Source organism: Berghia stephanieae, chromosome 1 (genome assembly GCF_034508935.2).
Source record: "Berghia stephanieae isolate SIO BIC M18660-M18661 chromosome 1, UCSD_Bste_1.3, whole genome shotgun sequence".
In the NCBI taxonomy this organism is placed as follows: Eukaryota; Metazoa; Mollusca; class Gastropoda; order Nudibranchia; family Aeolidiidae; genus Berghia; species Berghia stephanieae.
This window is the reverse complement of record NC_088360.1, coordinates 85,643,308-85,715,396: the sequence shown is the minus strand read 5'-3', so window position 1 is coordinate 85,715,396 and position 72,089 is coordinate 85,643,308. Positions and strand designations below refer to the sequence as shown.

Genomic DNA, 72,089 nt, shown 5'->3' with positions numbered 1-72,089 from the left:
AGCAAACCCGCCATGGGGAACAAGAAATAAGTCTCTATGAATGCCAAAATGCATGGTTTCAATCCTTCTTTACATGAATTTTCACTTTTAAATGCTTTAGAATGTAGTGTAAATTAATTTGAAAAGAATACTATTCCAATCACTTTTCCTCTATCATAAAATCTGAATTTAAAAAAAAAAGACAAGCAAAGACGGAAAATGACATTTTATATTGATTATCCATAGTAAGCAAAGAGATTTAATCTAAACTCTATCTCTTGAGTTGCCTGAAATTTTGCTTGGAGATTGGAAAAGATCAGAGAAGGTTTGCAGCAAATACAATCTGAGAAAAATAAATGTTTCCACCAACAATCTGGCCATATATTTAATCTCCATGTTTCCCATTTACAAACTAAAATCAAATCAATTCTATATCACTATGATTTCAGCCTGCAAAACATCCAGCATGTCAAGTTCGCCAATTTAACAATTTTATATTTCCAATAGAGATTGAAAATTGATTAGAGGTCTATGAAAAATAAAATCAAGATAAATAAACACAGACTGTAATTATGGAGAAAAACTTAAAGTTCAAGTTAATATACATTTTGATATCTTTGAAAGTCAACAAAGATTTAATAGTTTTTCAAATGTTGACTTTATTTCTTTTCTGTTGAATTGGAGGAAAGACAGCGACTTGCAAACACGTCACCATGATTTCATTTGAAGAAAAGACAAGTAATATTGAGGGAGGAGCAAACTTGAAACAATGCTAATCAATATAAAGAAGGGTAATGAAATAATTTTATATACTGTATAAAAATTAAAGTCAATAAAAAGATTTTATCGAATTTTTATACAAAGAATAACAATTAATAAGGGCATTTCAATTTCAGATCCATTTTTATACAAACAACACACTTCCTAACTGCAGAAGCTACTATAATTGTTTTCTACATGCTTCAAGCTTGCTTCATCATTCAGTTCTGCACAACAGATTTACGGGATAAAATCAACCTTGAAATATTCAAACCTCATGTCTTTATCCCACAACAGAAGCTTGATTGTGTTGACAATGTAAGGCTGTCCTAACTTAATGACAATACCAGGACAGTCCTTTTCATCAATGGGGTGACGGGTAAATCCTCGATCCTGGTCATAATTTTGGGTATCCCCATCAAGCAATGCTGTCTTCATTTCACCACGGATAACATTTGCACCAAGTCGCACAGTTGCAATGTTTTGGTCCAATACTGAAAAACAAAAATAAAAAATCAGTGCACACAATAGAACACTATGAATATAACAATATAACCGTTGACTGAGAAGGTTCTTAGAAATTAATTGGGCCAAAAATAGGAAATAAATAAATTTCTTGAGTATGGATGGTAGTATCTAATTTTCTCTTCTTAAAAAAAAAGCACCACCAACCTTTACTATTTACAATTTCCAAAGTTTAAAAATTCTTGTAAAATACATAGATATATATATTGAGTGTATTTTTCATGTTATAATTTTTAAACATTCAGGTGATTTATCCTATGTGCAAGAGGAAGAGAGAGTGAAAAGTTAACAAAGATGCCAGTATATGAAAAATTATATGTTGAGATCTCACCGTCAATTAGTTACTGTAAGTGTCTAACAATGGAGTCAGGAAATCAATAAAAAAAGACTAACCTTGAAGACCACGATATTTAAGTTCCATATCTCTACTCTCTGTCTGAACTTTGATAGCATCCAAAATTGCATCAGAGGAAACCAGACCAGTAACTCGCACCACGTTCAACAAATCCTGCATCCTCATGAGCTGGAGACGAACAACTTCTAATATAGGAGTGGGATCTTGCCCTTTGTTACTGTCCGCCCAGTTACATACTGCTCGAAATATGTCGATTTCTGGGGCACAGAAGGAGTCTCTTGCAATTAAATCCCGCATTGAAGTCTGAAATGAGACAGATTGAGGAACTGTGAAATTTAAGAATCATCTAGCTCATCAGTTTTAGGAAACCACTTAAGACTTATTTGTTTGTTAAGCCCCTGTCTTGTACTGATGTTTATAATCATAGGTTGGAAATGAAAATCTTATTTTAAGAGGGGGCAGTGAAAAAATCTGACCAAAGGTGCAAAGTCCCCTAGTTTTCAAAGGGGGTTATGATTAAAAATCACAAGGTTGCTGATTCAAGAGGCAAAACTGAACTTTTATGGGAACACATCGACCGAATCCTATCTGAACGCCAAGCTCCAGTAAAAAGATATTAGGTACTTGCTTTTTTCCGTTTGGCAGGTGGTTGGAAAATATACAGAAGTATACTGAATTCCATATTTATACAGAAAATCAGCAACCTTGAAATCAGATAATCTATGCATATTTTTGACTCATTAAAGCTGTTGTTGTTGTTGTGGTGGTGGTATAAGTGGCTATAAGGATGTGTGGTAGTGGCAGATGATGATGTAGTAGTAGTAGTGGTAGTAATGATGATGAAATGATGCAGTGGTGTTGCAGTTGCGTGATTATGATGGTAGTGATGATGTAGTAATGTTGCAGCAGTAGTAGTAATGCTGATGATGTGGTGGTGGTTGTGTAGTGATAGTCGTAATGATTATGTTGATGTAGTGGTGATTGTAGCAGAAATAGCAAAGGTGGTAATGATGATATGGTGATGGTTGCGGTTATAATGGTCATGATGATGGTGATGTAGTGGTGGTTGTGATAGCAGTGATGATGAAGACGGTGACAATTTGCTGCTGGAAATTATGAAGATACAGTAAAATTACTAAACCAAAAGAAGCTAAACCGAAAAGATACCATGAACCAAAGAACGCAAAGAATTGAATAAATTATATGAGTTTCTTCTTCATCTCTGTACTAATTCTTACGATGAACCAAAATACTTCCAAGCATGACTTTCTTTAAACCAAAACAACTTAAGAGCACCTTCCCTTTATATTTCTCTATTTTTTTCTTTAAAAATTCGGGAACGTAGCCATACGCAATGCCCAGTGATGTGAAACAAAGAGAGTAAGTTTAAGGTGGGGTAGGCTTGGCCAACACCGCAAATCGCACAGATGGGAAAAGGAAGACAGCAGGTGACTGGCGAAAAGGGAGGAAAGAGGGGGGAGACGGGGGTGTAAAATAACGCAGACGAGATGTTCTCGCTCATGTGTTGATGCTTTGGAACTGATTGGATTTTCAACAGGAGGATAGACAGCTTACCATTGACACACCATTTCATATCCACTATGTTAAAATGTGTGTGTGAGGGTGTGAGGGGGGTTCTATGTAAATAGGCCTTTGAACCTATTGGCTTTCCCACAAAAGAGGGGTATGTAGTAGACATGCCGTTTCATTTCCTTTTCCTGGGCACCTGATGCTCTCCAGAAATTTCTTTGCAGATATGTGGAATGCCGATGAGACAGGCCTTTATTCCAGGGCCTTCCCGACAAGAGTCGCCTCACTGTACTACTCACCACCAACATGGATGGAAGCAACAAACCACCACCCTTGGCAAGAACACCTGACAATTCAAGCACGTGAAGACGCTCCCAGTCTCCTACAAAAACAATAAAAAGGCCTGGACAACTTCACTGCTGTTTGAGGAATGACTCAGGAAACTCGACCGGCAGTTTTTGACCCAGAACCCAAAATTGTCATGGTGGTGGACAATTGCCGTGCTCACTCCAAATCGATGATCTGAAGGCAATAGAGCTCGTATTCCTGCTGTCCAACACAACAAATCTACTGCAGCCATGTGATCACGGCATAATCAAGTCTTCAAAAAGATCCAAAGAAAGCTGATGGTGCACAGTTACCTGCTACCTGCTTCATGTCGAGGAGTAGATGAAGGACAGGAGGAAAGAAGTGTACACTGTCAACGTGCTTGAGGCCCTTTATTGGATCAAAGAAGCGTGGTCCCTAACCCAACAACAGTGTATTGCAAACTATTTCATACATGCAGGCTTTGTGGTGAAGGATGCAGCAGCTAAAGAACATGAGACAGAGAACCAAGTGAAAAGAGTGATGTCATAGATGACTTTGGCAAGCTCTTTAGCAGGTTAAGTGACCTAATATCACTTACTGCAACAGCAGATGCCTATTTGACCGTTGTTGGACTTGGCAACGTCAGGGGAGTGGTCAACAGAAGATAGTGTCAACTCCATGACAGAGAAAGACTCAAACAAGGAGGAGGAAGAGGAAGAAGAAATGCCACCACCACCACCCACCGTAGCAGATGCAAGAGATGCGGTCAAGACACTGCTTCACTTTATAGAGAGCCAGTCTGGCGCAGAAAATCAGCTTAACCTGATCTCAAACTTACAGGACTATGTGGTATATTTCTCTGTCTCCAAATCCCGCCAAACGTCAATAACAAACTTACTTCAAGAAAGTCATCCGAGTGGTATACCTATCCCACCCCCTTTGCTATACCGATATCCTCTTTTCATATTTTCCTTTTTTTTTTTTTCGTTTTAAATTAAATAAAGATGAAGTAAGAGACTGTATGAAATATAGCTGACAAAGGCCATCCTAAAAGCAGCAAAAGAAAGTATCCCAAGGGGAGCAAGAAAAAATTATATACCACTCTGGACAGACGATCTTAATCAGTTAAGTAATGAAGTATCGGAAACAAGAGAAAAGGCTGAAGCAGACCCTGTGATGACAATATTGCAGCATATAAAGAGGCAGAAGCTACCTTTAAAAAAGAAATGGCAACGACATCCAAAATGGCATGGAAAGAAAAAACGCATAGCCTTAACTTCGAAAAAGATGGAAATAAACTTTGGAAACTTACAAAAGCCCTAAATAGAGAACCGAATCACTACGCCCCTCCCGCTTTGGAAAAAGAAGGAGAACTTGTCAGTCCACAACAAGCTGCAGACCTATTCATGGAGCAGTTCAAAAAAATTAGTGACAACACAATAGAAAAAGAACTGAAGGAAAGGGTTAGAAAAGAATGCAGAAAACAAAAAAAGGAACTCAAGGAAGCCACAGATGAAGTAATGACAAAGAAGCTAACTATGGAAGAACTAGAAAGCTCTCTCAAAGTGTTAAAAACAAAGAAATCGCCAGGCCCAGACGAAGTAACAAATGAGATGCTTATCCATCTTGGAAAGACAGCGAAAAAGAAGCTATTACAACTCTACAACAGCACTTGGAAAACTGGTAAAATACCAGATATATGGAAAAAGGCTTTTATTGTCCCAATTAAGAAAGAAGGAAAACAAGCAAATGAAGCCGCAAATTACCGACCTATAAGTCTTACAAGCTGCATGTGCAAGCTGATAGAAAGAATTATCAACTCCAGACTGATGTGGTATCTTGAAAACTATAATGTGCTTATAAATGAACAAGCTGGTTTCAGAAGACACAGGAGTACTGAAAATCAAGTAACCTACATATCCCAAGAAATAGAAGACTCGTTTCAGGATGGAAAGAAACAAATTGTGGTATGGGTGGACTTTGAAAAAGCATTCGACAAAGTGTGGAAAAAAGGTCTGGTATATAAACTACAAAAATCAAAAGTATCCCATAACATGCTCAACTGGATACAAAACTACCTAAAAACAAGAAAGGCAAGAGTAACAACACAAGGTCACAAAAGTAGAGAAGCAAAACTAAAACATGGAGTCCCACAAGGTGGAGTACTATCACCTACACTATTTCTCCTCTATGTAAATGATATAAGAAAACACTATGTCGAGGAGTGAAAATGTCGATGTACGCAGATGACCTAGCTCTGATTAGCTCTGACCAAAATTTAATCAAGGCACAACACAGGATGCAAATCACACTGGATAATATCAAAGAATGGACTGACAACTGGGCGATGAAAATAAATGCAGTGAAGACAAAGTTCACAAAAGACGAAAAAGCAAAGCTACGTATTGAAGACCATGAATTGGAAAAAGACGACGCACCAAAATACCTAGGAGTCCATTTTGACCCAAGACTAACATGGAAAAATCAAATCAGCAACAGTCAGAAAGTTGGGGTAGAGCGAACACAACTCTTGAAAAAACTAGCTGGAACAACTTGGGGAGCTAGCTCCGATATACTGAAACAAACTTACACAGGATATGTGAGACCAGCGCTTGAATACGGGATATCTGCATGGGGAAACTGCTCCAAAACTCAAATGGAAAAGCTGGACAAAGTGCAAAACAGCAACATGAGGATAATAAGTGGAGGAATGAAATCGACACCGATTCATGCAATGGAAACCATAACAGGACTTACATCTCTATCAGAAAGAAGGGAATCAAAAATTTTGAAACAATACACAGACGTGAAAACAATGACAGATCAGCCTCTTCACGCTAGAGCGCAACAAAAGAAAACTAGGCGGCTGAAAAGATCCCACTTTATTGAAAGAGCCCAGCAAATTGAAAAAGATCACGAACTTGACGGAATAATGACCCAAAAATGCAAAGCAAATATCAGAGTACCAATTTGGAAAAGGCAAAATCAAGACTTCCGTTGGTGACATTTCAACAAAACAAAAACACGGCGAAGAAATCAAGAAGTCTGTACAGAAGTGCATAGATCAAAACTACCCTGAAAAAAAATGGACAAGAATCTATACAGATGGTTCATGCAATAAAGAACACACATGCGGGGGCCTGGGAGTGCACATCGAGTACACAAATGGTCAACAAAAGGAGATCAGCAAACCGACTGGTACTCGCACTTCAATCTACAAGTCAGAGGCAGATGCAATCCATGAAGCTGTTAAGCAAATCCTCTCAGAAAATGAAAAACCAAGACACATGTGATTTTAACAGATGCTAAGAAAATTCTGGAGGATATAATGATGTCCTTTGCGGATGATATAGACGCCTTGGTGGAAGACCTCATGAAGCTAAGCAAGTTTACCAACATGGTACTACAGTGGATTCCAGGACACTGTGGGATACTTGGAAATCAGATCGCTGACCAACTGGCAAAGGCAGGCAGTCGCATGCAGCAACCCTCCCCAATGTACTCAACAGGAGAAATTAACAAAATGGCCAAATTTATCCAGTCTCAGAGATGGAGAGAGAAGCACCCAGAATACAACATGAATGACCCAATCAAGGTGCTCGACAGAAAGGAACAGGTCATCATCTTCAGACTGAGAACTGGACACAACCAGTTAAAGGAACATATGTGGAGGATGTCCAGAGCAGGTGCCTCTGGACAATGTGACTGCGGACTTGAAAATGAAAATGGACATCATGTCCTAATGGAATGTCCAAAGTACAACCAGTTGAGAAGGAACTTCTGGCCTGACCCAACCCCATACTCAAAGAAGCTGTACGGAAGTGAGGACGACCTCAGGACCACTGTGGGCTTCATTCACCAGACCGGACTGACCATGTGACGTGACGGGAACGAAGAAGAAGAAGAAGAAGAAATATGAATACCTGATGATTCAAATCTATGCTATATTTTTTATTAAGTGTGAATGAGAATGTGAATGGAAAAAAACAAACCAACAACCCCCCCCCCCCAAAAATAAAATAAAGAAAATCATTATATGGTTACCAAGAGGGCTTTTATTCAACAACATTATATAAGAGGAAACAACCCATGAATAGATTAAATGAGCAAATTCCTTAAATAGCTCCGCCCTTGTAAAACATCACAAAACGGGAACTTGCTTTAAACCAAAATGTCTTTAAACGGTAATGGTTTAGAAAGTCCCCAAAATTTCGGTTTGGTTTAAAGTAATTCTACCATAATTGGCCGTTGTGGTGAGGTGAATGTAGTTGTGATGATGATGATGATGATGATGATGTGGAGATGGTTATAATAGTATTGAGAGTAATGACGATGGTGGTAGTGATGATAATGATATGGTGGTGGTTTTGGTAAAAGTTATGATGATGGTGATGAGGTGGTGGTCGTAGAAATGGTTGTACATTGTTATGTGGTAGCTGTGGAAGAAATAATGATAGGCGTGGCAATGCTACTTTTAATTGTCTTAGAACTTCTGGAATTTAAAATTAAAAAATAGCGGGTTTGCGTAAGTCCTGATTACATTCAGCAGGAAATTCCCACCAAGGATAATTGATGGAAGACACCTTATGACTATAACCCCTTATAAATGTTCTCATCTCTATTACAATTGTGGTTTGGATTATTGTACACCAGATGAGTTTCTAAAAATATGAGAATGAAAAATTCAATTCCTGAAAACCCTTTGCTTTAATTGGCCAAAGAATAATATCTAAGAAGTGAAAAAGAAAAAAAAAAAGAAGAAAAGAATGAAAAGCATTTCCTTCTTACATAAAAACCCAGTAAAACTACCCCCCCCCCCCCCCCCCCGGATATAATTGAACATGATAATACTTGGGAAATTAGACAGATGAGGTGTAGTTTAATTTCCTTTCCATTTTACAGGTCTGCTAGCATGTTAATATATAACAAAAGCTACATATTTTGCAAAATAGTAAATAATATCAAAACAAAAAAACAATCCCACCCTCCAAATACTTGGGGTCTTCTGAAACGTGAATCAGCTGATTTTCTATTAACATCTTTTCAAGATTATATATGTTGCTTTGATTAATTAATAATATTTTAAAAATAATTACAATGAGCTTGTTAACTTACATAAGTAATACACCCATTTGATAATTGTTTTTTTTAAAAATTCAATGCACATCACGAGCAATACTCAGTTTAGCCGAGTTTATGTAAAGTACACAATTTCGACTAAGCAATTTTTTTCCCCAACTCTCTCTTATCATTCATTTATAACGACTCACTGATTTTGACAAGATGAAGAACAAGCTAGACTAGAAATACTACAAGTTAAATATTTACCTGTGAGAGAGACAAAAAGCTTTCACATGTTAGTACTTCACCAGCTTTCCTGTCCATGTACTCCTTACAGACAATGCATAGTGATGTCAAACTGAAAAAATTGGCGTTTAAGCATAGATATCAACAACTCTTAATATAAATATTCAGAATTTTATAATACAGTGCACTCTGGATACGTCGAAGTTGCTTAAGTCGATTTTTTCCCTTTGTCCCTCTCCCTTCTTCCTATATAACATTAGTAAAAAAAAAAATCCACATAAGTCAATGTTCTTATCACTCATGACCACAATAAAATCACAAAAAAACAAGTATTTCCATCGGTTAAAAAAGCTACCAGTTAGAATTTTCAATGGTTAAGAGTATTGGCCCACACTGATGTGATGTAGGTGCTTTGTTCTAATCCCAGGCCATCCTATGTAAAGGCCCTCTTAATTAGTATCAATTTTATCAAGAATTCAAGTCAAGTCTAAAACTACAATGGCAAACCTATCGCTGAAAAGAAAGATCCAGCTGATCGATGCATTTGAAAAGTCTGGCATGCAACAGAAAATCATTGCAGAGGAAATTGGCATACCAGCTATTTCTGTCTCGACGATTTACAGGAGGCATGACCTTGACCTAGAGGCTCCTACCCTTCCACTTTCCGCTGAATAATTCCACTTAATTGGTCTACATTCTGCATTCAAGGCAAACATTCTGCTTTACAGCTTTCCAACAGAGGAAATTGTTTTCTTTTAAATCTCTAGTAAAAAAAAAAAAGTGAGCTATGGCTTATTTCGTCAGCATCCCCTATGGTCAATCAACATACATTTTGTGTGTCTGATTAGTCCCTTCAAAATGTGTGCAGCTGATGTCATATAATAGTATATTTTTGGGAAGGGGGGTTGACCGAAGTATTATTATTATATTGACTCCAATATTTGAGGTTATAGGATCTCGAAATAACTTAATAACAAAATGATTAAATACAAACGATAGTAATTTAATGAAACTTGAATGATAATAAAAGAGAAAAGTTTGATCAGAAGTCTTAGCTTGTTGTTGTTATCAGTTCATGATTTGTGAGAGAGCGGAAGACTTCGCTCGCTTCGTCCAAAGCTCCATTCGTCTTTTTCGCTCCCTACATTACCCCCCTCCCAGCTGTATACCACATAGTTTACAGCGCTAGTCTTGATATCGAGGAGGGAGCCTTGACTGTCTACCGGACCTGGTGGTAATTGTAACGTCTCTATTTGGGCGTGTTTTGTCCGATACCGCCTCTTCCAATGTAGCAGGTTTTGTATCTGAACCTGGTCCTAATTGGGGCTTCCTTGTTTGCTGTATTGTTGTTGGAGCGATATGTGCTGCTTTCAGGCGATCTACAGTTACCTTCTCTTTTTTTCCTTTAATGTCTAATACAAAATATTTGTCATTTGTCTCTAAAATTCGATAAGGGCCGTCATAGTGCCGTTGTAAAGGGGAACGGTGAGAGTCAATGCCAACGTAAACGTAACCGGTAGAAGTTAGATTGGTAGGCATGTAAACAGGCTGATTCCCATGAAAGTTGGGCAGAGTTGAAGCCAGTGATTGCATGGTTACTTTGAGTTGCTTCACGAAATCTGAACTAGGCTCTATGTGCGGAGTGTTTTTGGGTTGCAGTATTTCTCCTGGAAGACATAGTGTTGAACCGTAAACCATTTCGGCAGGTGAGCAATCGACCTCAAGTCTCCAAGAAGAACGAATTCCAAGAAGAACCAATGGGAGTTCTGAGTACCAATTTGGAGAAGTTGTTCTCGCCTTCAATGCACTTTTGAGTTGTCTGTGAAAGCGCTAGACCATCGCGTTTGCTTGTGGGTGGTATGCCGTCATGTTGTTGGTCTTGATGCCAAGCAACTTCCCAAATTCTGACCAAAGCGTCAAGTGAATTGTCTACCTCGGTCAGAGGTAATGTCTGTGGCACACCAAATCGCAATATCCAATGTTGTAGAACAGCTTGTGCGCATGTCGTAGCATGTGCATCTGGTAGTGGAATTGCTTCGGGCCAACGAGTAAAACGGTCTATTATGGTGAAAATGTATGACATGCCTTGACTTGTTGGTAAAGGGCCAACAAGATCAACATGTAGGCTAGAAAATCGTGTGTCTGGTTGTGGTAAGCGAATTGATAACGGTGATTTGGTATGTCGACTGATCTTTGATGCTTGGCAGGCATGGCACTCTTTACACCAGCGACGAATATCTCGTTTCATACTCTCCCAAACAAAATGCTGACAAATGAGTTTTTGTGTGGGTCTTGGGCCAGAGTGTGATAGGCCGTGCAATTGGTCGAAAATCAGATGTGTCCACGATTTGGGTAGAATGGGCCTTAGTCTTCCAGTTGACGTGTCACAGAGGATGACATGGGTGTTGAAGTCGACATATTGGAGATTTAAACCTGTTGTTTTAGACATGTAGCTCTCCATCTCTCCTGAATCACGTTGGTCTTTAGACAAACATGCAAAATCTCACGGGGATAGGTTGTGATCTCCCTTGGATGATGCATTGATTGTTAAACGGGAGAGGGCATCAGCGACGACATTGAACTTTCCTCGGAGATGTTGTATATCTGTAGTAAATTCGATTATGTAGGAGAGGTGTCTCGTCTGCCGCGGCGATCTATCCGTTTGACTTCTGATCGCTGTAATAATGGTTGGTGGTCAGTGTAAATTGTAAACGACTGGCCTTCCAGATAATGTCTGAAGTGTTTGATTGCGGAATAGGCGGCGAGGAGTTCTCGATCAAACGCACTGTATTTCTTCTCTGTTTCAGACAATTTCCGTGAGTAGAAAGCAAGGGGAATCCACGATTTACCATCCTGTAGTTGCTCTATTTGCGCACCAACAGCTACGTTTGAAGCATCGACAGTGAGGCTCGTCGGCACATTTTGACGAGGATGATGGAGGAGGACGATGTTTTTGAGAGAGTTTTTGACTTGTTCAAAAGCCTTTTGACAGTCTGTGGACCATTCGATGCGTTGGCCTTTGCCGCTTGCCTGAGCATGCAGTGGAGCAAGTGTGTCAGCGATGTGTGGCATGAACCGATGATAGTAATTGATCATGCCGAGAAATCGTTGGAGCCCCGTGCGGTCAGTTGGTGGTTCACTGTTGACTAATGTGGAAACTCGGTCAGGGTGTGGAAGAATACCTTGCGATGTGATACGGTGGCCAAGAAAGTCAAGTTCGCTAGCCCCAAATACACACTTGCCTTTGTTGATAACCAACCCGTTGTCAGAAAGAAGCTGAAACAGCTGGTGAAGGTGTTCACGGTGTTCTTCATGGGAGTGGCTGGCTATTAGAATATCATCGATGTAGCCGAATGCAAAAGGAGCGTTTCTCAGGATTCCATCCATAAGCCTCTGGAATGTCTGGGCAGCATTCTTAAGGCCGAATGGCATACGTACAAACTCCAGAGGCCAAATGGAGTAGTTATTGCGGTTTTTGGAATGGATGTAGTTGCGACGGGTATTTGGTGATAACTCCTAACAAGATCGACTTTAGAGAAAACTTTGCACCCTGCAAGTCGTCTATTGAAGTCCTGAATGTGAAGGATATCTGTCATCTTTTGTTTGTGTGTTGAGGTGGCGATAGTCACCGCAAGGTCGGAGTTGCCCGTCAGCTTTCGGAACAACATGAAGAGGTGAAGACCATGGAGAGTTAGAGCGTCGAATGATCCCCATTTCTTCCATAGCCAGAAATTCTTGTCGAGCTGCAGTCAGTTTATCCTCGGTAAGACGACGAACTCTGGCTTGAACTGGCGGTCCGTCTGTAACTATATGCAGCTCCACACCATGCTTGTTGACAGGAAATTCTGACAACATGCATGAGTATGAGGTTTTCTCTGCGAAGGAAAGTCCCGAAACCGAGTGGGAGGCTCTAGTTGGCTGAAGCGAGGCTAAAACACTGCCGAGTGACATAAGGCGTCTACCTTTTAAGTCAATGAGGAGTTCATGTTGAATAAAAAAATCTGCTCCAAGTATCAGTGATGATACTCACAAAAAGTCAAAAAGGAGGAAAAGTCTCGGAAAAACGGAAAACTCACCTAGAACATTCTTGCACCACAGGAAAGTAGGCAGGATGACTTCTTTTGAGTACAATTTTAAAATGCCCGGAGTCCAGTAAAAGGAGGAAATTTTTTATATATATTTTTTTTTTTTCAAAAAGGAGGTCTTTTTTAAAGATTTATTATATAAAAAAAAAGTAAAAGGAGGAAATGAAGGAAATATCCGCGGATCGAGGATCTGAGGAGGAAAACCGAGGAAAGGAAAGAAAACCGCGGATTTCCGCGGATCCGCGGAAAAGTATCATCACTGAAGTATAGGTCTCGTGATGTCTGCCAGAACGAACTCATGTGTAAGAAGTTTTTTTTGTCCAAAGTGGAGCGTGAAGGTTCGTTTTCCCCATGAACGGATAGAGGTACCGTTAGCTGCTAATAAGGGTGAGGAGGGGGAGTTGCATTTTCTCAGCAAGTCTTGCAGTTGCTTTCGTCTCCCAAATCCTGTCAGCAGCCTCAGCTAGAAGTTCTACGTCGACGATATTCTGACTAGCTAAAATGCATTGGATGTCAGGAGGGAGGTTTGACAGGAAAAGTGTCCGTTTCAATGTTTGGGGGTCATCATTCAATGAGTTGATTTTCCTCAGCAGCGCTGTTGGTCGTTTGTCACCCATTCCGTTGAGATTAAGCAGTTCGAAATCCTTTTGGGCTTGAGACTTGCCGAATGTCTTGATAAGTGATTTTTTAAGCGTCTCATATTTATTTTCATGTGGAGGGTTTGTGAGTACTGCCTGCATTTCTTCTGCAGTGTTTACATCTAGAGTGCTAACAACATAGTCGTATTTTGTTTGATCTTCTGTGATACCGCGAGTGTTAAATTGTGCTTCAATTCTTGCGAACCAAACGTCTGGTGACTTTGTCCAGAATTCTGGCAGTTTTAGTGAGACTGCCCCAACCGTGCTTTGACTTTGTTGGGAGGATTGGAGGACAAGGAGTTGTTGCAAAAGGTCAGAAAGTTCGTTTTTATGTTCTGCCATGTTCAGCGTCGGGGTCACCAGTATAGGATCTCGAAATAACTTAATAACAAAATGATTAAATACAAACGATAGTAATTTAATGAAACTTGAATGATAATAAAAGAGAAAAGTTTGATCAGAAGTCTTAGCTTGTTGTTGTTATCAGTTCATGATTTGTGAGAGAGCGGAAGACTTCGCTCGCTTCGTCCAAAGCTCCATTCGTCTTTTTCGCTCCCTACAAGGTCAATGACCTAGGCAATATTATATGTTGGCTCCAATCAGTAATATTATTGAGTGCGGTCAGCTTCTTTCACTATTTAATTTTTGCCCTGTGTATTGTGTGTCGGCATGCACATTTGTTTGATTAGGTGTGTGTTGAGGGGAGAAGGGTCCTGACAAGGTTAAATCCGTCCATTCAATGCTTTACTCGGAGACTGCAAGGACCTGCATGTCCTCTATTATTATTTGACACCCTTTTTAATCTTTACACAATCTGCACATTTTTACATATTTTATATTTTATCATTTGAGTACTTTTGGATTGTCTATTACATTTTCTGTTGCAAAGCATGTCATAGTCAGTAACAGTAAGTTGATTCCGCTTTTTGATCTCAAATTCCGCTTTTTATGTATTCTGATTCCTCTTTGGGGCAATTTGGGGTAGGAGCCTATGATGACCACTCCAGGGACCTCTACTTCTCTGATCAATTCAACGCGACCAAGCAACGTCAGCGAAAAGCGTGACATGAATATGATAATAATAATACACATTTATATAGCGCTCATTCTCGTGTAAAACACAAGCTCTGGGCACTTTACAATATAAATATCAATTTTAAGTGAAAAAAAAAAATAAAAAAAATAACAACAATAATAATTCATAGCCAAATCAAGGATTCATATAGAGTCAAGAAAAACAAATACAGTAAAAATGTGTCTTGAGATTCTTTTTAAAAGTAGGTAAAGACTTGCACTCCCTCAGACCACGTGGTAGTTCATTCCAAATCTTGGGGCCGAAACAAGCAAACGATCTATCACCAAATTTTGTTCTTGATCTTTTTTCCGAAATTTTCGTTTGGTCATTACATGATCTTAAAGTGTAATTTTCAAATTTACACATGACCACGTGATCTGTGAGATATGCCGGTCCTATACCAGCCAAACACTTATAAACAAGACACGCTGCTTTGTAATATGTGCGCTTTTCAATGGGCAACCAATGGAGAGAGGCCAACAAAGGGGTTGCATGATCAAATTTTTTTTTGCCAAAAACTAATCTTGCTGCACTGTTTTGAAGTAGTTGTAATTGTTTAATAGAAGCATGAGGCAAGTTGACAAGCAGCGAGTTACAATAATCTAGTTTCGAAAAAATGAGGGAAACAACTAATGTTTTACATGTTCCAATTGTAATATACTGACGGATCGAACTGATTTTCTTCAATTGAAAGTATAAAGATTTACAGAGAGCAGAAATGTGAGCTGACATTCTCATTTCTGAATCAAAATAGACACCCAAATTTTTCACAGTCTTTGAAACTTTGATCTTTTCACCCCCAATCAACACCTCAAGACCATCATTTACTTTCAACTGCCCTCTATTTCCCACAATCATCACTTCTGTTTTTGACTCATTCATTTTCAACTTGTTTGCATCCATCCACTCCTTCACATCCGTCACACATTCTTCCACACGTTTCACAATATTTTCGAGATTTTTAGTTTTATCAGTAGCATAAAGTTGCGTATCATCTGCATAGAGATGATAGCGCAGCCCATGACCAGTGATGACATTAGATAATGGAGAAGTATACAAAACAAAAAGAATTGGACCCAAAACAGAGCCTTGAGGAACACCAAAAGACAATGTATGTTGACGAGAAAGTTTATCTAAAATCATAACCTGTTGCTTTCTGCCATCTAAATAAGATTCAAACCACTGCAAGACAGTCCCAGACAAGCCAAAAGTTATATTAAGTCGTTTAATGAGAATACAGTGATCAATAGTATCAAACGCCGCCGAAAGGTCTAACAATGTCAGAAGAGAAACAGAACCTTTATCTAAAACATCAAGCAAATCACTCGCAACACAGCACAGAGCAGTTTCTGTGCTGTGGTAAATACGATAAGCTGACTGAAATTTTTCCCATAGATTGTTTTCATGGAGATGTAGTGAAAGACGTCTGAGTACAACTTTTTCAAGGATTTTAGAAAGAAATGGCAGATTTGAGACGGGACGGTAGTTACTAAGGTCATTTACATCGAGATTTTGCTTTTTTATGAGAGGCTTTACAATTGCATGTTTATAGATATCTGGGACTTGTCCTGAGATAAGTGACTGATTTATAATATAAGTTATGCAAGGTATCAATTCAGGAAGACATAATTTCAAAATATTAGTTGGTAAAGGATCTAAATCACATGACTTCGAGGAAGATGAAAAAATTATTTTAGAAATCTCTTCTTCAGTTGTTTCGTTAAAACAAGAGATTCCCTGTGAACCCGAAAAAGGGTGGAAATTTATATCATCATTTTGCACGAGGTCCAAATTGTTCCAAATTTTCGATATTTTTCCCGAAAAGAAATCTGAAAATGCATCCGGCTGCTTTTCTACCGGGATATTAGTGGGTAGACACATGCCCTTTTCTTCCCCTAAAAGTACCTTTGAAACAGAGAAAAATTCCTTAGTGTCCCTCACTGATGACAGTTTCGTGTTATAATAGTTTCTTTTTGCTCTTTTGCAGGTGGTTTTATACTTATGCTTTTTTGCTATATATATCAGCCGGTCAATCTCAAGGCCCGATTTTCTCCACGATGCCTCTGCATTCCTTTTTTCCCTTTTGGCAGTTTTTTCACTCTGGTTAAACCACGGAGACGGTTTCCTGGAATTTATTATTCTAGTTGTCTTTGGCGCATGCCTGTCGATGACGTTGCGCAGTACCTCGTCCGTTTTCTGTGCTGATGGTATATCCATTCTTCCTAGTTCCTCTGACAGATTGTTTTTGAAGGAACTAATGTCTATTCTATTAGTATCCCTAGACACTATCTTGACTTTCTTTGCTTTCTCTTTGATGCATTTGAGAGTTGCCAGAATCAGATTGTGGTCTGAAATTTCTTTTTTGATATTTTTAATTGATTCAACAAGCGAGGGTGTATCAATGATGAACCAGACCAAGATGTGCCCCAATCTTTGAGTTGGAGAGGTCAATAACTAAGTCAGGCCATGTTCATTCAGCATATTTTTTATAATTTTAACGAGACTATTCTGATCAACATCAAACTGAATATTAAAATCGCCGATAAAATTTTTTCGCTTATTTGATGTGTCTTTTGATACAAAATCTGAAAATTCGTCAGCAAAATCATTCTGTCTCAGTTTGTTCTTTTTGCTTGGGGGTGGTCTGTAGATACAAATGATTAAAAATGATCAACATGAAGGGACATATTCTAGATTGGCTTGCTTTGTTCACATGCATTTTTGCTCATTTGGTTACACTCCAGTTAAGGTGATTTTATTCCCTGTTCCACTGGGCATCGTCTTTTCCGGAGTTACTGTATTTGAAAATGTTAAAAAAGTTTTCTTGACTTAAAAATGCAATTAAATATAAAAAATAATAGATTATCAAAATGAAAAACAATCATACCTGTATATGTTTGCTAAGTCATAGATGTGACAAACATTTCTGATGTTGAGTATTGCCTTTAGATAATCAGAGATTGAAGACTCCAGTTCCACAAATCCATATCTGTGAGCAAGACTCAATATGTCGAGCAAGTTGTCTTCCTAAAAACAAAATGACAAGAAATGATGTTCAACTTTTAGAAAACAACAAAAATAAAAATAAATTTAGATTATTATCTATGATACAGTTTTTTTTGTTTTTTATCTCCTAAGTGTCTAGCAATCCACACAGTTGGTAAGAAAGAAAAATTCTGATGCAGGCTGAAAAAAAAATTGATGCTTTAAAAAATCCCTTATAATGATGGGTCTATTATACATTGTTTCCACTGTAGCAAAATGTTTATGAAGGGATAAATTAAACTTTCCATGGACAATGTACTATAATACACTGTAATAACCAACCTCAATCTCAATTAGATTCATCCGCCCTGTGTAAATATACTTTAAAAGGGCAGAGAAAGCAACAACTGGCGTGTCTTGAAGCTCAATCTGCGTTGTACCAGGCTGAGATTCTTTCATCCCTCCGAAAAGCATGGCTCTGAAATAAAAAGTGACCTGAAATTAATAACAACTGAATGGATATTATTGAAGCCATTAGCATTGGCTAATTTGTACCATGGAGCAGTGCACAAAACATTTTTGACATCTACATTTTCCTGTCAGTTTCCCAACTTTTTAAAATTCCTGTCACATGACTCTTGGGACTGAGAAATTTATGGACATCACCTTGTTTTTAAAATTCTTATTTGACTTTCTTAAGAATTCCAATTTTACAAATATGAAAAACCACAAAACTTTCCATTTAATTTATTGAATTTTATTGAAAATTGATTTTTTTTTCCTACAAAATGACAAATTGAAAACATACCTGAAAAAATCAGATCTTGCTGCCAAAATGACTTTGTGACTGCGAAAAGGAAAGCCATCTGCAATGAAAGTGATGTCAGAATATTCTTCTGTTTCAATCAGTTCAGCAAAGTTGTCTGACAAACTTCCAACATGATCAACAATACCCACAGGAGCAGGAGATCTTAAATGGTGATGGTCACACATCTTTTTCAAAGTTGTGCCAAATCATCTAGAAATACTGATGTCAGACTAGACCTGTACCATGAAGAAAATAAAAATAATAATTGTGATTGTTTCAAGAATTAAACAAGAAAAAGATAATGCTGGTGATGCTAAGAGAAAATAAATGAGGAAAGTTAATAAACATATAAAAGAAGCATTAAATAATGGAAATTGATTTAAAAGCGCTCCTCAAAAATTTATTGAAACACGAAAACTCCTGAGTGTCTTTGACAGTAAATGGCAGCAGCTTCTAATGGTTCTCACACCACTATGTTATGACGACCATTCCAGGACACAAACTCATCACTGCAATTGTGTATTGTCGCAAACCCGGCCAGAAGCTTCATCACAATGCACTGTTCAACTAAAGCGCTGCAGTGGCTCTTGACCACAACGGGTATATGTTGGACAGGAAGCAAGCCCCCACTGGTGAAGTAAGCATGCCGTTAAGCAGGTTCTCGGCCGAAGCCAATTGGATGCCACCCTATGTCTCCTATTGCTAGTGGAAAAGCCTGGCAACTTCTACAGTTTTGAGTAGTCTCCTGCCGGACATTGGACAGGAAAATGGTTGAATTTTATTTATTTTTTTATATTTCAAGGGTATTTTTTGATGAATGGCAATACACAGCTTAACTATCTTGCCCACTAACAATTAATTATCTTTCCATTACAATATCTTCTAAATGAATTTAAAGCGGAAAACGGGAATTGTACCAACCAAATGATATAGCGTTCAATGCCCATTTATCAAATTCTGTAAATAAACACCAGAGATATCTCAATTTAACCAAGCCATGATTTTAGCCTGCAGCTCACAAACGATGTCTAAAGGTCACGCAGGTAAATGGGAGAACACAGATTTTGATTTAGCCTTTAAGCCCATCATTTAAGTTTAAGTAAGTGCCTAGTTCTAAAAATTGTCCAAGGATGGATATAGTTCTCTGTATTGTTATTCCAAATTATTGAATAATATAAGTAAAAGACCTGATGCAAACATGGGTTTCGGTTAGTGAAATTTTTAAAGACCAAAATTCTGCTTACAATCCAATATTATAATTATTGAGTTGAGTGAGTGTGAGTAGAATTTTGACGAAAGCTAACCTAAATTGCTTTGGCTTTGTATTTGTATTGTTGGTATCAGTATCAGTATCAGTATCAGTTCAGGTTGCAGAACCCAGGATTATTTGTGTAGGATCTGAGTTTCCATATTCTTAAACATGCTACTGAACTACCAAAGAAGTCAAATTTCCGTATGAGAATAAAAAATTTTAATTATCCTCAGACTTAATGTTTGTTATTTGTTGTTTCGATCCGTCAGCCGTCAGCAGTGGCAGTTCAGTGGTGACCAGTGATCGTTACAAAAACAAGGCTGTTACGTTAGAAAGCAAAGCAAGTAACCGTCCTTAAAACATCGTGTGGCAATTGCTCATTAGCTCAATACAAACCTTCAATTCCTACAACATCGTGGAGAGAACAATTTTTATTCACTAAACAATAAAAAAAGTTCCAAGACTCGATTCATTGACAAACAGTCTTTGCACTGCATCCATTTTGTTTGTTTCCAAATTCTAACATTAAACGAAACGAAAAAAAATAGGGAGCATGAAAATTAAAAATTTTAGATTTTAAAGTTCTATTTTTACGAGAGAAAAAAAAACAGAAATATTTCATATGTCGTGTTTGGTAACTCGACATATTTTCCCTATACTGGATTTGGAGATAACTGATCAAAATCAATTATCAAATCTCTAAACTTCGTATGATATTGGAAATTATCAAATGAAAGAGCCCCAATGAATTTTGTTTACTAGGATAAAGCCCAGTGGCATTACTCTGTGCTGCCAAATTAAATTTTTCTGAACCAAATCATAAAGTTGACTGTTGCCGAATGTCTCGTGGATTTTTTATTTTATGTCTTTTATATATATATATATATATATATATATATATATATATATATATATATATATATATATATATATATATATATATATATTGATCCATTCTGTACAATTTGAATTAATTATTTTTAGAAGGTTTCAATTGACGTCTTAATACTTATTTTCACTTAAAGATAAAAATTTCCTCTTGTTCACCCTCAATTTATTTTTTTTCTGAAATGTCTCTCTGCCGCTATGTGGTCTAGTGGGATGACACTCGCCACCGTCGGATAGGAAGGCCAGGATTCGAGTCCCACTCTGAGTATTGCATAGTTGAGTCCTTGGAAAAGGCTATTTACTCACATCCTCTCACCTAATCCGGTGTAAAATGAGAATGGTGGTTAACAGCATTGTCCATGTCAAATAAAAATAGGCACTATCGGTGTTGCTGTTGGCTAGGGACCCTTGTAAAGGGCTTTGAACACATTTAGCAGATGCTGCGCTATATAAACGCTCATTGCTCATTGAGCGTTATATAATTTTAAAATACGCTATACAATTATTATTATTATTATTATTATTATTATTATTATTATTATTATTATTATTATTATTATTATTATTATTATATATTATATTATTATTATATTATTATTATTATTATTATTATTATTATTATTATTATCATCATCATCATCATCATTATTACTATTATTATTATTATTATTATTATTATTATTATTATTATTATTATTATTATTATTATTATAGTAGTAGTAGTAGTAGTAGTAGTAGTAGTAGTAGTAGTAGTAGTAGTAGTAGTAGTAGTAGTAGTAGTAGTAGTAGTAGTAGTAGTAGTTCTTAAAATCATTATTAGGTATTACTATTAAAATACCTAGGCAACCGACATGAGCTGAAGTGCAGCGCCGCAAAGGGGGAAACATGAGATGTCAACAGCAGGGTGCGAACCCAAGTCTCCCGAAGGAAAATGTATTACTTAATCCAGTCTACATCTCGCTTCAAAAAGTCATCAAACAGACGAAATAGGTACCTACCTATGATTAGCATTTGTAACAATTCTAATTGGATGATATCACCGTGAACTTACAGTACCGGAGAGCTCGATGGGTGACATGCATTTGTATGAAATCCGGAATCAGAAAGGTGACATAGACAGGCTAGATCGCTTCCAGAGCAAAGATGTTCAAATGATAGTGGACTATAAAACCAGAACACGTACAGAACGCCTAAATAAAATGCTCAAAGATTCTTATCTTCCTCTGACCCCCGCTCCAAAAATCATAATATTTCTATCAGCATCATGTAAAACGGAATTAAATGCTTTTGATGTGTTTGGAAAATCACAAAAAGTGCAATAAAAACATTGTTAAAAACACAAGAGACATAAAATCTGGCATTTTTTTACGACAGAAAATTGTGTGAATCTGAAGCCCATTAATTATTGACTGGAAGCACCTTGACACTCTTCAAAGTGCATGACATTAGTCAAAGATTTTCACATTGATTTAGATAATGACTGCTCATAAGTAAAAATGAGTACTGGAAGGTACATCATAAACAAGTATGCAAGCTAATACTAATACTTATGAGGTACTCTTAAAATTGATGACCCCTGACTGTCATTTTCATAATCCAAAAGCTTGACAGAAGGAAAGTTATCTTCAAACTGAAAAATCTATGATAATACTTTTGTTCTCAACGTTTGTAAGACTCAAAGAGATTAGCCATGATGAGAGACAATAAGCTATCACCAAACTCGTAGGTCACAATACACAGTTGTCAATCCCATAACAAAGGATATCGCTCAGTCTCTCTTTACAACTGTCATTGTCTACCTTTTGTCAAGACTATGTCCAGCCCCCTCACCTCCTATTTAATGGTCACAGATTACATTACAAACCCATATTGCAAAGCCCCGCCCTCTTTTGTCTCCAATAGAGTGGTGACAAACTACTATAGCATTATATCCCGGTTACTCTCGATTATTCAACATGTCACGATTTCTTCCACCATGAAATCATGATATTTTGTTTGATTGATTTCTTGAATTTACCACTTTTTGAGGGCGAAAATTTGTTGCGATTAACCGAAGTTTGTTGCAATTAAACAGTGACTTTTAAATAGAATTAACTCCGTTTCGTGGGAAATGTTGCGATAACCGAGAGTTGCAATTATCCGGAGTGGACTGTATATATTTATATATATACATATATATATATATATATATATTATATATATATATATATATATATATATATATATATATATATATATATATATATATATGTATATGTGTGTGTGTGTGTGTGTGTGTGTAGAAAGTAAATGAGAGAGAGAGAGAGAGAGAGAGAGAGAGAGAGAGAGAGAGAGAGAGAGAGAGAGAGAGAGAGAGAGAGAGAGAGAGAGAGAGCGCGCGCACTTCTACTCTGTTACCATCTACGTGGGTCTATGATGAATTAATCCATCTCAGTAAATCATTTATTATTTACCTCGCCATGAATAAAACTTTAAAAAACATTTGAAAGATATATTTAAATAAAATATGTTGTATAAATCTTCACTTTAATAGCTATATCGATGAGCTTTATTAGTGGGATGATTAATTTCATTTGCACGGTTACAATTTTTAGCTCTTTTTAAAAAAGAATCATTTGGCTACATTTAAGGCAGTTTATGTGACCACTCCATTTATTACTTCACCTCATAACTCATAAATATCAACAACAAAGGAAGGATAGGAAGACAGAGAATAGCATCAACAATCTATCTCGAAAACTTGCAAATTATTTCAGTTCCAAGATTGGGAAGGCGATGTCAAGACACGGGAGAATTAGAAAAGCGAGTCATGCTGGAAGCTGGTATTCAGGCTCAGGTAGGCCTGTAACCAGAACAAGAAACGCCTGCCTAAACTAAACTAAAACTCAAACAGAACACTATCTCAAACTCACTCCCAAATGACGAACATTTTGATTTACTTAGATTGATTGAATTTTCATATTCACATCTTATTTTATTCTCATCGAGTTACTTAATGTCTCATTCACAAACTGAATAATAAGAGTAAATCATAAAAAGATAGACTCGAAAGTTAGACATTAGCAGACACAATATCCTAGTCATAGTGAGTAGTGAGTATAGCCAGTATTAGTATAGTATAGATAGCATAGCCTATAGCATAGTATCAGTGATCAGCAGGGAGTTTAACAATTATTCTTAATGTAACTCACACACATGAAACCAATGTCATATGAAAGAGCTGACAACACTGATTACAAAACAGTTTGAATTTTCTTTCTATCTTGACTAGAAATGTAGTTATACGGCAATTCAAAGTTTTACCCCAAAATAACCATTGGAAAGTTGTGAACGAAATCGTATGCCGTTAATAAAAAATGGTTAAAACAGTCAATATGGAGTTCTTATTAGCAGATTGTATACCAAAATGTTAGTCTTATCTAGACAATATGCATTTACATTAATATGGTTAAACAGATCTGTCACAGATGTAGGTGTCATTCAGAGGATCTCAGTACTAGAGTAAAACGCTTTAAAGACGTTGGGCTAAAATGCTAAGGTATTCACATTGAATCCTATGGGTCTTTATCCTAATTGATATTGATTGAAAAATCATTCCATATAAACATTATCATCCTGGATTTGGAGTTTTATTTACTATCCTCATTACTGTCATTCAACCCAATAGACATGGAAATTTACATCTTATCATTGGAGAGGCATGGGAATAATTCAATGTTAGAATGAAATGATTGACTGATGGAATTTTAAAATAATTTTGTTTTGTTTTTTGTTTAAATCATCAAATTCTATTTTGAATTTCTTGTTAAGTTGGGATCTGTTTTGATGTGAGTGTATTTGATAACACGGCTGGCATTCAGGTGTTCAACTGTCTTTCCAATTTCAGAGATTAAACAATTTTACTACCTTTAACATTTATTATTTTTCAAATTCAGGTTCAGAACTGAATAAACAGTTAGGAAGCTGGCTTTCAAAGGCAACAGAATCACACGCCCCTGCAAGGGCAATTATTGCGCCGTAAGTATTTTTTTCTCTAAGCTTTATTGACATTATCATTATGATAATTACTTATGGAGCAGTCAAAGTATTGTCCCAATTGAGGGTACCCCCAACCTAGAACTCAACCCTATAAGTATTATGAAACACCACTACACACTTGGCTACACATCTTTAATATTGTATGAGGTTTGCCAATTGTGTGCATGATTTTGACAACATGTTACATATTCAATGAGTTATTAGGAGATCAGTACTGAGAAGTTGGATAACTGTTGTACTGCTGTTAGCGTGTTTGAATCTAATACATCCAATGCATTTGACGAATGTGCATCATTACCGATTATGATAGAATTATTGCAAGTCAAAATACTCACAATTATGCTATGACAGATCTGAGATACTTGGTGGGTGAAAGTGTGTGTGTGTGTGTGTTGAATCACATACGAATTAACATCAGGTCATGTTCAAGATTGGAAAATTGGATGGTTACCAAGTGTTGTAAATCTCATTACCACTGTGCATATGTTGGAGATATTTTTTTTTTTTTTTTTGTAGCTATTAAGGGCGAGCCATCATACTTGAATGGAATGAATATCATTGACTTTTTAGAAAAGAGAACGTTTTTTAAATCCCTACTGTAAGATTTTGTTTGATTTAACTCTATTTTACTAGTTTCATGTGTGAGCTTAGTAGGGATGTATGCTAAATTTACTTTTGTTGATAAGAACTTTGAAAAATTGATTTGAAAAATTTGATCTTGAAATATAAAGCTTTGATATCATGCTTATCCCCGTATAAGACAAAGGCTATAGTCACATTACAATTATATAGCAACAAGAGCAGCAGTCGAGTGATAAAGAATATAGGCTAACTAAACGGTTCTTTTTAAATGAGGGGAACAAACATAAAATTAATAGTTTCTAAAGGGAATTGAAATAATTAGCAAGAGAAATGAACGATTGAGCAACTTGAACAGACTTGAAAAAGAGGTTTCTGTTCACATTTTGAAAAGAGGATAGGGTAAGGAATTCAACATTTCTAGAAAAAGCACATTTAATCTTCTCATTTAAAAATCCACAATAGGTCACTAATCCACTTGCAGATATATTCTCTTACCATGTGCACAAGATTTTCAAAATAGGAGGAACAGGCATGTATGACTGTAGTGACGGAGAAGAAGACGCCCACTATATACTCCAAACCTGCCCAAAGTATTCAACAGCAAGAGAGGATTTTTGGCCTGCTACCAAACATCTGCAGAGCCGAGGAAGACACCAGCACTCTTTCACCAACTAGACATTCAAGCATGAAGACAATATAAGAGGGAAACGAAGAAGAAGAAAAAGAATATTCTCTTAACTATCTTTTACTTATAAATCAATTTTATAATTCTTATTATTATTTCTTTGTGTATCATTAGCAAATGTGTAGTCTTAATTGTTGATTTTTACTAATTTTGTCCTCAGTCATGCTGGATACTGTTTTTGTGGGGCATGTGGGGCTTTTGCTTACCGGCAAGTTAATCCAAGATCTGTGTAAGTTTTTGTTTTTTTCATAAATTTCGAAGGATTATAGTTGTACTGAATTACAGAGTTGTTTTAACAGTTGTTTGTGATTGTGGGCAAATTACAAGAAAGGTATTCAAAGGACATTGTATCTCTGTTCAATTTAAATCAAATTAAATCATTATTGCTCAGCTGCAGGATTGCATCTCACGCGTTTGATTGATTAAGTTTTCTAACCCGGAACTGGAAGTTTCTTTGTCTTTAAGATGTTATAATTGTCTCACTCACAAGTGATATCATTCTGTTGACCAACCTTGTCTTACCTATTTCTCTCAAAGTGTTTTAACAAAAAAATTTTTTTCAGGAAGCGAATTTTTATCCTGGGTCCATCACACCATGTCCAAATGTCTGATTGTGCTTTGTCAGGGACTGAATTGTATGAGACTCCTCTGTATAATCTTACCATTGACAGTGCAAGTATGGGCTTTATTTTTCTTTTGATTATTACATTATTTTGAATGAAATTAAATTCTTTGTGGCTAAAAAAATAAACCATGAATTCTCATGACTCCCACAATCTTACAACTGACGAGCATGAGTCAATTAAAATTTTTCTTTTTCAAATTGAAGTATAAGAACCTACATTATTTTCTTGTACGTTTTTATGAGCTGGACTCTGATCACCATAATATTTTTTTCTCTTTCCAATAGTATACCATGAATTAAAAGGTACAGGGTTTTTCAGTACCATGTCATTGAGCACAGATGAAGCAGAGCATAGTATAGAAATGCACCTGCCATATATTGCCAAAGTCATGGAAAAGTAAGTGATTGGCTTTGATTTTTGATGTTTTTTTTGTATATATGATCATATCACCTCTGTAGCTGCACCTTCCAATTTTCAGTTGCACCAGTCTTCGTTGTCTTAAACTCAAGACTGATCATGAACCTTTAGTGTACAAATTCACTGTTTGCTTGCTTTGAAATCCTTCAATAAAGGCAGTTAGTTTTGTTTTTTAGATAAGAGTGACTGTCAGGATCAAAAGGTCGAATGAAAAATGTTTACTTGTCTTTATCACTTAACTTTGCACTTGTGGGGTTGGCTAGAACTAACTTATGATTTTGTCTGATCATAGCTTGATAACATAGAATTTAATTTAATTTATTGCTTAATGAATGTTTTAAGTATGATGTAAACTCACTAATTTTTTTTTTTAAAATACCCAATTTTGAAATGAATGCAAGATGGATTAAGAGATTTAAAAATTTGCCCTTTTTGTTACTTTTTTCAACGACAACGGTAAAGTTTTCATGTTTTTGTGTTTTTTAAAAAACAAATTGCTCAGTTATCAAGGCCAGTTCACCATTGTCCCAATTCTTGTTGGATCCCTCACGCCCGAGAGAGAAGCTAGATATGGGCAGATCCTTAGCCCTTACCTTAAAGATCCAAACAATCTTTTTGTTATCTCATCTGATTTCTGCCATTGGGGTAAGTTGTATAAATGCTTTTTTGTGTTTAAAAAAAAAATTGTCTTTTCAATTTATTGTAACTTCGAAGGAATGTTTTAAATGGTGTCGATAATTCTGGCTGGTTGACATGCACGTTTCTTTTTTAAAAAGATTTGAATGTTTTGAATCGGTCTCTTGGTCAATGGATTCCACACATACACCAGAGAATTCCAAAGTCATAGATGAGAGTTCCTTTTCTTTTATATTGAATTTTAGATAGAAGTCAGGATTCTTTGATTTGTTTATTTATTTTATTTTAAATAAACATGTTTGTTACTTTTGAAGCTTTGAGTTTTCTTTTTGTAATATTTTTGTATTCCTGATTAATATCTAAGCTTTCCATTCAAAATCAAATCTTACTTATTTTCAGGGAAAAGATTCAAGTACACTTACTATGATAAATCTCATGGCAAAATTTGGGAGTCTATTGAAGCTCTGGACAAGATGGTAAGCAGATGAATTCTTTGTAGTATTAGTATTGTGCAATATTATGATGGTTTTCACAGAATTAGCTTCGCCTGTCACAACATTTTAATTCCAAGTTAATGGAAACAATTTTTAAAAAAGGTGATTTTTTGAACAATATCAACCAGTGGAGCATGCAACTCTAAATGAATTTGACCGAAATCTGTGATCAAATTAAATTTTCTTTCCCATTGAAAAAAAACAAACAAACTTATCTTATTTATGTTTGAAGGTTTTTAATGTTTTGTCATATTAATGAGAGAATATAAAGCAAATGCAGAGAGCCAGTAACAGACTTCCTTCCTAAAAAGGAAATGAGGAGGTTACTCTGATGAGCATCAATACAATTACAATTTAGATTTGTTCCACATGCACAGCTTGGTAGCAATATTTAAATATCAAAAATACAATTTCATTTTTTGATTGTTCCTTATTCTTAAATCAAAACAGGGAATGTCAATCATTGAGAGGATGGATCCTACTGCCTTTACCTCATACCTCAAAACATTCCAGAACACAATATGTGGGCGACATCCTATTGGTGTTCTACTTAGCGTAAGTCATTTGTAGTATTTCTCATGAGTCAATTGTAATACAATGTTCAATCCATAACATGAAGTATAACAGTAGTACATACATAATGTTTTCACAGCCCTTTGAAATCAAACAACTTGCAGATCTATGTGTCCATGTAGGGCAAATGATAATTTCAAAAGGTTTTGAATTGTTGAATTAACAACACTGATGGAAGTGTTCAGTTAACACCTGCATCGAAGTAGCACACGCTTTACTCGCCTTTTTATTTATGATATTGATTGGGTAATAATCACATTATTATCCCCTCAGAAGGGCCTTATGTATATTCTTATCAACTGAATGAATGTTTTGTTATTGATTTCATTCTAATCTTGGCTATCTGGATCCTCTCAAAAATTCGACAATTACATATGTGAAGAATAATCCATTGACACTGCTGATTATATTTCTGGTTCTGAAATAGCAGTACTTTGTCTCAAATCCAGAATCGTTGTGAAATCTTCTTGAAGTAATTGGTCATACTGCACTGTTAATGCCATTTGATCACTTGAATTTGTTTTGTTGGTAAAAAAAAAAACTGTAATCAGGGATATTGATTGGTTATGACCAACATATCATCATGGAATTCCAGGAACATTTTCTTCTGATTTTGTCATGCCATTTATTTCCTGTGATTAAAGCTCAGGTCACTAAGTGTTGGATCCGCAGAAAAAAACTCACCGTCCTGTTTTCTCATATATGTTTACAATTGCTCAGTTGAGTGAATTTCAATGATATTTCCAGACCTGCCTGCTCCTACAAAAAATTCGCAGAATTACGAAATTTTGGCTTCAATTTCAGAACTACTGGAGCAAAGGAAAATTGATGTCAGACAGTACAATTTTAATGATTTAGAAGGATTATTTGACCCTTGTGATGGTAAATTGTTGATCAATAAAGTTAATTAAATCGACTATTACTATTGTATCCTAAAAACTACAAATTTTTATATTTTCAAGTAGGCAGGTCTGTATTTCCATTTTTATGAGGCCAGCAGAGACTGGTGCCAAATGTTAAAAGTGACACAAGACCAGTGGTGGTCTTCGGTGAGGTGAAGGTCAACAGGAAAGGGGATTTGGAGGGGGGGATGTATTTGGGTCTGAATTTTTATTTTTGTAAGTAGCCGTTTCATGATAGTACAGTTCATGAGCCTATAAGTTATAAGCGGTTTTTTAAAATTCATTACAACTTTTAATTTAAAAAAGGTCAATTCTTAAACTATTCTGGCAAAGTATCTCTCTCTCTCTCTCCCTCCTTTATTCATATCTCAATCAGCCTTCTGTCTTAATGTTTAATGTTATGTTTGTACTAATATTAGTCATCTTGTTATAGATAGATATGTATTGCAATGTGCAGGGGTAATCAACATAGTTTAATCTTTGTACTTTTGTTAGATAGACTTTGATCACCAATTTATTAAAGGTTTGATTTATAAGCTGCATAACAACCAGATTGGTGTAACAAAGATATTGTAGCCTGCTCTGTGAAGTAAAAACATACATTCATGCATTTATATATAAATTCAAACTTGGGATCAGGTCATAGGGACAACATATTTCACTTTGTAAAATTGATATTACATTGTCGCCATAAATTCTTACTGGGTGGGGATCCTGACCTCCCATGGTGGGCAGGGAGGTACATGCTGTGTCTTCTATCCCCCCATACCCGTTTTCCAATTGTTTCCTGTCATTGTCTTGGAATGAGATTGCTTGGTTTTGTCCCGATCCTTGCCGGAGTTCCTTGGCTGGGAGGGACTAAAGTCTAATGTATAGTTGTGGTTTTGGGAGATGATATTTTTTTCCTTGTAAATCATCTCTCTGTTATGCATTGTATTATGTTTAGTTTACATATTATATTATATATTATGGCACTGATATTACCTTAATGTGCTGCAAGTGCCGTAAAATCCTTAAAAACAATAAAAACATAAATTCTTAACTTTATATATGTATACATTTTTGTGCATGCCACATCTGTAAACTTAATTCCATTTTTTGATGAATAAAGTATATTATTATTATTATTATTATTATTCAGTCCACTCCGGATAATCGCAACTCGGTTAATCGCAACATTTCCCAAGAAACGGAATTAATTCTGTATAAAAGTCACTGGTTAATTGCAACAAACTTCGGTTAATCGCAATATATTTTTGTCCTCAAAAAGTAGTAAAATTAAGAAATCAATGAATCAAAATGTCATATATTAATTTCATCATGGATGAAATCTGTGACACGTTGCAGAATCGAGAATGAGCGGGATTTAATGCAAAATAGTCTGTTACCACTCTGCAGTGTAGGTTTGATATATCATATGTGGCCATTAAATAGGAGGGGAGGGGGCTGGGCATAATCTTGACAAGTAGACAATGACAGTTGTAAAGAGAGACTGGGCGACATCCTTTGTTTTGGGATTGACAACTGTGTATTGTGACTAGAGAGTTTGGTGAGAGCTTATTGTCTCTCATCACGGCTAATCTCTTTCACTATTACTACAAATGTTGAGAACAAAAGATGTCGGCTTATATTATAGCTGCTTTTGGTTGACAAATCTATACAGGGCTGACATATGGTTTTTGTTTCAATAAAATTGTTCTGTGGTGGACTAGGAACATTTACAACAACTGGTTTGAGTTAACCATGTATGTGTAAAATGTTGCAATAGTGGACAGGGAGCAACATTTTCGCTGATCCCAAGGTAATACGATTATCCGGAGTGGACTGTATTATTATTATAAGTAATATTGTAGGCCTTTAACATTGTTTTCATTAAATATTTACAAAAAGTAATGATAAGAGTGAATGTACACATTTAGCGGTAATTTTACACAGTATTACGTAATTCTGTTGTTCTGTTATTTTTTATTTGGTTTTAGTTAGACCAACGGACCTTCCTCATTTTTGACAAATTGCCATTATCATCACTGATGTATATGTAATCATTTTATTTTACTTGCAGAATTTTAACTTTTATCTTTTAGGATTGAAAAAAAAATATTTATTTTATATGGCACTCATCCTTGGTTTCTGACCGTGATCTGAGCATTTTACAATGTCAAGATGGGCACAATTCTGTTTTATAGGATTTAACATGGATTCACTTGTTTGTACAAACGATTTTACCCTTGGCACCACCTAGACTACTTGATTCAATATTGGTTTCCATCTTCTGATATTTTCATTTATTTCTCTTTCAACAGGCAATTGACTGCCTTCAGAGCCAAAGCAATGGTGTGAACTTCAATTTGAAATTCCTCAAATATGCACAATCTAATCAGTGTGAAGCCTCCAATGATTCATCTGTCAGTTATGCATCCGGTGCCTTAGTTATTCATTGAACATTGAACACTGATACGGATGTCTGGGTATTATTTAGCAATTTACATAAGATATGATATTATTTACAAAACTTTTCAATAATTACAATCCTTGTGTGACTACCCTTTTTGTAATTTCTAGGTTTCATTGTCTCATCTCTTGTGAGTGTATGGGTATTTTATTATTATTTTATTTTGGTGTGCAAGTTATTACCAGTTGCATTTTCTGATGTCGAGACATAGTCATCTTTTTAAAAAACTAAAGATCTGTAGCTTTTATTCATTTTTATTTTTCAGTTGGCATGGCATTTTTAATACAAGAATTACGATTTATGAAAAGAAGAATATGATGGTGTTTCATATTATATATATATAATATATATATATATATATATATATATATATATATATATATATATATATATATATATATATATATATATATTTATATAATTTTAATATTTACCACAATGTTGGAGTCAGTCTACATCGATGTTTCAGGCCTTTTCAGCCATCGTCAGGACTGTGTGTTACATGAGTTTGGTTTGTTGTGTGTTGTTGAAGGGGGAGTTGGGGTGTAGAATCACGCAAGCGAGATGTTCTCGCTCGTGTGTTGATCCTTTGGAACTGACTGGATTTTCAACACGACAATAAGGAGGGGGGTGGTAGACAACTTACCATTGACATGCCATTTCATTTCCACTTTGATTGAATGTGTGTGTGAGAAGGGGGGGGGGGGGGGTTCTATGTAATTAGGCCTTTGAACCTAATGGCTTTTCAACAAAAGAGAGAGGTGTAGTAAACAACTTAGCATTGACACGCCTTTTCATTTCCATTTCACTTCACCTCTGAGCTGCGCATCATTCATTATCAATTATCACACAAGAACTTTAGATCTTATTTTAGCTTTACATTTTACTAAAAGGTTTCTAAAAGAAAGCACTGTGCTTACACGTTGGAGTTTAAAATCAAAATACTATGTGAAGTCGATGAAAAAAAAGTTGATCAAGACGGAGATAAGTAAAAAACATGGCATCCCGAACTCAACTCTTTCAACAATTTTGAATTGAAAACGAAAACCTCCAAAAATATTTTTAAAACACACCAAAAAAAAAAAAATAAATAAAATAATTTTTTAAAAAATAAAATTTTTTTAATGGTTACGAAGACGGCATTTATTCAACAACTACATTTAAGGGGAAACCCATGATACGATTAAATGAGCAAATTTCTTAAATAGTTACTACACTTGAAAAACATCGCAAAACGGGAACTTGCTTTAAACCAAAATGTCTTTAAACCGAAATGGTTTAGAAGGTCCCCAAAATTTCGGTTTAAAGTAATTCTACTGTATATCCGATTACAAACAATAACAATATGTCAGGTGGTAAATGCCATGCCGGGTTCCTGGGTTGGGATCCTGACCATAGTGGGCAGGGAGGTACATGCTGTGTCTTCTATCCCCCCATACCCGTTTTCCAATTGTTTCTTGTCATTGTCTTGGAATGAGATTACTTAGTTTTGTCCTGATCTTTGCCAGAGTTCCTTGGCTGGGAGGGAAACAGTCGAATGTATAGTTATAGTTTTTGGGAGATGATATTTTTTTCCTTGTAAATCATCTCTCTGTTATGCATTATATTATGTTTAGTTTGCATATTATATTATATGATTGGTAAACATTTGAGTGTATTCCTCTGAGTTGGGACCTGTGATTGTGTCTGGATGAGACTTTAAGGTGCTCTTGGAATCTACATCTGTTCCCTATTTGAACCAATTCCCTATTGTCTTACCTTTTCTTTTGTGCTTTAATTGTAATTCTAGAACTTTTTACTATCCCATTTTCTTCCTTTTTACTGGCGCTGATATGACCTTAATGTGTTGCAAACGCTTAAAAACATAAAAACATGCCGGGTTCTCTAACCCAATGTAACAGCGGCTTCACACATCAAACATCAAAATCTACCTCATTCTCTCTTTGGACACAATAAATTGATAAAGGATTGAAAATTTTATAAAATTTTGTGGCTATATTTCCCTTTAATAAATAGATTTACATGCAAGTGTCAATACTATTTTAATTTTATGTAAGATTTTGACCACAAAACACTTCTTTTCTTATGCGAGACAGCTAGGTATCTGGGATGGTGTGTCAGTAGCATGGAGGAAATAGTGACTCCATGGTCGGTAGGAACAAGGGGGTGTGTATTTAGTGGTCGTCCAACACAGAGAAACTGGGGTTTTTTCTTTTCTTTTTACGAATGATTATTTAAAACCTGTTTCGGTTTCATTATTAATTGCGATTAAACTGATATTATCTAATTTAGTGATAATTTAAAAAATTATCTTTATCTTAATTGTACTTGGAACGGAAACAATAACAAATTGGATTTCATGCACAGCACTATCTTGATCTGTCCCCGCATTTTTTTTGCAGCTAGTTTTACAAAAATCAAACAATTTAAACAACATGTACGGTAAAAATTTGACACAAATATGGTATTTTCTCTTGAACTAAGTTGAACCATTAGCCAACGTCCGTCTCCGTATTTATACGAGACCAATTGTAATAAAATGTTCAATCCATAACATGAGGTATAACAGTAGTACAACATAATGTTTTCACAGCCCTTTGAAATCAAACAACTTGCAGATCTATGTGTCCATGTAGGGCAAATGATAATTTCAAAAGGTTTTGAATTGTTGAATTAACAACACTGATGGAAGTGTTCAGTTAACACCTGCATCGAAGTAGCACACGCTTTACTCGCCTTTTTATTTATGATATTGATTGGGTAATAATCACATTATTATCCCCTCAGAAGGGCCTTATGTATATTCTTATCAACTGAATGAATGTTTTGTTATTGATTTCATTCTAATCTTGGCTATCTGGATCCTCTCAAAAATTCGACAATTACATATGTGAAGAATAATCCATTGACACTGCTGATTATATTTCTGGTTCTGAAATAGCAGTACTTTGTCTCAAATCCAGAATCGTTGTGAAATCTTCTTGAAGTAATTGGTCATACTGCACTGTTAATGCCATTTGATCACTTGAATTTGTTTTGTTGGTAAAAAAAAACTGTAATCAGGGATATTGATTGGTTATGACCAACATATCATCATGGAATTCCAGGAACATTTTCTTCTGATTTTGTCATGCCATTTATTTGATCTGTCCCCGCATTTTTTTGCCGTTTCAAACGCCAAAATTTGCCATTAAAAAATGGTAAAATTTGCCAAAAATTTGCAGCTAGTTTTACAAAAATCAAACAATTTAAACAACATGTACGGTAAAAATTTGACACAAATATGGTATTTTCTCTTGAACTAAGTTGAACCGTTAGCCAACGTCCGTCTCCGTATTTATATGAGACCAAGGGACGGATCCCCCCCCCCCCCCCTTTAAAACAAGCCCTCTTTTTGCTTTCAATCTTTTCTTAGATTTTGCTTGTATATATATATATATATATATATATATATATATATATATATATATATATATATATATATATATATATATATATATATATATATATATATAGTTTTCAATTCACTAGAATCACCATCATATTCTTCCTATATAACTATATAATATATATATATTATATATATATATCTCTTCACAAACTTACACCAGTTTTTGAAACAGGTGTGGAACAAGTTAAATTAAATTTATTCTATGATGTGAATGAATTTGTAGGATGTGAAATAAACTTTTGAATCTATTTTATGGTGTTGTATTCTGATTATTTAATGCTTAAAACAGACCTGTAAATATTCCGTCTTAAGACGGAATTCCGCACATGAGATATTTGGCCTTTATACTCGTTTTCTTTTAACGTCATTAAAAACGTCCATATAATTACAATAAATACTAAAATTCTAGCCTTGCAAGACTGTTTTAAAAACACAGTGTCGATAACTCACTACTCTGCGCCTCGCTCTTTGCCGATATCCATGCTATTATTTAATATAGCATAAAAACTGGAGAGCGTCCAATTCGTCACTCAACCTCTCAACGTAACGCTTGTCTTTCACAGTCTAAAATCAATCACCTTGGTTCCGTCTCGTTGTGGTTCCGTATCTCGACGACAGAACTATAACACTACTTTCAAGGATGGAATTGAAAACTGTATAACCGTATACCATGAGCCGACAAAGATTCACTTGTGTAGATGATGATTATAAACTATTACTTTTGGTATAACAATCTCGTCCCTTGTTTTGATTTCATTTTCTCGATTCATCACTATGTCGTTTATAAATTCCTTTGTCATTAAACAATTAAAATTCGTGAATTTTCTGCATTTCCTTCTTAGGTAAAATACCTGGATGCGATTTACATTTTTGAATAGTGGCAAACCTGAGTACTTGGACTGCTGAGCAAGATGCCAGGGCCGGCTTGGAATTTCGGTGATAGAGCTTCAGATTTAAAGTTAAAGGAGATTGAAAAATCGGTGAAAAACGTTTAAATAGTTCTGGTAGGGGGAGAGAGATGAAAATGGCGATTTTCTTTCTGATTATATTTGTAAACTTCAAGACCCAGGCCGTTGCTACTGCCTGCTCAGTGATTACAAATTAAACTATGGCACCAGAGGAAGAGCAGCTTTTAGTTGACTTTAAGTTTAAGCAGGCAAATACCGATGTTCATGTCAAGTTACCCCTTTCACTTTACCTTTTCCCTTGGTCATCCCAATTTCTAACTGCCCCCCCCCCCCCCTTCAACCCTCCTACAGCTCCCTTATATTAAATCTATATAACCCTCCTGATTCCATGGACCATAACATCTCATCTCATCCCAACAACAGTGTAAGGTTTTGAGTTATTTTTATTTGCTCGTTTTTTTGTTTTTTTGTTTTAAAAATATTTTTGTTCCAAGTTATATAATTAGATCCACCCCTGTCGATGTAAATTGTTACTTACACATTCCATGGTTTTCACTATCACTTACATGGCGTGTCTTTTTCATGATCAGTCATTTACTTCATTTACAGGTCTGTTAAAATATACCAAGCGCACCTTCACAGATTCACAGGATGTAACAAAATTATGAAACAGGCTGTGATGTAAGATAAAGATCTGAAAAGGTGTGCATGAAACAGTACACTACTCTAATGCCTTTGTCATCATAGTCTTGTCAAGAATATAGGCATTAAATTGTCCCAACTATCCATTGATCTCTGTGGTGCAAATGAATGTGGCATGTCTAATTGGTAATCAGAAGGTCTGAGATTCGATCTCCAGTAGAGAAAGACTAATTTTTGGGAAGGTTTTTCTTTCTGCTTTGTCTGGCACTGTTTCATACACGCCTTGCCTGTTCCCTAATTTGTTACATGGATATTTTCAAAATAAAAATGGAGCTACTCTCATGTTTTCGTCCTCTCTATTACTATAACAATGTCTGTGTTTTCTGATGCAAGTGAGGATTCACTGCAGAAATGTAAAGAATAAAATCATTAAATTGTCCCCCCTATTGAATGACCTCTGTGGTATAATGGTGGCACGTCTGCCCGGAAATCAGGCCTAAGATTCAATCCCTGGGTGGTGTTCTTAACCTCGCACTCCCACTGGGAAGGGAGGTCACTATGTCTTCTTTACCCCTTATATGTGTTTTCCAGCTTGCTTTCTGTCTTTGGCTAGACCAGTCTTTAGCAGCAGCCTCTTACTCTTATGGTTCTCACACTACTATGTTATGACGATTGACCCAATCAGCAAAGTTCGGTCCGCATTCGTGCACCGCCGCAAACCCGCTGGTAGCATCGTCACAACAAACCGTTCGACTAGATGCTCTGCCGTTTCGGGTTCTTGCCCACATCGTGGATCTTCTACCTTGTCACTGGTGACTGATGAGGGGGCTTGAGGCACACGTGTAAATCCCAGTTGACCAGCACGAGTATCGAGCCACATGAGCTGCTTGTCCCGGTTTGTGACGAATGAAGATCCAACCCGGTGCCCGAATAGCAGCCGCTATCCCGGGCGCCACACTACTATAGTCTTTGGCTGAGAGGGAAACAGTCAAATTTATGTAGTGTTAGTTTTAGGTGATATTATTTTCCTTTTAAATCATCTCTCTGCCATTATATTTTTGTTGTTAACACATCTTGTAAACATTTGAGTGTGTTCCTCTTTGCCTCAGTGGGATTCTGTGCTGGTGTTTGGATGAGAATTTTAGGTGATCTCAAACTAAGCACATTGTTGGTATGCTCTTGGAATCTACATCTTTTCCCTTTGTGTTCCTTTTTCTTTGGTGCCTTGATTGTAATTGTAATTCTATAATTTTTCTACTATCCCATTTTCTTCCTTTTTACTGGCGCTGATATGTCCTCTATGTGTGTTAAAATTGAAAGCGCCGTAAAACCCTGAAAAACAAAACAATAAGAATAAGATTCGATCCCAGTAAAGGCAGGCTGATATTTTTCTTGTTTTCTTCCTGCTTTCTCTGGTACCCTCCAAATCTTCACAGGGTGGGTTAGATTTTGATTTTTCCCAAAACAATAAGGAAGACAAAGAGGGTTAATTCAAACAGATGAGAAAAAAAAGTAGATCCAAGAGCAATCCATCCATTTGTCTTGTTTGAGACCCAGGTCGGGATCTTTTGACTTCCCGTGGTGGGTGGAAAGGTCACTATCACTGTGGCTTCTCTCCCCATACATCTGTTTTCCTTTTCATGTTACTCTCGTCTTTGTAGTTATGGATTGACATATCTTGTTTTGTTCCTTGTCTTGGCAGAAATCCTTAGCTGAGATGGAGGCAGTTAAATGTATGGCTCCTTTATTTCTTAGAGCTGAGAGTAAGTTTTTTCCTTATAAATAATCTCTTTGTCGTGTACTAATACTAAAATCTTTTTTAATTTTTAACATATTGTACTTAGTAAACATTTTACATGTAATTCATTGCGGGACCCTTTGCTGTTGGGGCATTGATAGATTGTTCATGGAATCTTTTGTTCCTTGTTTTAACCAGTCTTCTTACTTCTTTGTTTCACTTATTTTTTTGGTGTTTTCAACTTCAGATCTACAACTTTTCTTCTATCTTCTCCCTTTTAATTTAACCTTCTTGATTTATCATCAGCTTTTGACAATAATTTTTTGTATTTCTGGAGCAGCACTCAGTTTAAATCTTATTTATTAGTTGGATAACAAATTGTAGTTGTAAATAATTTGAAGTATTGAAGTCTGATCAAATTCCTTTGGAATGTTGTGTCCCTCAGGGGTCAGTTCTTGGACCCGTGCTCTTTGTTCTCTACATTCATCCACTGTCAAGGGTCACCAGGAGCTTTGGCCTGTCCTATCACCAATATGCTGATGACACCCAGCTGTTTGGAACTGAATGTACCAAATGTCATGATTACATAATGTGTACCTACTGGGTGTTAGGGATTAGATGGGTAGGAACAAGCTAAATGACGTCAACACAGGTGATGTAGGGAACATTGGAACAGAAGATTTTGGAACAAGGCAAAATTGAAAGGAGAGATGTTGATAGATAGTGTTACGGTAAATGACCTTGGAGCATTCTTAGAATCAGAATCGTTGATGGACCACCAAATTAAGAAAATGTTCTAATCATTTCTCTGTCAGTTATTTAAAAAAAAGGATTGATTCAGCAGTTTCTCTCTGAGGATGTTACGATGTTTTTTTTTTAATTTTCAAAGCTGGATTACTGTAATGCTATGTAATGTTTTTGGAAGATAAGATCAGGCAGCTGCAGATGGTCCAAAATAATGCTGCCAAATTGGTCTTTCAAAAGCAGAGGTTTGACTCTGCCACACCTCTGCTTCAAGGATTACACTAGCTGCCCGTTGACTGGAAAACACTACCCCTCCCTCCCTTACAGAACTCCTTAATAAATATTAGACAACCTGTCCTTTGCATTCCTCCAATCCATTTGGCTATCCCACATATTCATACAAAGGCGGGAACAATGTTCTACTTTGATTATAGTCCCTCTGTATGGAACACTTCCACAGTACATCCAGGAGTCCAAATCATTATTTGATGTCATGTAATTTCTTAAAATTTATTTTGTGTTGATGCAAAGCGCTTAGAGTGATCTAACTTAGAGCCTCATGTTTGAGGATACTGTACGCTTTAAAAGAGTTTATTATTAATGTTATTCTTTTAAGTAGCCTGAAGTGACCTTTAAATGTTGGAAGCACCGTAAACCCCCCTTAAAAAACAAAGTTTGAAACCATCTAAAAGTCCCACCTAGACATTTAATGAAAAGTGCATATCGATGAGTATAAATTATATAAACAGATAATTTACAAAGAAAATAGTATCTCTCACAAAAAGATAAATCCGTCTTGTCTCCATACAAGCATGACTCAGGCTCAGGAGAATAAGACCCAAACGGGTTTGTTTGAAAGGGTTTTATGGCGCTTGCAACCCATTTAGGTCATTTCAGCGGCAGTAAAAAAAAGGAAGATAATGGGTTCCGATTTACAATTGAAAGCACACTAGAAAACGTAAGAGGAAAGGGAAGGGTTCAAATGTGGAACAAATGTAGATTCCAAAAGCACACTATCAGCAGACTTAGTTTCAGACCACCTTAAAGTCTTATCCAGATACAAGCAAAGGTCCCCACTAAGAGGACTACACTCATTTGTTTACAAACCATTATATGTATATTTAAAACAACAACAAAAGTGTGATAGTATACAACAGCAACAATTATTTATAAGGAAAAAAAATATCATCTCCCAAAACAATTACTATACATTTGACTGCTTCCCTTCAAGATAAGGATTCCAGCCAGGGCTAGGACAAAACAAAGTAATCCCATTCCAAGACAAAGACAGAAAGCAACTCGGAAAACAGATATAGGGGATAGAAGACACAGCGTGACCTCCTGCCCACTATGGGAGGTCAAAGACCCCACCCAGCCAAATGGGGTTTTATTCTAGGACAAGGACACAAAGTCACATGGAAAAGACAAATGACATGTTAGATGGAAAAAATGAGGATTGACAAGAATCCATCAACCAATGGGCAGAAAGTGTTCCCCCAAGGAAATCAAACAACCACTAAATAATCTTGACTCCATCGGCACAGAAAGCCAATTTCCCCATGCCCAACGGTGAATTTTTACGTGTTATTTTAGTGTAACGTTTTTCATTATTATAACATAATGAAGGAAGCAAATTAATAAGCAAGACACGATATTCAGTCAAAAACGACCAAGTATGCTTCTGAACCGAAATTGTTCACATAGTCCCTTGAATTTCTATTTATATGGTTTTTATTGAGTACTGACTTTGAACTTTTTAAGAAGCAGGTCTGCATATTTACATAAGAAATCGGTCTGTCACCCAATGTGACAAAATAGGCACGTTCACAGAAGTTAATTCTGGAAATTGTATTGAAATTTCAGATGAAAGTCATAAGATCTACAAAAAGAATCATCCATGCAGAAAACAATATTAGAGAGAAAATGATTTCAAGACCATTCTCATATTTTGAATGGTAAATAAAAATATCCTAATAAGGTTGCCCTGGTCAGCACTTGATTTTTGAAATAAATTGGTTTAACCTGAGCAAATGCTCTTAATTTTAAAAGTCTTTGCTCGTCACGCTGATCTGAATCTGAATAATAGAAGATAAAACTCTTGATAAAACTTAAAGAATAATTGAAATAAAAAATAAATAGTAACTAATTTTGTGGTGTTATTATTGACGAGTATCTTCAGAAACTTAAGAATTTAATTTCAGATTTTTAATACACTTGTCATAAAAATGAAGCTTCACCAAACTAAAATAAGGTCAATATATGAATCAATAGGCTACAAGCTAAATGATGAATATTTGGAAGTAGTTGATGGAATAAAACAGAATCATGAAAGAGCTGGTCAATGTTTTTCATTTTTACATCCCTGATTTGGCCATTTACATTAAGACAACAGTCTAGTCTTAGTATAATGACTGATTTTTTTTTTTTTTTGTATCACACTCTATCTCATAAAATATAACTCTCAGACCTTAATTCACATAATTTACACATTCATAAAAATCTCTCCCCTCATACGATCTAATTTCTAAAAATATTAATTTTAAATTTACTATTAAAAAAAGTAAAGAGAGATTGATTCATGTATGTTCTGTGGTATGACGTTCCTTAAAGCACAACATTCATGTTTTAAAAATGTTTTTAAGGGTTTTAAGGCGCTTGCGACACATTTAGGTAATTTCAGCGCCAGTAAAAAGGAAGAAAATGGGATAGTCAAAATAATTATAGATTTACAATTGAAATCACACAAGAAAAAGTTAGACAAAGGGGAATGGTTTAAATAGGTAACATATGTAGATTTCATTCCAAGACCATACCATCAATGTACTTAGTCTCATTCGGAACTCACTGAAAGGAATACACTCAAATGTTTACAGAACATATCCAAAACAGAATACATAACCAACAATACATACCAGAGAGATGATTTACAAGGAAAAAAAATATCTCTCAAAACAAATACTCAACATTCGACTGTTTCCCTCTCTTCTATGACTAGGGCAAGGGTCAGGAAAAGACCAAGCAATCTCATTTCAAGACAAAGAGAGAAAGCAACTAGGAAAACAGATAAATGGTGATAGAAGACAAAGCAAGTAACCTCCTAACTCATCATGGGAGGTCAAAGGACCCCACCCAGAACAATATTCATGTTTTGTTGAAAATAACCATATCTGATGATAATTGAGTTGTGTCCTCTTTCAGACAAAATTAGCAAAATGACATCTCCAGTATACAATCATAACAGAGCAGAAAGCCATGTAATGGGTAAGCATGGATAGTCTTAAGAAAGATATCCCTAAGAGAGAATACAGTATCTGTTTAAGCAAAGTTCTAAAAGAAAGTTTGCCAAGACACAAGCAAAGGAACCTCGCCAAGAGGACAACAATATCAATAACACTAAAATACTTACAAAATACACATAAAAGACCAATAATTGTGTAAAACGGACTGCTGATTAACCAGGAAAGAATATCCCCCCCCCCTCAAAAAAAGAAGGTTGAATATAATTTAACCATTTCCCACTCATTGGGGCAATGTCAAGTTATCTCATTCCAAGACAGGGACCAAAAGGCACAAGGAGTAAACATATATACAGTGCAATCCCTGGATAACAACATCGTCCAGACCGGAGAATTGTATCATTATCCTGGGGTGTCGTTATTCCAGGGTTTTCAAGATGGCGGAAAAAAAGGGTGTGGTGAGACCAGTGAATACTAAACAGTGCAATGCGTGGACCACACACAAGAACACAGATGCACACATCTAGTTATGATCTTAATTAAAATCCATGCGAAACTGCTGAATACTGACATTTTTATCTACGTGCATCAAAATTTACAAACACTCAAAATTAGAAGATCCACATCTTGTGATATTGAAAAAAACAAAACAAAACCCCGAATACTGTATAATCTAAGACCCGTTGTTTTTAATAGAATTTTACAATCTTTTTGGTCCTCAACGTTATTCGGAAACTAGGATTTTACCCAGATAAGTAAGTATGTATATTTGAAAGATGTGGACAGTATGTTTTATTAAACTATTTGTCTATTTGGATGAAATTTACACTATTGACATTGGATAATCTTTTTCGATAGCCTTTGTTATCTATATTTTACAGTGACAAAAGGTTTACGAATTCAATGTCGATTCTTTAACTTTTAATATTTCCAAATCGGTAACTATTGTGATATTTTGGATAGAGCAAGAACTGTTAGCTGTATAGTGTCACCCTTATTTGTGTTTGATTTAGTCTTTTAATCGAGCAAACCTAAATTCTTTTTTCTTATAAATACAACACTTCCTACAGTCTGATAATTGTCTAATAATATGGGCATTGCATAACATTATTACAAATGGCGAAAGGACGCAAAAAGAGTGGATTATCTGAGGAATCCACAAAACAGGATAAGGATCTAATAAAAACAATTAAGGATGAAATAATAGAAACCTTCAAATGTGAAATTTGTCAACTAAGAGACATTATGACTGACCTTTGAAGGGAAAATAAAAAAACTTCAGACAAATGTTTTTAGTTTTTGTTTTTAAGGGTTTTCCGGCGCTTGCAACACATTAAAGTCATATCAGCGCCAGTAAAAAGGAAAAAAATTGGATAGTAGAAAGTTATGTAATAATTACAATAAAAGCACCCAAGAAAAGGTAAGACAAAGGGGAATTGGTTCAAATAGGGAACAGATATAGATTCCAAGAGCACATCATCAAAGTACTCAGTTTGAGATCACCACCAGACACAAGCACAAGTCCCCACTAAGAGGAATACACTAAATGATTTACAAATCATTATTATATATAATATGTAAACAAAACATAATACAGTGCACAACAGAGAGATGATTTACAAGGGAAAAAATATCATCTCCCAAAACTATACATTTGACTGTTTCCCTCCCAGCTAGGGTATCCGGCCAGGGCCAGGACAAAAGCAAGCAATCTCATCCCAAGACAAAGACAAAAAGCATGTTGGAAAACAGATATAGGGGGATAGTAGTAGCCACAGTTAGTGCCTCCCTGCCCACTATGGGAGGTCAGGAACCCCATCCAGTTCGACAGATGTAACAAATCTTTAGAAAGATAATGCATGAATAAAAGACTAATTTTAAAACCTCACAGAGAAGAACGACGAACTAAAGCAATACTCTCAACGCAAATCAAAAAGAATATTTGGCATCAGGGAGAGTGAGAGAGAAACAACCATTAAGTGCCAACAAAAGGTTCTAATAGTTGTGAGAGAAAATTTAAAAATAAATGTGGATGCAGATATCGATGCAATCCACAGATCTCGGAAATTACAAAGTGATCGTCCAAGGGGAATAATCGTGAAATTTACTGGCAGAAACAAAGGGATTCTGTCCAGAAGCAAAGGCGTTTGCTTAAAGGGGCTGGCGTATCAGTCGTGAAAGATCTGACAATAAAAAATCTCCAAAGGCTGAAAGAAATCAGAAATGGACATGGAATGGGAAATTTTTTGTCACAACTGATGATGACAATAAAATGAAGGTAACTGACAATATGTTATTCTTTGATATTACAGAAAGAAGGATCAGGATAGACCAGAAAAGACTGCTGCTGACTTCCCTCAAGTCTCCCAAGAAAAATATTTTCCACAGCCATTGTCTAATAAAGATGATTTTTGTTGGATCTTTATCATCTAAAAATGTTAATACACGTCACTAAGAAAGTCTTTCATAATCACAATCGCAAATGATAGTTACCAACATCATCATCATCACTACCACCACCTCCACAACTTATCATCATCATCACCACCATCATCAATACTAATATTTTCACAATCATCTTTATCATGAACATCACTATCACCACCACCACCACGGCCTCATCATCATCATCATCACCAGCACCTCATCATCATGCCCAACATAATCTTCATTACGATGACGACCAACACAACGCCAGCACCACCTCACCCCCCACACAGTCCTCATAATAAAGTTCTACTACCGACGATATGGTCCTATATCACATAGTCACATTTTTTAACAATGATAATTATTTAAGCCAAAAAAATAAATGCTTACACAGGCTAAAAATAATATATTTTTAAAACGCCAAATTGTCAACAAATATTTCATGGATTCACCCCATTGTTTTAACATAGCTCTTATAGGCAGATTTGCCTATATCAACATCTATTAATAGTGGTCTCAAGTTACTTTGTGCCAAATTTGTGTTTTTATCACTAATTTGCACAATTTTACCCTAATTCCCCTAACTATCAATGTCGCTATCCAGGGGTGTCGTTATCCAGAGGTTGCACTGTATATAGGGAGAATAGAAGGGACAGAAAGAGCTGGCCCACCGACCCAACAAAGAAGTTTAAATTGAGATAAAGATACGGAATGGAAATAAATTGTTTAAAAAACTGGACATGAAGCATTGTCATCATTGAATTCATATGAAATTATATTGGCAGACTAAATTTTTAATTTATATTTCAATCTAACAACCAAGGCAAAACCAAATTCCACAAAGACAATGGACATCAGTAAAGGTTACATTAAACATTATTTCATCTGATTTCTCTTCCACAACTATTCTCTTCCACAACTATTAAAGAAACAGATTAGATAATTTTAAAAGCTTCACCACTTCAACTAAATTGGACAGCATTGTGGACGCCAGACATGTATTGACGTGATCATGCCAGCCATAACCTAAATTTTAAACTACTTGTTTGTGATTATTGAGAAAGCCGATTTTTCAAATTATTTGTAGAGAACAGGCTGAGCTATTGCAGTCTGCTACTCAAAGGCTCCATGAAAGACGTTGGAGGGAATAATGTGGCTACTATTAAAGAAAGCAGCAAGTTATAAGTGGTGTTTGTTTTTAGGGGTATTACGACGCTTGCAACAAGAAGATGATGAGGGAAATATTCTAGATCTGACTTAAAGCGTTAAAGAAAAAGCAAGATAAAGGGGACTGGTTCCAATAAAGTTCAGCAGATTCCATGAGCAATCTATCAATGTGCCCATTCTAACAATACATATAAGTCACATCCAGGCACAAACAAAGGATCCCGCTATTAAAATATATATATTCAAATGGTTACAAAGTATATTCAAGACTATGACGAAAATAGTAGATAACAGAGATTTACAAGGAAAAAAATATCTCTCAAAAAAAAAAGGAACCATACAGTCAACTGCCTCCTTCTCAGCTAAGGATCCCTGCCAGGACCAGGAAAAAAACGAGCAATGTCAAATCAGACAAAGATGAGAGTAATGTGGAAAAGGAAAACAGACAGAGGGGATAAAGGACAGAGCAATATTGACATCTCTGCTCATGCAGGTTGTTTCATTAGCAAACATTTTGGTTTTAGAGAGAAAAAAAACCCCAAAAAAAAACAAACTTTGTCTTTTGTCTATGTCACGTTATTTTTCTCTGCAACAAATTCCATTTATAAATTTTGAAATCAATTCAATGATTACTTGGTTTAATACAACTTTGAATTCTAAAAATTACTGATTGGCAAAAAGGGATTTTGAAAAATAAATTTTCCTTACAATATGAATGATGTTTTGTGAATATCTTTTGCTTATTAATGATTGATTTTGGTATTGCATTAATATTTTTGCAAAGTATATTAAAAATCTAAGGTGGAGAAATTCATAATTATTGCGTCTGGTGTTTGACATAATATGATTCAATATTAAATGCATCCCATATCACAACAAACAATTCAACTTTTTAGAACACATTAGCTCTTAAACGATACAACTGTGTACACAAAGTTCACTAAATTGGTTTGATTATGGTGAAATTTCAGACTTGCATCGGTTATGGTCCAGCGGTTACAGGCTTCTAAAATTTTCCATTTTTTTTAACTCACACCCAATATATATAGGTAAAGGGGAAAAAAATAGGGGACTTTGGACCAATGTTGATATAACTTGGTTGTACTGTATTTCAAACTTCACATCTAGAATCAAAATAAGAATATTGTACAACTATTTCTAAACTTAAGGCAGTCCTTTGCTTTCAATGTCTGTTCAGCCTCAGGATTCTAATAACAGTTAAGGGAAAGAGGAAAAAAAAATATATGCATCTGACAGATACAATACAAATATAAGACAAAATTAAATCATTCACAGGATGGTTTTCTTCATGGCTGTCTCTCACATGACCAATATAACGAGTGTTTATACATGTATCCCTTAAATCTTCGCTCACATATTCAAAATCAATCTTTCCTGATTCATGTCACAAACACACCTAAATATTTGCTGCACATGGTAAATCATCACCTAAGCCAAAGTTTCAGTCTCAAAGCATCCACTCCATTCAAATAGTAACGAAATAGGCGTTTGTCTCTAACAAAGCCCAAATTTTCATACAGACGAAGGGCAGCTTGGTTAGTAATTTCAGTTTCCAATACAACCTGAAATAAATGACAAAAGGTAAAAGGCAAAAGCTAGTATAAAGAAAAATAATTGGTGATTGCATAACTGAAAGTTAAAATTTATATAAAATTGGCATGCCTATAGCAAAGACATGTGTCTGTAAAGAATCTGATAATTTGTGTAACTCCTTGAAAGAAAAAGTTCTTTAGTTTTGGAGACAACAGCCTGTTTTATTTCTGTGCCACGCAAAGCTACAATTGCTACTCTTCAAATAATATGCTAGATCTTTTATGGTCTGTTCCAAGTCCTGTGCGCACGGAATATTGCAAATTCCTCCAAAGTTACGAAATGTGGTGCTGTGATTTTTTGCATGTGGGCTTATATTTTTAAGTGATATTATGAATTTTGAATAGACCAAACCGTTTTCTAATAATGCCGAATTCCTTTGATCTTTTCATACTCTGCAATAAAATATGACTCAAACTTTGAAATGTTTACAGCAATGGTGTGTTGATTCTCTTTCTCATGGGGAAAATATTCACAAGAAAGTTGCATTCAGTAGTTTAGCAAATAATTGTGTATTGTTTCAAATAGTGTAACGATAGATATGATTTATATAGTACTTAACAGTGTTGAAAATAAGCTCACAGCATTAATAATTTATCTCTTCCCTGGTGGACAAACGGACATGTAATATGGATGACAAAAGCAGACCGTTAGGTGCTTATAGGTTGTAGACAAATAGAAGTCAAGCTGATAAAAGTCTATGATTCATTGATACCATTGGTTTGAGTTTTTTTTTCCTCAGGGCACATACACACACAATAAAAAAAACAACCCCCAAAACAAACATAAAAACAATACTTTTGTCTAACAATCCACTGCTAGAATTATCTTTTCTTTTCATGTTCAGACACAATTTCATAATAGAAGGTTGTGTAAAGCACATTGAGCACGTTTAGTGGATATTGCGCTATATAAAAGCTCAAGCTTGTTCAGAGACTACCGATTGAGCAATCAAACCCCAAAAACTGCAGATATATAATTATTTTAAATGGAGTACCTGTTAACATTATTTTTTCAACTAAAATGGACTGTATGACCAAGTGAAAGTAAATAAAGAAGGTATGGCATATTTAAATAATTCTAATATAAATAAGTCAAGAAAAAATTCCTATATTTTCATTATCATTTACGACACATTTGTTAAGTGGTACTTTTGTTTGACAAATAAATACAGACTGACCCAAAAAATGTGAAACCCAGAGAAACTCCTATAATTTCCGTGTTTATTTACGGATTTGCATCAAATATGGATGGAAGTTACTGCATTCATCAGCATTATGTAAAATGTAAATAAAATTGTTATTCAACAAACCTATCATGGAAAAACAAAGCGATCAGTTCAGCATACCTCAAAGAGTTTTAGCTGCATGAATGTTTCACAAAACAAATTCCATAAAGAAAACACAAAGCGCGTTTGTCAAGGAGTCTAATTTGAACAGGCAAATTAAAAAAATAAAAGCAGGAAACCAAGTAAGGCTACCATTTGGAGATCTTCTTCCCACTTCAATAAATATGGTTCGAACAAAAAATCGCCCTTAAAAGCAGTAACAGCGGGGAGCCTAAAATGCAAGCACTAGAAAATGCAGACATTGTTCATCAAACAGGTCAGGAAAGACTTAAGAAATCTACTCATGGAAGATCAATTAAGATTGACATACCCCGTGAGTGAGTGCTTGGAATCCTCAGTGAACAATTGAAATTGGCACCATACAAAATGCAAACACATCAATGCCAATGGATTCTTGACAAAATTGAACACCAGCCTAATTTTGTTAAAACTTGGTTCAGTAACAAAGCTCATTTCTACCTTAATGGCTATGTAAACAATAAAAACTATGTATTTTAGGGTCCTCAGACACCAGCCAAAAAGTCACAGCCCTGATCTCAATATGTGTGATTTTTATCCAGGGGGATATTTAAAGGATCAGTTAATACATCAACAATTTGATAACTTGGTTAACCTTTGAAAGGAAATTTAAAGAAAAGCAACACGCAGATCCCAGTCAAGCATTGCCAGAACATTACTGACAATCTCATTAAAAGGTTGAAAATGTGCATTGAGAGAAATTGGAGACATCTCACACATATGTTATAAAGATAATAGTTATTTTACCACATCCATGAAATTTTGTCAGAATAAATGCGGTTGAATGCTCTGTCAAATGGTATAATTCTATCTTTCTAACTTCTGTAGTTTGTTGTTACTGCCTTTTCTTTGGGTTTCATGTTTTTTTTGGGTCACCTGGTAAGAATCAAAACATTGCTCACTTCATCACAGTCATCCCTGATCATAGCTTTAATTGCCTTTGTCACCAATGTAGAACCTGTAATTGAAATTTTTTTTTCTTTTTAGAATGTCCTCTAAGTTCTAAATCAAAATTAAATGAGCTGGAATAAATTTGTAAGCAAAGAATTGTACACGTTTATGTCAGATGTAGAAATGGTGTAAATTATTTTCTTCTACATTGAAAACTTAAATATCATAATAATACTAATTTTTAAAAATGTTTTAGTTGAGTTGTTTCAACAGACCTGCCTCTGTGTCACAAAAGCTACATTCAGAAAGGAAAATAATACTTCAACAACTGCAATCAAAATCAAGTTTATCAATAAAAAGTATAACCATCCAGTCAACAATGCTTTACATTCATGACAAAATCTTGTTTAACATTGAAACATATCTAATGGTAAGTGTAGCGAAATTTGTTTTAAAAATCAAATTCCCACTCATAGCAAAATATCGAATGAGAAAGCAAGATTCAAAAATTTTTTTTAAAAATCAACCTAGTTTGCTTACCACAAAACTCATATGACTCAAAACTTGATAGGTGGAATTTGGTTCTTGGTTCTGTACCACTAATGTAATGTGTATTTTGTTTGAGCAAACAAGTGTGAGAATGTTTACAGATTTAAAGTTTCTTTTCTCATTTTCAATTTTAAAAATTATTAATTGAAGATATCAGAACAAATATGTGATTCTGAAAATTTCCTTCCTCCTTTTTCTTCTATTGAGCCAACAAGTTCATAATTATTTCTATGCATCTACAGGAAACAGAGAATATATCAAGTTTCATCCAATTACCAAATAGCTTTTTTAAAAAACCTTTTAAAACAGGAAATGCAAAAGATGAAATTCAGATTGTTTGTTCTCTTGTGAAAATAATATTTCCTATTTCTAAAGCTGTTTTCAAATAAAGACATTGCACTCACCTAATTTTCGCCTTCTATAAGCCGAATCAACTGCAAGCATTGCAATGTAACCACGACGAACCATCTTTTTATGTAAATCAAGTTTGCAGACAATGGCACCAATACACAGATCTCCATCCATGGCCTGAGATACAAGATAACGATGGATTAATTGATATGATTTGGGGCCATATCCAAAGTAGTAAAAACAGGATAAACCCTATATCATGTGATCTAATAACCCGTGATTTAGTTTTGTACTCTTTTCCAATGATATTTGAAAAAATGTGTATTAAAACATTAGAATTGATCAGTTATTGTATTTTCTCAACACCACCCTTCCCTTTCTCCCCTATTTATATGAACAATGTAAATAAATAGGGAAGTCTCTATGCTATGCATTACATCTAAAAAATGGAACTTTTAACTGTGATAATTTTAAAATGTCTGGTAGTTGGAAAGCTGGAGAAATTTAAATAAATTTTGTTATAGTTAAAGGCTTCAAACAATCTTTCTAACCCCACCCCCCACTCTTCCATTTAAAAAATATAAATGCAAAACTTCATTTCCAAGTTTTACATTCCCTATTAATATTCATTCAATAAAGGGGCTTAGACAGAGATAATACAACGTATTGACTTTTATCCAATTCAGATTTTAAAGAAAGTTATCCATCAGATATTTAAACAGGGAGTCATGGGTGCCAGCAGGAAGAAGTGCTGAAAAATTTCGACACTTTGCCAAACCTGAGAATGTTCCTACTGAAAGTGCGGCCTAAACTTTACTCTTATTTTATCACTGTTTTTATACCATTATTAAATGATTACGCAGCAAACATATTGACACAATGAGGAAATTAATTTGATTTTAAAATGGTTTCACGAATCTACCTCCATACACTGAAAGGTGGCTGAATCCCGTTTTCAAATTTTTACCGATGCTATAAGGTTATTTTACCCAAAACACTGAAACCGGAGGTATTTGACTTCCGAGATATTGCGAAACCAGAATTCCGGCATGAACCGGAAAACTGGCACCAACGCAGGGAGTGCAATTCGACACTGAAAACTCAGATGTATATTGTCATCAGATAATTCGACATCCAAAACATAATTGTTTATTATCACCAGATAAGTCGGCACCCTGAAAAGTTTTCTTTATTTTACTTCTTTATTGTTTTTGTTGTTGTTTTCAAATATTTTCGTTTATTAAAAAACACACAGTTGCAATTTCTATCACTCTCGGTTTGTCTTCCACACTCACATAAACTGTCAACAGAACATGAACTCTCCCTCTCTCCATCAAACTCTCATACATAAACCTACACTCCTACTCCCCCCCCCCCCCCCTCCCCTCTCTCCCGTAAAAACATAAATTTATCACGCTTACACATCTACATACATGTATAGAATTAATATAATCATAATGTAATCATTCCTTGAAATTTTTCATCTCTCTGCATACTAACCTACCCAAAACATTCCCCTACGTACATGTCTTATTAGCAGGTCTCTTACATTACTATGGGATTTTTAAAAACACAATGTGTTGTAAGGGGCAATATTTTGCTTTGGTTTGAAAATATTTCCATTACAACAATGAGCTCATAGCAGCAGACCAACAAATAAGTTTGTAGTATCCAACCTTCCTCTCGGCACACCAGGCTTTCACTTCATTCATACTATATCCAACAATGAGTGCACACTGCATTCTGTTTATTTGTTTAGACAATTTCTGTTGTGCATAAAGGGTTTACATTACAATCATTCATTGTATGCATCATTTCATCCCTAAGCATATTGATTAGTCCCTACCTTCACACAAGCATTTAGTGCTACCTCCATATTGATAAATTCACATGATCGAAGTCGTTGAGGGTAGCTAATTCTCAACATGCATATTGGATGTCAAACAACATTCCGTCGTATACAGGAAAGTCTTCTTCCTGCAGACTGTCCTTTTAGATGGGGAGCGTAATAATAATAATTTATTTTAAACAACAAAAATTGTTAAAAACTAAAAATAACAAAAAAGATTGTCAAAATCACAAGAAAAACAATTGCTCACCAAAAAGCAGAGTTTAGGCCAGTTATGGATGAAGTATCTGTATGTATAAATTGAATATGGTTCAGAAAGGTCTTTGGTGATGAGTCTCATAATATCTGGCATTTGTTTTTCTGATTCATACACAACATATGTTATACCATCTACAACATCCTTTTCCTCAGGAATACACAAATCTCTAAGTGATGCCTTTTCTAAATTGCCTATCAACTTTTCAACATCAACACTATTGCTATTGTCATTATCATTATTTGAAAAATCAGTTTGTTCTGTCAACTTAGCTTCATCACATTCTATAATTATATCACTTTCATTGACAGGGGACATTGTTGACACATTAGAATCATAGTTTAAAGACTCACACTGGTCAGCTTTCAAGTCAGAATCACATTTATTATCAAAAGGACATTGTTTTTGGCTTTGTTGGCTCAGGTTGTCATCAAAGTTATTCAATGCAAATCCATTCACAGGTTCACTACACAAACTTTGCTCTATTGCGCCGTTAACCAACCCTGAATTACTGGTGTCATTAGGGAGTTTCAATCTTTCCTCAACACATGAACTGTGATTGCTGTGTTTGCAAACATTCACAGAGACGTCGTTATTCGACTTCAATGTTGTAGTTTCCTTCATAATTACTCCATCATTATTCAATTTCAGAGTTTCTGACGATTCCGATGATAATGACATTGTAAATCTAAGATCTCTCAAATAAGATTTGAAGGCCAAAAAGGACGTAAACCAATAAATGACTCCCAAGTTTGTTGACTGTTTTGGCTCGAGTTATGGACTCGGTGGAGGTTGCAAAATGAACCAACCAGCAGACTTTATTTGCGTTACTTTTTTACCTAAGCTCACAACAAATTAGCACCTATTATCAAACCTCAATTCGAGAAGCATGTTTTAATGAAGTAGCTGAAAAAGCATTGCAATGGGGTTATTTTTTAATGCACTGAGATATAAATCGGTGATGGTAAAAGTTACAAAGCCATCATGAACTTCTCTCAACTTGGTTTCCAATCCATCCGACAAAAACAACTTATTTTGCGCATGACAAAATGAACGAAAACAACACTCATGTTACAAAAGAGTTAGGGACTTTTCCAGCCATTTTTGAGCAATTTTTTGGAATTTTTATCCATTTTTTAAAACTAATTTCCTAAACAAAAATTATTTTCTTCTGAAAATTACGAGGGAGATACCTTGATGCTCTTTCACTATGTTCAGTTGTCAAACCTATTCATAACGTGCGGAGAAAAACAAAAACAAAGTAAAAATTTGACACAGGTACTTATAAAATACCACTCTTTCATTACATGAAATAAGGAAAAGTATCTGGACTTTCGATATCAATAATTCCTCTGCTGATTTGATTGTTTAGTGCTGAGTGCTGACCTCAGATTATGGTGCTGACCTCCCACTTTGACTACATATGTCAACACAAAGCGATCAAGATTAAGAGGTGCTTTTTAATCTTTCCAAAAAGTATAACTTTTTAGGGAGTATTCTATCATAGAGCGGTGGGGGCTGCTTGAAACTGAAGGCTGGGACTGGGATCGTGACACTAACGAAAGTGAAAGAGTGAAAATGGGAGAGGCTTCGGATGGGAACAATACAATGGACGTTTTGGGTACAAATACAAACCCTTCGTCAGCATAACAATAAACAAATGAACGTGGAAAACAATAAAATAAAATACAATATAACTTGTGTCGTCTGTACTCAATGAATGGCGGTTGGAGTATGAATGAAACGTTAGCCGAGTTTGAGTTAGTTGAGTTAGCGTGGATTGGGAGTCCCAGTCCCAGGGGTGTGAGTGTGGTCGGGATGATAAGAGAGAGCGTGTGAAGGAGCAGGAACTTACTAGAAAATAATGGAAGATAAAAGACATAATTAATGATAATTGAATTGTAATTGAATTTGTTTGGGTGTCAATTAGAGTTAGTTAGAGATGCAACTGAACCGTGCAGATTTAAATAATAATACAATAATGGTATAGATTTAGATTTATTCTTGTGCGCCAAACATCCCTTCATTTGGAGGGCTCTGGGAGCATAACAAAGATTAAACCCTATCACCGTACACGAACAACATAATTGTACTTGTACACACAATTAAAAGAAGCCTGTCTGAATAAAAATGTCTTCAATTGCTGCTTGAAATCCTCTAGTGAAGATGATGAACTTATCTCATAAGTCATTATCATTAGGTAACAAATTGTCATTGTAATTCGTGAGCTGCATTTTTCCTGTCTTTATGCAATACAATGCAGGATTCCATGTTCTGTACTTTCTGGAGTTTGTTTATTTTGTCCTTTGTGAGACCAATAAACAGAGCATTGCAATAGTCCATTTTTCGGGAATATCACATGTTGCCGATTTGTTGCAGGTTTCCCTATTAATAAATAGTCTGATTGTTCTGATGTTTCTTAGAATGCAGATAGCACTTGCTCTCACATTGTTAATATGCTTGTTCATAGACAGATTACGCTGCAAGGTGATGCCTAGATTTTTTGCTGATGTCGTGATTTGTATTTTATCAATATCAATATCATTGATAGTCAGTGCTGGTGTAGATGAATCTGTCTTATTATTGGAACTAGCAATGAATTAAGCTTCAGTTTTATCGTCATTTAATTTTAATCTATTTACAGACATCCATCTCATCACATTATTGATGTTTGTATTGTTCGCAAATAGTTATCTTTGAAACAGTATCAGATTGCAAACACATGCTTTTCATTTGGGTATGGTCAGCATACATATGTTAAGCGAAAGAATACTGCTCTAAAATTCTCATTACAGGGGAAGTGTACAGTACAAAAAGTGAAAAAGGACTAGACCAAGAAGCTTATAATATGAACTGGAGTGAGAGGCGGTGGCGTCACGCGTGCCATGCAAGGAACCATCGCCGCCATGCCCATTGTGGTATGATAAGGCTATTTTGCTTTGGGGCAAACAATACTGGCATGGGTGAGTGTGTGACCTCATACTTAATTACAATTACAAGCACACTTTGATACACAGCATCTTTATTTTGTTTATCTGCTGAGCACACATTTACTTATACGATTATTCACTGCTGTTTCTGTTTTTTCATTTGTCTTGGTCAAATATATTTAAAAGTGCAAGTAAAGCTTGTATTATAAAATTCAGGAATTCTCTTTGAGACTTCAAGGATCCACATACTAACGTTCTAGGGGGGAAAAAAACAAACCTAATCAAGCTTCTTCTTCTTCTTCTTCTTCTTCTTCTTCTTCTTCTTCTTCTTCTTCTTCTTCTTCTTCTTCTTCTTCTTCTTCTTCTTCTTCTTCTTCTTCTTCTTCTTCTTCTTCTTCTTCTTCTTCTTCTTCTTCTTCTTCTTCTTCTTCTTCTTCTTCTTCTTCTTCTTCTTCTTCTTCTTCTCCTCCTCCTCCTCCTCCTCCTCCTCCTCCTCCTCCTCCTCCTCCTCCTCCTCCTCCTCCTCCTTCTTCTTCGTCTTCTTCTTCTTCTTCTTCTTATTCTTCTTCTTCTTCATTTTCTTCTTCTTCTTCTTCTTCTTCTTCTTCTTCTTCTTCTTCTTCTTCATACACACACACACGCACACACACACACATATATATATATATATATATATATATATATATATATATATATCCACCAAACGTGCTCAAAGCGCTTTACAAGGGGTCTCTGGTCAACAGCAACATTTAACATGTAGGACGGGACATGCCGCCTGTTAGGCGATATTACAATTTTTCGGACAAAGACAATGCTGTCAACGGCCAGGTACTCATTTTACACCTGAGTATGGTGAGAGAATGTGAGTAAAGAGCCTTTTCCAAGGACTCAACTATGCGCCGAGCGCGAGGCTCGAACCCAGGACCTTCCGATCCGAAAGCGAGTGTCATACCACAAGACCACATAGCCGCTCGATAACTTGATAAATACTAGATGGAGCAAGAAATACTATATTATGAAAACAGACCAAAAAAAAACAAACAAACAAAAAAAAAACAGTAGGCGTATGGGGACCTGGCCTGATAAATTATAACAACTGGAGTCCAGTGAAGAGGATCTATGAGAACCTGTGCTGGAAAACATCGCTAAGTACCGGTAATAATTAATTAAAAATATGAGAGATGGGCCTTGTTAAGGCTAATGAACAACACAGTGATGGGACAGGAAATAGACCGTTCCTTAGTGAGGAAACACGAATTAAAATAGAATATAATAAATATTTATAAAAGGAGTGCAATAAAAAATGTGTTGCGCAGTTTAAGAAAGAATTTATTTCATCGAACTCCAAGCAGCAACATTTGCAACAAAGTTTTAAAACATTTCGTCTATTAACCAGACATTTAATTTGGAAACGATCAAAAGAATGGATACTTATCAATGCATGTAAATACAAAATGTAATTAAACCGTATACCTTATATATATATATATATATATATATATATATATATATATATATATATATATATATATATATATATATATATATATATATATATATATATATATATATATATATACTTTAGCAAGATTACTTAAAAACATAATGTCTACAATGCAGTAAGAACTACTACTACTACTACTACTACTACTACTACTACTACTACCACCAACAACGACTAAAATAAAGCACAAAATACTATAGCAAGCGGGGCGGTACGTGATAAACAACCACTTAGCAACCCTCCTCTTGCCACAATGGGCATGGCGGACAGCGCTCCAGTCTCGGCACGCGAGCAGGTAGTTAAAATGTGCACGCTGACGTCACAGCCTCTCACTCCAGTTCATATTATAAGCTTCTTGGACTAGACCTAAAACGGATTCCTGAGGTGAAGGTCACGCTCTGACGAAGTTGATTCCCCAATTAAATCTTGAGTAAGATATGATGCAAACCAGTTTAGAGCAGTGCCCAATATGCCAAAAGTAACTTGTAGTCTTCAAAGTAGTATGGCATGGTCGACAGTGTCAAAGGTCACTGACAGATCGAGAAGACTAATGATGGTGGTTTTTCAATCACATGCAGCAAGTCATTTATGATCCTCATCTATCCAGTCTCAGTGTTATGATTTTGTCAATAGGCCGATTGATAGCATTTGTCATGACATGAAAGTTATTTTAGAACAATCTTTTCTAGAATTTTGGAAATTTATGGTAGATTCAAAACGGGTCTAAAGCTTTCTGGAACAACTCCCATCCTTAATGATTGATTAATCAATTCAGTGATGTAGGGTGCAGAATCATCAATATGCTCTTTCATAAGCGATTTTGGTGAGGGGTCAAACCTACATGATTTGCTCGGACTAGAGAGAATCGTTTTCTTTGTGTCATTTATTGAAATTTCATTGAAAGATGTTAAGGGTTCACCATAAAGGAAGTATGTTCGGCATCTGTTACGTCTATTCAAGTTCGCTTCGTATTGTTATTTTATTATTCATAAAATACTCTACATAGTGATCTGTTAGTTGGTTCTTGTCAAGTGTGGTATGGCAGGCTTGTTTTGATCTCTTTGCCTAGAAACTTATTTGTGATTTTATAAAACTCTTTTGGATGTTTTATGTTATCAACCTTATCGAGATAGTAGATACCCTTATTGTCACCTCTTGGAGTCTTTGTTTGAATGATATGTAAATTTCCTTATATGTTTTACCTCCAAATTGTAACATGGAGATTCTTTTCTGACATTCACAGATCTTGTCGTGATAAGCATGTACTTATCTATTACACTAATAACTGCTTTATTAAAATTGTCAATAGTCATTTCTTTCTCACAGTGTGTTGTTAGAGTGTGAGAGAGGTCAGCTTTAAATAATCCTGTGTCAAGTTTATTCAGATCTCTCAAAACAACTACTTTTTTTTGTCTTTGTGTCATTTAGTGTTCCCCCTCTGATGTCAAACGAAATTAAATGCTGGTCAATAATGTGCCCACCCGATGTGTCTTTTCATTGACATGATGTGTCATCAGGTGTGACAAAAGTAGTTCAATTATATTTCTTTTATCCGGTGTATCTTGATCAAAATGCAAATTGAAATCTCCAACAATAATATTTTTCTTTGACTTCATGTCAAGGTGAAGAAGGAAATCCTTGAATTCATCATTAAATAGTGATGTTTTAAATTTATTTTTTGTACTGGGTGGTGGTCTATATATTGAATGAAGCTTGAAGCGTACTTGAGTCAATGACAATTCCTACTGATTCGGATGCCGAAAAATTGTTTTCATCATGAATAAATCTAATGGTCAAATTTAACTTATAACCACTGCAATTCCTTCCCCTCTCCTTCCTTCGGAAATGACTGAGTCATATATGTGAGTGGTGTTAAAACCGACACAATTGCTTCATTCCCATTCTCATTTAACCATGTTTCAATTAGTATTAGAACATCAATAGATCTCTCCTCAATTATATGTTAATGTCTGAAGTTTTATCGCGGCAGGACTGGGCATTTATTGTCGCCATTTTAAAAATAGGAAGTGATTTCTTTTCACTCATAGGTGATATAATAGTCTGGTGGTAGATGGCCATGGAGTTTCATTTTTAGGGGTGGGCCTAAGGCCGCACTGTTGTTGTTTTTGTATCCCTCCTCTACTTAATTGATGTTTTGGTTCACTTACTTCAACACGGTGTCTGTATTCACTTTCATAATTATAACAAATGCTATCACTTTCATTGTTTAAAATGTAATCAAGACAGTCGTTGCTTTTCGTAAGATCTGTCATCATGGTAGACAGTATGTGTGTTTCATTTTCTAGATTCATGATACTGAACATCGATATTAGAGGGTAGTGAACACTTTTAGTAAAACAAATAAACAACTTTGTTCATAAAATAAAACACTTGAAAATATTAAGATTTAGGCTAAGATTCACAAATAATGCTCTTGACCTTTGGTAAAAATCAGGAATAATTATATCACTCAGAGGACTAAAATGTCAAGAGTTGATTGGTATAAAAATCCAGATTTGAACATGTGAATAAGCGCTAAAATAAGTAGAAAACACAGAGCAATTTAAAACATGTCAATCTGCAAAGCGTGTTACAATGATTCATTAGAAGAATGTTACTTTATATCTTTATTTAAAATAATAACATAAAATAACAGCTTTACAGATAAATTGTTTACTCTTGTAATTATAAGCAGCAAAGATATACTTTCCCTAAATTTGGTTCTAAATGGCATTGGTTGGTATATGGTCATAAAGAATGCTGCGTTTTCAGCAGGTGTAGACTCACCTGGCCCTGGGTGACCACCTTATTCATAGATGAATAGCCAAATTCTACATTATAGTACATTAATAGTGTCAGTGATTTTATATTCCCATTGATTTTATTCCCTTTTTTTTCTTTTCTTCTTTTTTTTTTTATAGTCATTAAAATGCCATTCCCTAAACAGGAAGAAAGAAAAAAATGCTGGGCCTCCAAAGATGCGTACTGGCAGTGTCTTACTGATAATAATGATGATAAAGGCAAATGTCAGAGAGAGAGACAAGAGTATGAAAATAGTTGCATAAAACAATGGGTAAGTTTAGACATTTTAATTTGTATCTGTTATTTGTTATATATTTGTTTTACTTTTATAATATACAGTAAAATTACTTTAAACCGAAAGAAGCTAAACCGAAAAATACCTTAAACCGCAAAGAATTTAATAAATTGTACTAGTTTCTTCATTATCTTTGTACTAATTCTTACGATGAACCGAAATACTTCTAAGAAGGACTTTCTTTAAACCGAAAAAATTTGAGACCACCTTCCTTTATTCTTTCTCAATTTTTCTTCAAAAATTGGGGAAGGTGGCCACAGGTAATAATGCCCGGCGATATTAAACAAAGAGTGTAAGTATAAGATGAGGGTGATGGTGGGGGTGGGGGGTAGGCAAACACTGCACTTGGGCTTGGCCAACACTACAATCGCACAGACTGGAAAAGGAAGACAGCGGGTGACTGGCAGGCGAAAAATGAGGAAAGAGGAGGAGTTGGGGTGTAGAATCACGCAAGCGAGATGTTCTCGCTTGTGTGTTGATGCTTTGGAACTGACTGGATTTTAAACACGAGAATAAGGAAGGGTGGGGGGGGGGGGTAGACAACTTACCATTGACATGCCATTTCATTTCCAAAGTGTGTGTGTGAGGGGGGGGGGGGGGGTTCTATGAAATTAGGCCTTTGAACCTAATGGCTTTTCAACAAAAGAGAGATGCCTAGTAGACAGCTTAGCATTGACACGCCTTTTCATTTCCATTTCACTTCACCTGTAAGTAGCTGCGCGTCATTCATTATCAATTATCGCACAAGAACTTTCGATCTTATTTTAGCTTTGCATTTTACTAAAAGATGTCTAAAAGAAAGCACTGTGCTTACACGTTGGAGTTTAAAATTAAAATACTATGTGAAGTCGATGAAAAAAAAGTTGATCAAGACAGAGATATGTAAAAAACACGGCATCCCGAACTCCAACTCTTTCAACAATTTTGAATTGAAAACGAAAACCCCCAAAAATATTTTTAAAACACACAAAAAAAAATTTAAAAATTAATGGTTACGAAGACGGCATTTATTCAACAACTCCATTTAACGGGAAACCCATGATACCATTAAATGAGCAAATTCCTTAAAAAGTTACTACCATTGAAAAACATTGCAAAACGGGAACTTGCTTTAAACCAAAATGTCTTTAAACCGTAATGGTTTAGAAGGTCCCCAAAATTTCGGTTTAAAGTAATTCTACTGTATTTAGTTAAATATTTATCATCATTTTTTTTCTATGATAGAACAGATTTTGATGTGGATTTCAATATACATAATAAACATGCATTTACCCCTGTTTTGTGGACAATAAGGTTGTTGAAAACTATGAAAAATTGATAAAACATCTGGATCTTGATTTGCTTTGTTTTAAAAAAATTGTTTTTCTTATATCATTTAGTCAATTACTAGCTGTTTATGATACCTCCCATTTCTTCGGAGACACATTTTAGTCTGATGCATGAAATTTACTTTCATGTATTGATAATATTCTAAAGAAAAGTCTCGACCTGTCATCGTGATGACAGACGTGCCAACCTGTATGATTTTGCATATTCTCGTACGATTTTTGACACAAATACGTGGATGCGATTCCAAAGGATTTAGTACGATTTTTTCAAGGTTGAAAATGGTACATACATACATGTCATACATCAACCGATGGTTGTATGATGCATCACATTTTGTAAATTTGTACTATTATTATAATTTCATTTAGTTATACAATGCCACATTTAAGCTTTTTCTTCTTGTTAGAGAGAAAATTTTAAGTGGAGATTTAATTGAACTAATATCTTTGACAATGAAGCCTTCAATTTAAAACTGTATTACTAATAAGTTGAAACATAAATGGATTATTTCCCTTTTTAATAACTAAAATTACTGTATTTGATTTTTAAATTTATAATGATCGTTTAATTTTTCTTGATTATTTTGTATTTAGTCTGATTCTTTTATTACCAAGTGGGCAACTGTAGGAACGCTGTTTGGTTCAAAATGAATTCACTGGAACTATTTTTAGAAGTATTATAATGTCTATGCATTATACTTATGAATTCCCCATCCTTTTACCAAAAGTGATAGTATTAGAAGTATGAGTAGTAGAAGTTGCAGGCTTTATAAATTTGCCGGCATTTCCGGCAATTTCGCTCCGTCGAAAAAAGAAAGGGTTTAATAATAATGTTTTAAGGCTCTTTTTGTCCTAAGTATACTTTTTCATTTTGTTTCACAGCCTATTGAATTGGTAATAGTAGTAGTCATAGTAGTAGCAGTAGTAGTAGTAGTGGTGGTAGTAGTAGAAGAAGGAATAATAGTAGTAGTAGTGAAGTAGTAGTCGTAGTTGTAGAAACGGGGGATATATTCAACAAACCGCCTCTAAAGGCGTAGGCCGGACCGGAATTTGAGGGACATACTAGTTAGGAGCCGCTTGACGATGGATATGGCCGGTAACCAATGTAAGACGGAGCCTTGTGGATGTTGCAGATGCAGGACATGCCCACACTTATTCATGGAAAATTCCATCAAATTGTGGGACATCTGACACACATTCACATGCCCAGATCGTAATCTAATTTACACTATAATCTGCAAACGTTGCCACAAGACATACGTGGGAGAAACTGGCAAGAGATTAACGACAGGTTTGGACAACATCTGCGGTCTATTGAAAACAACAAGGATAAACCTGTCGCCCACCACTTCAATGGGTCTGGTCCAGTCATCAAGGATTGCATGACATCCAAATTGCCGTCTTTCTTTTCTGTCACACCACCAAACAACATAGGAAATACAGGGAGGCAGAACTGATACTTAACTACTACTACTACTACTACTAAGACGATGACTACTACTACTACTAATACTACTACTACTAAATATACTACTGTTGCTTCTGCTGCTGCTACTGCCACTAATGATTATACTAATACCTACATCCCTTTTATTTTGTATTTATTTCCAATTCCATTGTATTTATTTTCCAACAATAGTCTACACATTATTATATTTCACTTTCTATACTGCCTCGCCTCTTTTGATTTAATTAATTGCGCACCATTTATAAATATCTATTGCTCTATTTCAATTCGTGCTTCCTTACAAAGAAGCATACTATTTCCTGCCCATCAATGTTTTTATTTATTCATCTTAACAACGCCAATACAACATTATCTCATTCGTCTGTAGTGTTTCATTCATCCTGTTTTGTTGATATAGGGGAAACCCAAAACGTCCATTTTATCTGTTTGACAAAGACAACGCTGTTAATGGCCAGGTACTCATTTCACACCTGAGTATGGTGAGGGAATGTGAGTAAAGAGCCTTTTCCAAAGGACTCAACTATGCACCGCTCAGAGTGGGACGAACCCTGGACCTTCCTGTGAGAGGTCAAGTGTCATACGACAAGATCACATAGTCACGCAGGTACATATAACCTAATTCATATTCAATTTTCGAGCCAATCGGTATTCAAACAAAAATGTATTTAAGATTTCTGATGGTTTGTTATGTATGTATCCATGGTTCTTGAGTTAAATACTGTTTGGTATTCAATGATGATATTCCATTTAAGATGCAATCAAAACCAGAAACTCTCTTTTTGTGTGAAGGCAGTAGGATCAGTCAATAACCAAATGCAGGATTCACACATAACTCCGAACACAATCTCTTTTTTAAATTTTTTAATTTTTCATTATGTCAGTCTGTCATGCAGAGTTGACTTGAAGCAAGATTCCCACAGAGATTATTGACTAATTTATTTAAATAGATTAAGGGACATTGATACAGAAATAAACAGGACTGTCAATAGTTATTGTGGTGTCGTGGTTATAGTGGGTTCTTGGTTAACACAACATTGAAAGTCTGAATGAATTAAAACCGATTGTGGTTATATTGAATATTTATTTTTGACGACATACACATAATATAGTATATAGAATACAGTAGAAAATAGGCACGTAATAAAGGTTGTATAAAACTAAGTATGGGTTGAGCTAGTGGCTAACGTTCCTCACTAGTCAACGTACAAACACAAACTGAACTAAATAGGAAATGCACTTTCATTCAAACTCCTTTCACCCATCCTAGGTTGACAGTGACAGTAATTGATACAGAGTAGAGATTAATCACATTCTTACTCAAGCATTCAAAGACGCTGGTACTAGGTGGGAAAGCCCACGAAGAGTAAAGTTACAGGAAAGAGAAGCGAATGCACTAACAGACATACACAACAGTTATTACGTCAAGAGGGAGTTGATCTCAAGAAATTTAATTTCTTGTGCTTAAATAAGCTTTAGTTTGTTAATAAATTTGAATTACTGCACTCCACAGGTTATTTACTTTGACAGGCGACGAGACTACTTGAAATACAAGGAGAAAATTGAAACAAGTGGACCAGATCCGTTGCCAGAATACACAAATAAAAATGGATAAAAATTTGCAACAAACATGATCTAAAGATTTCCATGAGATATTAGTAGAATAATATATTGATTTATTTATTCAAACCTGTGTCAGAACTAGGTTTGTCATGGTTAATTGCATCAAATCTTTACCAATTTAACATGTAATTTCCTTTACATAAATGAAAATGACAATTATCAATCTTTTCAAAATGATTTTAAGAATGATAATACTGTTATCTGAAATACATGGGTGAAAGTTCGCCGGAAAAATCCGGCATGGCCGGATTTTTATTTTTGAAAAAGAGGTCTCGCCGTTTTTTTTTTGTCTGGCCGGAATTCGAAAATGAAAAAAACCGGCATTTATATAATTAACCGCACTTCTGTTTTTTCCTCTTATTGGTAGTTGCAGGATTTTTTTTCTGAGCACCTGCCTTTGCAGGATTAATATCATTGAGTAACTTTCACCCATGCTGAAATATAAGATAAACTTATTTGGTGCATAAGTTTAGACATGTCACATAAAAATAGTTTTGATGAATTCAGGTCGGAAAAGATAAGTGTTGCTGATTTTAAAGAAAAGTGATACATTTAAATAGTGTAAAAGGTCATTATATTACAAATTATGCAAATAATGCTAACTAAAAATTCGAAGGAGAATAAAAATAATTAGCATTATCTGTCAAAAATACACAACAATTTGGAGGGGTGTCTGTTTTGGGAACGTTTTATTCCAAAATGTTTACATGTGTGATATTGAATCCAAAATCTCAACCAAATGACTGGGTGGAGTTCCCGACCCTCCATAGTGGGCAGGGAGATACTTGTGTCTTCTATCCCTCTGTATTTGTTTTCCAATTGCTTTCTGTCTTTGTCTTGGAATGAGATTACTTAGTTTTGTCCTGACCGTGGCCGGAGTCCTTTCGCTGGGAGGGAAACAGTCGAATGTAGTTAGTTATAGTTTTGGGAGATTATATTTTTTCATTGTAAATCATCTCTCTGTTATGTACTGTTTTTTTTTAACATATGATTTGTAAAATTTGAGTGTATTCCTCTTAGTGGGGACTTATGCTAGTGTATGGGTGAGACTTTTAGGTGATCTGAAACTAAGTACACTGATAGTCTGCATTTGGAATCTACACCTGTTCCCTATTTGAACTATTTCCCATTGTCTTACTTTTTCCTCAAGTCCTTTTAATTGTACATCTAGAATGTTTTTCAATTTTCTTCCTTTTTACTAGCGCTGATATGACCTAATTATGTTGCAAGCGTCGTAAACCCCTTAAAAACAAAACAAACAATCAACCAAATGACGTAAATTGATTAGATGAAATTATTAAATGATCTGTTAAGATACACTTTGTGATATTTTAGAATGAAATGCTTTCAGTTATTGTGGCTCTTTGCAGTCAATTTATGTTAAAGCTTAAGCTTATTAAATGTGAAATTAAAGTGATTACATATTTTTAATGTCAAGAAAAAAACAAAAACAACAAAACGAAGATAAACACAAGGATAAAATGAATAGGTTTCCTCAAACTCATTCAAATGTCCCGAATGTTTTCCTTATTATTCCTTGTTATCATTCCATTCCTTCCTCAAACTAATTTTTGCCTCCAACACGGTTTCCACAAACTAATTTCACCCAGACAACTTGTGTAAAAAATTAAATTAATGGGTTGTTTTAAAAAAATGCGCCAGGTGATTTCAACTATTGATGGTTTACTATGGCATTGACAGTTGCGTATAAATATATATATATATATATATATATATATATATATATATATATATATATATATATAATATATATATATATATATATCGTGTGTATATATCTGCACTGCTTGTGTATGCTTACAATATGATACACATGCAGACACACACAGCTACTCACACACCCCATCACCATTTGCATAACTGACACCTCTCTGCTTATTCTTAGCACTTTGCTATTCGTTCTAATTTCAATGCCACGCGCCATTATTAGCTATGACAGTAAATTCTTAGCACTTTGCTATTCGTTCTAATTTCAATGCCACGCGCCTTGATTGGCTACGACAGTAAATTAATGTTGTAACATAGCAACCCCCCCCCCCCCCCCCCCATATCACACACACACGACAGTTTGTATGTCATATATAAATTTATCTCCCTTGACATATCAATGACATAAATAAATAGTACAGTTCCATTTTTTCATCTTCTAGCGGAAATTTTTCTTAGGGTCTATTACTTAGGGTCTATTACGAGGGAAGACTGGAATAACCCATTTTTCAGTCGCAGCTCAGCGCTGCAAATTGAGCTAATGAGAAGTGGCTTGCTGCAGGCCACATAACTCTATGGATGTTGAACTAGGTATCTTTTGGGTGCGTGCAAAGTCTATACTGCCAAGCCTCACTGCCCCCCCCCCCCCCTCCCTCCCTATCCATAAAAATGTTATGGCTAGACATGGTTTCCTCGAACATCTTTACATGTCCCGAGGAGTTCAAGGAAGCCCGGCTGGAGTGTAATAAAAAAAGACCTTCATAATGAGCTGTATTCTCCCCATAACTAAAATATGCTGTAAGACAAAGTAAAATCTTAAATTGGGCATGGAAATAAGACACACAAGAGGATGATATACGTTGATTTCTTTTCCAATTCAAAATTTATTTATTGTCGGAATATGCTGCATATTACTGAGAGTACATAGGTGTAATAGCAAATAAAGAATAAATTAATTAATATTAGTTCCTTGTGATCTTGCTCAGGCATTACATTTATTGGAGAGTGAGAGTGTGTAATTTTGGGTCTGTTGCTATGTTTTTATTTTATTTTCTTTATTTTTTATTTTGAAATATAAGAAATGAATTTATTCTTAACACTGCTGACTTTTTAATTTTATTTTACCATCTGAATCAGTTGGGTTAAATATTTGTAAAGCCGAAGGAAAAGGTCAATGGAACTGTAAAACATATTAATTTAAATTTAATTTGATTTTATTTATTATTACTTTGTTTCTGTTTAACAATTACATTTTATCATGGTAATATTGAATCAATGATTGATTTTCACAATGACTTCATGTTCTTTAAAGATGTATAAATATTTTTTTAACAAATACAGGTATGTTTCTTTTTATTTGCTAAATCATTGAATACTACCTGCTATTCTGTCCCCGCAGTTTTACGCGGCCGTGAATTTTACCCTTGACCGCAAATAACCGCTAATTCTAATTTAGTTGCAAAAAGCTACAATTTTGTCCGTTTTAGACTAGTTTTTTAAAATGTGATATTTATTCTTTTCTTGGTACTCTATATTGGATTTCAGTGCTTTATTGCCCTCTTCCTCATCCCACTATTGAGTGTAATAGATAAGTTTGACTATCTATCGAGGACAAAATGTTCCATTCCAACTATTAGCATTACAATACATTGGAGACTGCATTGAAGAGATGGATAAGTGGCAACAAAATCAAAATTGAGTGTTCTGGAATTCATTTTTTTTTTCTGGGTGGGGTCTTCTGGCCTCCCCATGGTGGGCAGAGAGTTCACTTGCTGTGTCTTATATCCCCTATATCTGTTTCCCCTTTCCATGTTTCTCTTCGTTCTGGATTAAGATCGCTCTTTTTTTTTTCCGGTCCTGGCGTTGTTCAAGTTGGGAGGGAGACAGTAAAATAAAGTACCTTGTTTACTTCAGAGATTATATTTTGTCCTTGTAAATCATCTCTCTGTTATGTACATGCTATTATGAGTTTTGAATATATTGCACTTTGTAAACATTTTAGCGTATCCTTCTTAGGGGACCCTTTGCTTGTCCCTTGGTTGGACTTTGAGGTAATGTCAAAATAGGCACATCGGTGAAATGCTGGTGTTATCTTCTGTTCCCTATTTGAACCAGTCCTCTTTGTGATGCTTTTAACTTCAGATCTACACTTGTCCTCTATCATCTTCAGGGACGGCTGGTAATAATGGGCAGGGTGGGCAAATACCAGCCTGTTTTTTCAAGTTATATGCTGTATTACCAGGTCTGAAATAATCAAATTTAAATTAGATAATTTCAAAAGTTACTACTTAAACTTTATACTTCGTACTGAAACCAATTTGGGTGTATTTTTGATAGATTGCGAATCACCACGCATCCCCTAATGCATAAACCAGGATACGCTCCTGTTCTTTTTTATCACCCCCCCCCCCCCCCCCCTCCCCAACCACTCCACTCCGCCCACATCGTCATCTCATCGTCACGTCGCCTGACGGTGAACTAACTCCGATTTTTTCTGTCTGGCCTCTCTAGTACTAGGTCGGGCTAATTCAAATGAGCCCACCTTATTAACCAGTGAAAACTAAATAGAGATTTTGGCAAACGAACTTTTTCTTAATTATTGCATTACTTGTGCTGGCAGGGACGGCTGGTAATAATGGCAGGGTGGGCAAATACCAGCCTGTTTTTCAAGTTATATGCTGTATTACCAGGTCTGAAATAATCAAATTTAAATTAGATAATTCAAAAGTTACTACTTAAACTTTATACTTCGTACTGAAATCAATTTGTGTGTATTTTTGATAGATTGCGAATCACCACGCATCCCGTAATGCATAAACCAGGATACGCTCCTGTTCTTTTTATCACCCCCCCCCCCCTCCCAACCACTCCACTCCGCCCACATCGTCATCTCATCGTCACGTCGCCTGACGGTGAACTAACTCCGATTTTTTCTGTCTGGCCTCTCTAGTACTAGGTCGGGCTAATTCAAATGAGCCCACCTTATTAACCAGTGAAAACTAAATAGAGATTTTGGCAAACGAACTTTTTCTTAATTATTGCATACTTGTGCTGGTACCATTGATGTAATGACTTTGGAATGTTCCAGTATTGAATTAAATTTATTAATTTACTAATTTTATATCAATTTAATATTAATTTGTGTTGTTTTTATATATTTGTTTATCCATTTAAAATTTTCTTTTTTTTCCTCGTTTTCTTTAGTGCTTCTCAGAACTCATTTATTTAAATTGTTTTCTTATTTGTTTTTTTGTTGTTGTTGTTGTTGTTTTGGGGTTTTTTTGTTTTGTTTGTTTTTTTAACAAATTAATTTGTTAGTTCTTATTTTTTTAATTCTTAAAGTAATTACCGCTGATTTTTATTGCCAGACAAAATAATTTTGCAAAACAATGTAATTTTCTATGTATTCCGTCTAATAAAACAAAACACTTTTATTCAAAAGTCACGACTAAATAAATATATAAAATACAACCACCATTTTGGTTTTCTCAACAATTGAATTAGTATACGAGAAATACTCTTCTGAGAAAGGAGAGAGTTGAATTCTAAGTTATAGAGGAAATACGGAGGGTGGGCAGATTCCGTACTTGCCCGTCCTGAAGCTAATATACATACATAAGTTCGCGATGAAGAGGCGGGAAGCTCGGGGTTGGTTGGGTAAGGAGTAAAGATAACACGGTCGTTATTGTTATAGTCTAACGAATGCATGAGGAGAAATTGGTAACATTATTTTGTCTTAATTGTATTGCATGAAGTATTGGCGAAAGCCTAAGATTAAATAAACTTTGTTTTTGTCTGTCTTATTTTGACTATGGAACTGATACTGATACTTGTCATAGCAGACCTGCCTACTTGAAATAGGAAAATAAAAATCGTAGTTTTCAGGGCTAATAAATTCGTAGATATTTTAACTACCCTTTTAAAAAATGACCGGAATTTCGTCTGTTTTGATAGATATCAAATTTTTAAAAACGAGAAAAAATTATTGGAAACGTAATAATGATGGTGATGGTGGTAGTGATAGTGGTAGCGGTGGTGGTAGTAATGATGATGGTAATATTATTATTATTATTATTATTATTATTATTATTATTATTATTATTATTATTATTATTATTATTATTATTATTATTATTATTATTATTATTATTATTATTATTATCATTATTGTTATTATTATTATTATCATTATTATTATTATTATTGTTATTATTATTATTATTATTATTATCATCATCATTATTATTATTGTTATTGTTGTTGTTGTTATTATTATTATTATTATTATTATTATTATTATTATTATTATTATTATTATTATTATTATTATTATTATTATTATTATTATTATTATTATTATTATTGTACGTATTGGTGGCATTACTATTGTTGTATTTTTTTGTGGTTATTAATGGTATCAGTTTATTGTTTGGTTCCATTTACCATTTTTTTCCACTTTCATGTATGTGGTCATCAAATTGTATGATTTATTGTCGAAAGCCTAAGATTGAATAAACTTTGTAATATTGTATGGTAACCATCATTGTCGACGACATCGTCGTTGTCATTATAATCATCATTATCATCATCATCATCATCATCATCATCATCATCATCATCATCATCATCATCATCATCATCATCATCTTCATCATTAACAACAACAATATTAACAACAAGTACTACAATAGCAATAAAAACAATATCAACATCATCATAAAATTTCCGTCATCGTCTCCACAACTATCATTCTAACCAACAGCACCACCAAAACCACAACCATAATTCATCCTCCTCCACCACCACCACCACCGCTACCACTATTCCAACCACTACCACCACCGGCACAATCATTCTAATCATCAAGACAGCAGTGAAATGCAATTTGAGCTCTGAATGAAACTCGGGTCATATTGCTGTTGTTGCTTCTCGATTGAAACTTTAAGGTTACTACATACTACTGAAAACTAGTGCCGCGCTGAGGACCGGTCCCACGGTCTTTTAGCTGTGAACCGGGGACCGGTCCCATAGTGGAAGACCGGCGGCGGTCCTCATTTCTTATCACCTTTCAACGGTCTCGCGCCATACTACTTCCCCAGCGATTTGTTGCCTCGGTTGCCTATCTTCCACCAATCACCACCCATCCCACTTAATTAATCGCACCCACCCCCTTTGCAATACACTAAACGACACAGACGACCATAGAGGCAGACGACCACCTCCCTCCACTTCGCAAACCGCCCTTTCGTGTGTGAGATGGGGGGAACAGGAGGTGCACGCCTTGGACGATTCCATTATACGGGGTAAATTTCAAAATTTACTACA

General features: G+C 35.3%; 4 protein-coding genes across 8 annotated transcripts in view; 2 read left to right on the top strand and 2 right to left on the bottom strand.

Annotated features, from left to right (window-relative positions):
• Positions 1 to 20,193, bottom strand: part of LOC144959933 (BTB/POZ domain-containing protein 9-like) — a 32,883-nt gene extending 12,690 nt beyond the window's left edge. The window contains exons 1-7 of the mRNA XM_078892802.1: positions 20,004 to 20,193; positions 18,356 to 18,591; positions 17,890 to 18,025; positions 17,450 to 17,589; positions 8,786 to 8,876; positions 1,657 to 1,921; positions 1,013 to 1,232 (exon numbers count right to left, since the gene is read on the bottom strand). Coding sequence (XP_078748928.1) covers positions 1,013 to 1,232; positions 1,657 to 1,921; positions 8,786 to 8,876; positions 17,450 to 17,589; positions 17,890 to 18,025; positions 18,356 to 18,540 — 1,037 coding nt within the window. The 5' untranslated portion in view covers positions 18,541 to 18,591; positions 20,004 to 20,193. The remainder of the gene's footprint in view (positions 1 to 1,012; positions 1,233 to 1,656; positions 1,922 to 8,785; positions 8,877 to 17,449; positions 17,590 to 17,889; positions 18,026 to 18,355; positions 18,592 to 20,003) is intronic.
• A 2,952-nt stretch (positions 20,194 to 23,145) lies between these two features.
• On the top strand, positions 23,146 to 32,218 carry LOC144959883 (protein MEMO1-like). The gene is made up of 9 exons (XM_078892697.1): positions 23,146 to 23,331; positions 24,431 to 24,512; positions 25,961 to 26,029; positions 26,364 to 26,476; positions 26,711 to 26,822; positions 27,346 to 27,488; positions 27,879 to 27,955; positions 28,424 to 28,528; positions 31,752 to 32,218. Exons 1-9 carry the CDS (start codon positions 23,271 to 23,273, stop codon positions 31,887 to 31,889), a joined length of 900 nt encoding a protein of 299 aa, XP_078748823.1. The 5' UTR covers positions 23,146 to 23,270; the 3' UTR covers positions 31,890 to 32,218.
• Positions 32,219 to 41,096: 8,878 nt separating this feature from the next.
• On the bottom strand, positions 41,097 to 54,413 carry LOC144959890 (uncharacterized). The gene is made up of 4 exons (XM_078892710.1): positions 53,084 to 54,413; positions 51,038 to 51,161; positions 50,096 to 50,151; positions 41,097 to 47,799 (listed from the first exon to the last, which is right to left on the bottom strand). Exons 1-4 carry the CDS (start codon positions 53,768 to 53,770, stop codon positions 47,662 to 47,664), a joined length of 1,005 nt encoding a protein of 334 aa, XP_078748836.1. The 5' UTR covers positions 53,771 to 54,413; the 3' UTR covers positions 41,097 to 47,661.
• Positions 54,177 to 66,739, top strand: LOC144959893 (cytochrome c oxidase assembly factor 6 homolog). 5 transcript variants are annotated; one of them, XM_078892736.1, is made up of 4 exons: positions 54,177 to 54,367; positions 55,885 to 56,052; positions 60,445 to 60,596; positions 64,927 to 66,739. In XM_078892736.1, the coding sequence occupies exons 2-4, from the start codon at positions 55,938 to 55,940 to the stop codon at positions 65,026 to 65,028; spliced, it is 369 nt and encodes a 122-aa protein (XP_078748862.1). In that variant the 5' UTR covers positions 54,177 to 54,367; positions 55,885 to 55,937; the 3' UTR covers positions 65,029 to 66,739. The 5 variants fall into 5 exon arrangements, 4 of the variants coding, with proteins under 4 accessions (XP_078748862.1, XP_078748852.1, XP_078748870.1 ...); XM_078892726.1 differs by lacking the exon at positions 54,177 to 54,367 and adding an exon at positions 54,431 to 54,542; XR_013642710.1 differs by lacking the exons at positions 54,177 to 54,367; positions 55,885 to 56,052 and adding an exon at positions 54,429 to 54,542.
• The last annotated feature ends 5,350 nt before the right edge of the window (positions 66,740 to 72,089 follow it).

What these genes read in the sequence shown, in the direction of transcription:
- LOC144959883 (XM_078892697.1), top strand. Translation starts at nt 23,271, where the DNA reads ATGTCAAGACACGGGAGAATTAGAAAAGCGAGTCATGCTGGAAGCTGG. An exon ending in TCTTACCATTGACAGTGCAA is followed by an intron (nt 26,477 to 26,710) that starts GTATGGGCTTTA and finishes TCTTTCCAATAG; the next exon opens with TATACCATGAATTAAAAGGT. An exon ending in ATCTGATTTCTGCCATTGGG is followed by an intron (nt 27,489 to 27,878) that starts GTAAGTTGTATA and finishes ACTTATTTTCAG; the next exon opens with GGAAAAGATTCAAGTACACT.
- LOC144959890 (XM_078892710.1), bottom strand. Translation starts at nt 53,770, where the DNA reads ATGTCATTATCATCGGAATCGTCAGAAACTCTGAAATTGAATAATGAT. An exon ending in GGCCTAAACTCTGCTTTTTG is followed by an intron (nt 51,162 to 53,083) that starts GTGAGCAATTGT and finishes CTTGTATCTCAG; the next exon opens with GCCATGGATGGAGATCTGTG. An exon ending in TTATAGAAGGCGAAAATTAG is followed by an intron (nt 50,152 to 51,037) that starts GTGAGTGCAATG and finishes TTTCAATTACAG; the next exon opens with GTTCTACATTGGTGACAAAG.
- LOC144959893 (XM_078892736.1), top strand. Translation starts at nt 55,938, where the DNA reads ATGAACTGGAGTGAGAGGCGGTGGCGTCACGCGTGCCATGCAAGGAAC. An exon ending in GGCAAACAATACTGGCATGG is followed by an intron (nt 56,053 to 60,444) that starts GTGAGTGTGTGA and finishes TTTTTTTTATAG; the next exon opens with TCATTAAAATGCCATTCCCT. An exon ending in ATAGTTGCATAAAACAATGG is followed by an intron (nt 60,597 to 64,926) that starts GTAAGTTTAGAC and finishes TGCACTCCACAG; the next exon opens with GTTATTTACTTTGACAGGCG.